The sequence below is a fragment of the Pogona vitticeps genome, chromosome 4 (assembly GCF_051106095.1).
Source record: "Pogona vitticeps strain Pit_001003342236 chromosome 4, PviZW2.1, whole genome shotgun sequence".
NCBI classification, from domain to species: Eukaryota; Metazoa; Chordata; class Lepidosauria; order Squamata; family Agamidae; genus Pogona; species Pogona vitticeps.
This window is the reverse complement of record NC_135786.1, coordinates 54,886,929-54,957,481: the sequence shown is the minus strand read 5'-3', so window position 1 is coordinate 54,957,481 and position 70,553 is coordinate 54,886,929. Positions and strand designations below refer to the sequence as shown.

Genomic DNA, 70,553 nt, shown 5'->3' with positions numbered 1-70,553 from the left:
ACCTCTCAAGGGGACATAACAGTAAGCAAATTCAATTTGCAAAGTCAATCCTGCCAGTGCATCACTGAAATGCATGTCCTCTACATTTATCACTCATATGAGAGGAGAAGTCCATGCACCAAGTAGTTAACCATCTGAAATTCAACATGGGGGAAACCTGTATTATACACAATACACGCCTCTATTGATTATAGAGGTTGGTTGTCCTAGGTCCAAAATCAGACTGTGGCAAGATTATTGGCCACCATTTCGTACTCTTCCCATGTTTCCTCTTTCTAGCTGCTGTCTTGCTGTATCCTGCAGGCAATAATGCAGGAAGGTGGAGTCTGGATGTAGTTAGAGAGATCCAGTACATTATATGCCTCTATATTCTTTAAGAGGAGAATTACGATTTGCTCTTGGTGACTCTAGCTAACCGGAGTCAAATACTACCTGTATAAATTGTGTTAGGGAGCTCAGTGTCTCCTCTGTTTTTGAACTGAAAATCCTATGATCCTTTTGTCATTGGCTAAGGTTCTAGGACTGATGGGGATTGCACCTCTACAACATCTTATGCATCAGGCTCCAGTATCTGCAATCCCCCTTTCTGGATTGTGTCACCTAATAAAAAATACAGCATTGCCTTTTACATTTTTATATCTGTGTTGTACAAACAGGCTACTTAATTCTGCAGCTCCCTTTCTTTCTGTTCATTCTCGACTACTCCATACCATAAAGAAATATGTCGTACTAATCATAACAATATAAAATGCTTAGAACAATGGAGGACATTAATGCTGTCTTTGTAAGCTCCTCGTACAATCGAATCAGCCAGTCAATGATGCATGGTACTTGAGTCTCGAAACTACCAACATGAATTTGACCAAACTCTGGGAGGCAGTGGAAGACAGGAGGGCCTGGTGTGCTCTGGTCCATGGGGTCGCAAAGAGTTGGACATGACTTTACGACTGAACAACAACTTGAGTCTCACTGATACATGATGAAAAATTAGCTTTCAAAAAAAAAGAGGTAACAATAAAAATGACCAGCTTCTACTCTGGCTGACATTTCACTGCTCACACAAATATCTGAAAAAAGCCAGTAGATACTTGGTCTGGGTAAGAACTCAGGGGGCCTTAGATCTAAGTTTTATTCATTTTTTGTCAGTCTTGTCAGAGGAGATTAGCTGTCAATGTGAGAAGTGTACCATGAAAAGAAATAGCTGTTCTTGATGCTGTAAAATCCCTGGAGATTTTTTTGATAGCGTGAGTTGGATTAAAGGAGACTTGGATGCACTGTATTTATCAACACTTTCTATGGACAGTTGCCTGTTTTGTTCCCGAAATTCTGCACACAGTTAATGTTATCATTTATCAACAACAGAGGATTAGCATTTGTTTTTTTGTGAAGGTGACGGAATCAGGGCAGCCATCCATTCAGACTTCGTGTACAGGGAAGGTTCATTCCAGCTGACAGGGCTGCTTTTCAGTAATGCTACCATGATATTGGTAATCAGGCAGAACGAGAGTGCTCTGTTTAGATCCAGGATGGGGAACAGGTGGCCATCCACATGTTTAACTCCAGCTCCTATCATCCTTATCCATTGGCTATACTAGCTGTGGATAGTGGGAGCTGAAGTTCAACAACTGAAGTGTGCTCTTCCATTTCCCAGAGAGATGCTTCGCACTCTGAACCCTTTAGGTTAATCCTGAATTCTCCTCAAAGATGAGGGCTGTGCATAGGTCCCCTGCACCTGTTTGAAAGTTCACTCTACAGGTGAGCATGGCAGTAGCCATAATCCTAGAATTGCAGAGCTGGAAGGGACCCTATGGATCATCTAGTCCAGCCCCCATCAGGGAGGCACAATGGGGAATTGAACCCCAACCTCTGGCTCTGCAGCAAGAGACCCAAACCACTGAGCTATCCAGCAGTTGTTGGATTTTAGATTCTGGGAGCTTAAATCCAACACAATTTCCCCCATCTTTTCCCATTCTGCATCTATCTCATTTCTTAAACCCCATGCAGCTGTTTTCTACCTAGGGTGGCCAGCTCTGTAGGCATGGCATATAACATGGTGAGACAAAGGATTTGTGCAAATCGGGACTCTGTGCCACTGGATTTCCATGTGAAGCACCTTATACAATACAAGGATCCTTATTAGGTTGAAATAATTCAGGCCTCATCTGATGTGATTTGTGCCTCCTCCTGGTGTCCCCCCCTTTTGTGAGTGTCATAGTAGGCAGTGCCATGTGGCAACAGTGCTTCTCTTCTGACTTCAGACAGTGGGAGAGCATGTGGGTGGGGGGCTGCCTGCAGGCACTGTGATTCGAGAGAAGTAGTGAAATTTTTGTCTCAGCAAAACCCAGTTCTCCTTTTCAATATTATCATTTCTCATAGACGTACTTCCTTCCATTGTATGGCTTTTCTCTACCGATTGTAGACATGGCAGTCTCCAAATCAGTCTAAAGCACTTTGGGCGCATTTACTTCACTGACCATTTGCTTTGATCTAGACCTCACACACATCATCCCACATTGGGACAATTTGGCATAGGATTTTGCAAAAGTAAATGCACAATGCTACGAAAGACAGCATGATCGCAGTGTGGATCCATTCAGTGGGACAGAAGGATGGGGTCCGTTATGTGCACTCAGCCAGTCAACCTCTTTGTTGATGGAGCAAGCATTCCTATCTCTTCACTGTGCACTAATTGTGTTGTATAAGGTGCTTCACATAGAAATCCAGTGGCAAAGAATCCTGATTTGCACAAATCTTTCCCCTCACTGTTTTATGCCAGGCCTACATACTTCTCCATCCCAAGTAGAAAAAAGTTGCCTGGCTTGTAAGATTGAAGAAGTGAGATGAGTGTAGAATGCTTTATACAAACACTGGAAAAATTATGTGTTAGATTACAGTTCCCAGAATCTAATAACCAATGTGGCTACTGGCCAAATTTACCCGAAGAATTCTGGGAACTGAGATTATACTTGGCTTTAAGTTTCCATTCAGAGACTTTAAAAATGTAAATTCAGTAACCTGAGTGTGAGATATGTGTGTCAACATCTATGACTTACGCTTTCAAGAACTACATGTTCTAAAGTTCATCAGGGTTATGCATGGGTAGAAGGAACCAACTGTGTATAATGACATGTAATACAGTGGACCCTCTACTTAAGGAATTAATCCGTATTGGAATGGTGGCTGCAAGTCGAAAAGTCTGTAAGTCGAATCTCCATTGACCTACAATGCACTGAAAACCGATTAATCCCATAACCAGTGGTTTTTATTCTATTTTTATTCCATTTTGGTTTTTTTCTGGTCTGTAAGTCGATTCTCTGGCTGCAAGTCAAATCTAAATTTTGCAGCCAGAGAAGTCTGTAACTCGAAAAGTCTGTAAGTCGAGCCGTCTGTAAGTCGAGGGTCCACTGTAACTGATTAACAAGAGAGGCAAGTATCATAATAAACAAGGATGCTTGAGATCTAATTAGATGAAGCAGGTGAAGCAGAGCTCCCTTAAGAAACAAATGGTGTCTCTGCTTATCCTAGAAATGAACTGGCTATACTCCACATAATATGATTCAGCTTGTTTTTATTTCATGATTGGTTGTCATGCATAAACAGATGTTTCATTTGCAAGTCTGATTGCTTAAGTGTGGCATTTGGAAGGTACTGCATGCCTTGAGGGAAGATGTAATAGTAGGAAGCACACATTTCTCTTCCAGTGTTATTTGACCCTTAAAAGGTCAGTGAGAACAAGTACTACTGCTGGAAAGATTTATAGGGCTCAGAATGTACAAGTGTAAATGAGATAGGCCTCTGGTCTCCAGAGTGCTTAAGAGAATTGATGCCAAATCCTAGAGAACAAGGAGATCAAAAAGTAGATTTATGAGGTTCATAATTAATATACATGCATGCATATCACCCCATCATCTCTGCCTAAAGAGGGATAGATATATTAACATGAATTAGACTATTTTTTCCTAATCTTATAATTGTTTTGAACTATTCTTGCATTAATTTATATATATTTTTAAGATCGACATGAAAAATTAGACACATTTTATATGCATTTCTCCCAGTACATTCATTTTTATGCAGTTTTGTTCATATTTACATTATCTTCAAGTGATTTTCCCCCCAGATAATGCATTTTGTGTGATTTTCACCCTTTCTACTTGTCTCTGTGCATTTTTCTCAATGTAACACATCTTGTCTGTGTTCTTGATTAGGCAACTGTATGGCAAAATCTAGTCAACTGTGATCACTGAAGGGTAATTGTAGTTCATCTATGTATTGGTTTGGTAAAAAGGCCGACAAGAATAGTCAAGCTTCCAGTTTTTCAGAATGGACAAACCCTTCAAGGATTTACCTGTCCTGCCTTTATACTGGGTTCAATGAAGTTATACTTGTGAACTGGGCTCTCAAATGGATTCCCTATGTTGCGATGGTGTGTGTGTGCACATGAGCACCTGGAGAAGGAATGCCTGGATACATTCAAGCAAAACTGCATATTTCCATCCATAAGAGGAAGCTTGTTTTTTTAATTTCGCCTACATCTGTTCCCATGTCCAGGAGCTAAAAGACAGCTTTTACCTGAAGTTTTGGCATTGTGGATGAAAGGATTAACTATTGCAGGACAACTGTAGTTTACCATTATTTTTCTGAAAACTAAAGCATGCTGATCATTCCATGAACATTTGTGGATTTCCCCTTGAATCCAATTTACTCCGTAAACTCAACTATTCCTTAATGATTTTGTAACATTTGATGTGCTTCCTACAGCCAGTAGAGGGTTAGGAACTTGTAGTTGGAAAGCTAGCTACCTGAAGTAGAGTTAATCTTGACTGGGGGAGGGGGGGAGGAGAGAAAGAAAAAGAAAGACACAATCCAGTGAACCTAACTGTAAATATATCAGTGCCCTACTTTCCCCCCTGTCACACATTTAAATCTATTTGATCCACCCTAATGGATTGATTTATAAGTTTGTGCACACACATCCTGCTTGGGGGGCAGGGGGGCTGGCAGCAATTCACGGATCATGACCTGTCACATCCACTCAGCCTCACCTTAGCCAGGAGCTGCTGGGAATGAATCCAATTACAGGATAAAGAGTTTTCTTCCCCTTCCATATGGTCTTCACCACTCTGCAGCTTTATCTCCATTTAACCCCTTTCCCAATGGGTGAGCTCACAAGCCACAGATAAGCAGCTCAGCTCCTCAGTTATGTGCAATTTGGCGTCTACCAAGGATGGAGATGAGCAGGTGTATGGGAGGGGAAGTGGAAAGGGAAGTCAGGTCTAATATGGGATTTCCTCCCCCCTCCACAGTAGGGAAGCAGCAAGACTTTTTGAGAGCCAGGAAGCAGGTCAGGACATCATTTAGGGAACCAGGTAAATGTTTAGCTTGGCAGTTAAGGATGCGAGCCTCACTACTGGTTTCCATTATGTCCTTGCGTGAACCTCATAGAATTGCTGTTTTGCCAATTATTCAATTCCTGGCATTCCCTTTCAACCACATGCTCTCTATTAGGAGAGTACTGCTTTTATGCAGCACACAGTTTTTGTACACACATATTTCCTTGAAACCATAATAACCAATAGCCACATGCTTTGAAGGCTGCATATTGGGGATTTTTGTTTTGTTTTTTGGTCATATTCAGCCTGTATGATTAAGTTGGTTCTGTTGATACACTTTTTTTCTTTTTTAGATGGGGAAACATGTGTGATGTGAGGGGTTCGGGGGAAATGATGACAGAATTGGGATCCCACCCAGACAAGCCTTGATGAGGGGGCAAAATGTTTTGGGAACACACACACACACACACACACACACACACAGAGAGAGAGAGAGAGAGAGAGAGAGAGAGATATGAGTAGGCAAGAAGCCATCTTTGAGGAAGTTACTCTACTGCAACTCCCAGAAAATATGGCCAACTCATCTAGTGGTTTTATTCCAAGAACATCTGGAGACCCAAGGTTGGGAACCACTGCCCTAAACTATGCAGCTACTGACCATGCTGACCAGAAAAGTCTGGCAGTGGTAGTCCAAAAAACTACCCTTTTCAAGTTCTGGCAAAAAAGGATTTGTAGCAATAATGGCCAGGCCTCTAGAACCATGGTAAGCATAATTACTATTGTTCCAGCTGGAGCTAGAAAATGCACCTAGAATTATTTCTAGGAACCAGCTAGGTTAACAGAAGCTTGTGTGTGTGTGTTTGTGTTGGCAATGGAATTCAAAAAGTTAGTTATATAGGACAAGAAATCCGTTAAGTCTACTGAGTCGAGACTGCAGTACTCTTGCAAAAGTAATTATCACTAATTTCTGCTAGGAGGAAACCTTTAAATTGGACTTCTCTACACATGTTCTAGAATGACTAACTTGCATTAAGGTTTAAAAGCAAGTGGCCAGCAGCTGCTGTGCTGTATATTATACACAACGGCCTTTCCTAACATGGTGTTTGATCTCCATAATCTTTCTCCAGAAGCCCCAGACTGATAGCATTTGTGCTCTGTTCCTAGAATACACAAGCATCTTTCAATCTGGATACTGCTGAGGGTGAGGTAGGACTTGTCTGGAAGTTACTTGTCCTGCTGCCATGTTTCTACTGCTACTCGTTGAAGCCCCCACTCCCACCATTAGATTGATGATCTAAAACTGGCAAAAGGAATTGATGTTTTTTTCTTTTATAGGTCTTTTAACTCCTCCTGCAAAGTCAGAAAGACCATTTTTTATTTAGTGCAACCGAGGGATGGATATAATTTGTGTAGAAAGGGGGCTCTAGGGAATAATTGGGACATGCTAACAGATCACACTTTTTCTTATTGTGCATCTTCCTCAAGCAACTCATCAGAACCACAGGGCCAAGCTAAAAATAACACTGTTTTTGTCGCTTTCAGCACCTGTGCTTGCCAAGGAGCTTTCTGCTTTTCAAACTCTATTGTTCCATCAAAGTTGTCCACCCCCACACCCCCATTCCCATTTTCTCTTTCCTCTAAGTCATTGGCTTTGTTGATATTGAGCTCACAGTCTGAGGTGATGTGGTAGCAGGAGCTCTGCCCCTGTCACTGAACTTTACAGGCAAATGCATTCACCTCCTGAATGGGTAACAGAATGTGTGACAATGGCGGGTGGATGGCTCAGAGCAAATCCATTACAGAAAAATGGGAGAATCACCCCGATTTTAGGTGGGGAGAAGATTTGTTGTAACAGGCAAGAAACATCTGAACCCCTCCTTGCACAATGGTCTTGACCTTTGAAGAAATACACTGACCCCAATCTTAACTCAGTTGTTGTGTGTGAAGCTCAGATTTAACAAACTTTTAAAGCTGTGTGGTATAACGCATTATGTGTTCAAAACTAGGTGCTGGGCAAGTCGTCCTGGGCTTCATTCAGTACTGGATTTGATAAAACAAGCAATTCTTCCCACAGATGGGAAAGAAAAGCACATTTATCAGAGCTGAGTTCCAGCTCTGGAAATCCTGTTGTCCTCCATTAAGTATCTTCCCCGGTAAAACTCCACCCTCCCTTCATTTAAAACTAAATTATGTCTCCTAGAATGCTTTGCCTCTGGAATGGCAATATTCACGGCACTAGGGAAGTGTGAGGAACCGCCTGCCCTATCTCCCTCTGCTCCTGACTCTCCTTTTGTCACTGCCATACCAAGTTAAGTAGGAATGTGAAAGCAGAAGTGGGTCTTAATCAGCTCAGATTGCTATTCAAACTGGAAAAACACTCAAGGATGGATGCTATTTATTCAAGATACATCTGAGTGTACAAGCTGGACAAATTCACACTATAAACTGGACTCTCTCCCTCATAACTGTATTTGAAGGAATAGGGAAGGGAAAGCCTCAATCAGGTTTCCTAATCTGTAATGAGGGTGAAAGAGGAGAGTGCAAAAAACGATCTGAAGCTGAACATCAAAAAAACTAAGATCATGGGCACTGGTCCCATCACCTCCTGGGAAATAGAAGGGGAAGATATGGAGGCAGTGACAGGTTTCACTTTCTTGGGCTCCATGATCACCGCAGATGGTGACAGCAGCCCAGAAATTAAAAGTCTCCTGCTTCTTGGGAGGAAAGTGATGACACACCTCGATAGCATGTTAAAAAGCAGAGACATCACCTTGCCAACAAAAGTCCAAATAGTCAAAGCTATGGTTTTCCCTGTAGTGATGTACGGAAGTGAGAGCTGGACCATAAAGAAAGCTGACCGCCGAAGAATTGATGCTTTTGAATTGTGGTGCTGGAGGAGGCTATTGAGAGTCCCCTGGACTGCAAGGAGAACAAACCTATCCATTCTAAAGGAAATCAACCCTGAGTGCTCACTGGAAGGAGAGATCCTGAAGCTAAGGCTCCAATACTTTGGCCATCTCATGAGAAGAGAAGACTTCCTGGAAAAGACGCTGATGTTGGGAAAGTGTGAAGGCAGGAGGAAAAGGGGATGACAGAGGACGAGATGGTTGGACAGTGTCATTGAAACGACCAACATGAATTTAACCCAACTCTGGGAGGCAGTGGAAGACAGGAGGGCCTGGCGTGCTCTGCTCCCTGGGATCACGAAGAGTCAGACATGACTAAACGACTAAACAGCAGCAACAATCTGGAAGCAAGGCAGGAGTTAAAAGAGAAAACAAAAATGAGCTGCAGAGACTCAGGCTGGAATCATCAGGTTTTTCCAGGCTAGAAGGAACCCTACTTTTTCACCTGGGCTCTTCTGAAGTGCTAGCTATCCCTTCAGGTCACATTATCTGTACTTTTGCTGCTGACATGCAGCACGTGGAAATATTGTGGTATCACTCATGAGGTTACTTGATGTTGTTACTCTTTTAATTTGATTTAATATTAACATGATCATATGCATTTTTGATGTCATGAATAGCATTTACAAAAATAAAATGTGAGCAACATGTTAAAAAGCAATATGTAGTAAGTTATAGAAACACATCAGGGTCCTAGTTGTGACCAATGTGAGGGATTTTATTTTAAGTGCCAAGCTCTATAAATGCATTAGAGATTGAGCTCAACAACATATGTCTTGTTATTTGGACTCATTCAAGTTTTCAAAATAGCACAGAGAGGAAAAAATCTGGTGGGTCTTGTTATCTTTTAGATGTGAAATCTTTGACACCTGCCAACCTTTCACTCACCTTGAATTTTCTACTCTTCCCTACCATTGGCAGAGTAAGGTAACTGTAGGAAACAAGAGATTCTGACAGGAAGTAGGGGAAACGTCCTAACTGTTCCTTGTGAACACTCTACTTGTTCCTCTATGTTGCAGGGTAGACTTATGCATGCCACACAACCTTCCTGGGACTGCTAAACTAGTTTTCTCCATCAGATATTGTGAAGAATGCTATTTGATTGCTGGGGCCAAAGTAAGATTCAACTGCCAGCCCAGTCAATTTCTCTACTTTTATTTATTTGTTTGTTTGATTTATATACTGTTCCATTAGTGCAAGCACTACTTGGGTAGTTTACAAGTTAAAACTTAAACCCACAAAACCCTACCTTCACCAGTTAGTAATATAATTCTTCTTCATTCATGCAGGACAAAATTCCTAGTAGTTACATTCCTGAGGAAAAAAATATAATTCAGATTCTAAATGGGAGATAAGATCTTTGAAACCTTTGTGAAAAATTAAAGGTTGTAAATTATTGACATCTAAATTGAATGTTTCTCAGTTGCTTTGATAAAATTATTTAAGGCTATATATTTTCCACAGCAAGCAATTGGTTATTTCATGGCCTAAGGAATATTTTTCATGGTATGTTATCCCTCTCCTAAAGATGTTTCTGAAAATTTTAATATAGGGGAATAGACTGTGTGACACTGGGTAGGTTTTACAGTATATTTTGATGGTTTTTATTATTTAAGAAGATGACTAGAAGTTCAAATAAATTTTTGTGTGTGTGTTCTCAAAGGCTTTCATGGCTGGGATCCAATAGTTGTTGTGGTTGTTGTGGGTCAGACAGAATTCTAGCTTCTGTCCTCTGAAGATGCCAGCCACAGGGACTGGCAAAACGTTAGGAAAAAAAAACTCTCCAGAACATAGCCAGACAGCTCCAAAAACCCACAACAAAATGTTTTTTTGCTCATTTTAACAATATCAAATGTTGATGGTGATCCGTACCTGAGAGCCCAGCAAAATTTTTAAATTTAATTTAATTTTAAAATAAGTAAAATAAAAAGCCTAAATGTGAAACAGCTATGAAGACAATATGAAAGTGAGGGGGGGGGGGGGGTTGGTTTGCATTATAGAGAGATTCTTCAGCTACATGGTCAATGTAGCCTTTTAACCAGCAACCAGTGCTTGTGCTTTCTGCACAGATGTAACTCCCCTTCCTCTTTGAAGGTGCTCTTGTGTAGCTTTGCGAAAGAAAAATAATACAGCATTTTTGCTCATACATACTGATTTACCAGTGATTCTAAAAGTAATATATATAGCAAAGCAGTGATGTGCATGTATGATAAAAGAGAGTAAAAAAAAATCAAAGCATTTTATTTCAAAGTCTTGAGAAATACTTTCCAGATTTCAGAAGGACACATAGAAATATCATTAAATCTTGACAATTAAATCTTAACAATTTAATGTGTTTCTAATTTCAACGGCTTCAACAGCTCGTGAGACTCAACAGGAGAGGTTGCTGTGTGAGAATGTAGATTAATGAATAAAGAAGCATAGTTTAAGCCTGGCCAAGAAATTTAGCTTGAGAATTCTCATTAACTATTTTGGTAGAAGACAAAGGACATTTGATGGTGGAACTGAATAATCAGTTGCCTTCATAATAGGTGGTTTTTTGTTGTTGTTGTTTTGCAGAAAGTTATTTCATCTTTGGAAAGTGCCTTTGTATTTCTGACTATTTCTTTTGTAATAGGTCACAATTAAAGATGGGGACGAATCGCCATTTTGGTGAGTCGTCATGCTTCGTGATCCATCAAAGTTGACAAAGGATGGAGCACGAATATCCTCCCCATGAACCGATGAAGCATGAATATATTCGCTGGTTCAAAGGGCAGTCTAAAAAAAGCTGACCCCTCCACCCCCACATCCTGTCCCCCTGCCCCCTTCCCACTACCCCTGTCGCCTCTCTAACTTGGCTGCCACAGTCTGCACTGCCACTATCCACAGAGGCATGTGCCATGGCGGGCTCCGCAGTTACCACCCAGCACCGCTTGCTGCGATGGCTTCTGCCACTATGGCCTGCCTTAAGGGAATCTAGGCTGCCCTTTGCAAAGATGGTGGCTGCAGCTTCCCTGCCTAAGAGAAGCTGTAGCTGCCATCTGTGCAAAGGGCAGCCTGGATTCCCTTAAGTCAGGCTAAGGGAATCCAGATTGCCCTTTGCAAAGATGTTGGCTGCAACTTTCTTTCCCTAAAAGAAGCTGCAGCTGCCATCTTTGCAAAGTGCAGCCAGTGTCCCTTATGACAGGCTGTGGCTGCAGAGGCCACCGCAGTGGGCAGCGATGGATGGCAGCAGCAGGGGGTGGATGTAGATGACGGCGGCAGTGTGCAGTGATGGATGGCGGCAGCGGCTAAGGTAGGGAGGGGAAGGGGTGGGGATAGGCTGTTGAGGTGGCTGGCTGTGGGGATGGCTAGCTGCTTATTGGCCCGCCAATCAGCTGATTGGCAGAATTGGAAAGCCATAGGAAGAGACGGAAGGCTAGCCTTCCCTCTCTTCGTATGGGGGACGAATAAAAATGGGGGAAATATTAATCCCTTCGTATTCGTCGGGCTCTCTGGAACTGATGAATATGAAGGGATGAATATTTAACAAATCAGTGATTTGTCACGAATATCATGATCCATGTTTTAATTCATCCCCATGTCTAGTCACAATACAATAACTTTAGTAGAATTAGATAGTACTGAGTTCTCTGGTTGTGCTGGCAAAGGGCCTGACTAGATAAGTCTTTAACATGGTAGAAAACACATTTTTCTCATCTCATGTTTTCCACTGGAGCTTGCTGTTTTGTCATTGGCCCTTGGAAGGTAAACATGAACTTCCTTTGCAAGTCTTATTGCTGAGGCATGTATCTCTGGAAAAATCCCATTACTGGAGGGAAGAAAAGGTATTAATCATAGGAAATATAAATTTTTCTTAACTCTTAGTTTGACTCCCAGCATATATTTTGTGGAGGCCATCCTAACCATGATTGCTTGCAACAATGATTGAACAATACAGGTCACATCTTTGTTGCATAAGGGCAACAAAGCTCTGGGTGCCAAAATTACTGGTTATTGTTCTGAAATTCATGAATAAAAATATAGGAGCACAAAACCATAGGGGAGGGTAGCAGTTGAGGGGTGACTTCATTCTTTCAAAGCTCACTGCCTTTCCCATTCCTCTTTCCTTTTTTAAAAAACTTTGTTTTTAAAAGAACTCTTGACCTACAGTTTTACAAAGTGGTTGTGCACATTTTTAGAGAGAGAACATACAGAGGGTGTTTTTGTTTTTTTCTGTGGGAGGAGCAGGGTTACACAGCTTCAGGGTTATTTAAAACAGCTTGGTATCCCTCAAGATGCTTCAGATTAAACCTATCACTTGCTAACTCTGTTACCAGTGGAGAGAAAGTTGGGGAAAACTCAGTTCATGCCCAGACATGCACTAAAAAGCTGTTCTTCAGCCTTGTATCATTTTCCTTTCATGAGTTTAGCTGAGGTCTTCATCTGTTGACTGTTCAGCAGTGACCGGATAAGAACTCTAAATCCATGTCAGATGAGGACCGTGCTATCTGCCATATTATTATTATTGATGAACCAGTGAAGACTGAACAAGGGGAAAGAAGCTGCTCACCAAAAATGACCAAATGTGAGCACAAAAAAGCATGAAAATAAGAAACCATTGTCATAGTGTACAGTTTTACTCAAGAGACGCACTTATATTACCAGAGATGTCAGTTGGTACTATGTCTGTGTATTTGTGTATTCACGGATATCACGGATATCATTCCAAACACTCCTAGGGTGTGATCTATGTGAGTGTCTGATTGTACTAGAAAGGGTGGTTTGTCACGGTTTGGCTGATCAGGCCCACAGGTGTCGCGCAGGTGCCCTCGATTCCACTCCCAGCCTGTGGGCACCCACTCAGAAGAGGAAGAGGGGCAGAGAAGCCTGTAGTGCTGCTTCTGACAGGGATGTCTGTGGGAGGAGTTGGGGCATGGAATCCAGAGTGCTCACGCAACACCTGTGGCCTCAATGGGCCGACTCACGCCGATCTGCTGAACTGTGGTTTGTGCCCACCTTTAAACAGGAGTGATCTCCTATAAAGTGTCTCTTCTGTCTGTCAGGGAATCACTCTAGCCTGGCCCCAAAAGTAGTAGCCCTACTGCTGGAACAAAAAAGGTTAATCTTGGGCACAGACTGGGCTTATGTTAGAGTGCTCTTCCCTATACATTCTGTAGAAATAGCTCACACAGGACTGCATTGCAAGTGGTCCAAAATGCTAGCTGTATAGCCATGCGATCACACACTTACAAGGGAGTAAGCCCCAGCGAACATTATGGGACTTGTCTCCAGTTAATATATAGTAATATACATGGGAGGAAGTTATTTTTAAAAGATCATTTTAAATGAGGCATTACATTGTTTTTCAAAGGATTTTATTTAATGCATTTTCACACTGACTAGGTTTAACTGGTTTGAATGATGTTTTTTTTTGTATTTTTAATTGTTATGATATTTCTCTTTTAAATGTTTGTAAGCCAGCTTGGACTCCTTTACTGGGAGAAAGGCAGGGTAGAAATTAAATAAATTAATATCTTTTTGTGGCTGTCCTTATGGATGTTTATTTACACAATAGAAGGAAGTGTGGTTTTTTTTGGGGGGGGGGCTTGATTCCACAGAATTATTTGGGCAGCCTATCCTTAAACATTCAGAGGAGCATAACTTAAGGGTAGCGTTTTAATGTTCTGGTTTCAATTTCCTCACTGAAATTTCCTCACTGATAATATATGAGAGGTGAAATTTTGGAATTTGTGAAACGGTTATGAACAAACAAAGCTTGCGGGTCCATCTTATGAAATAAAATGGATTGACAGCTGGGTAAAGATAACTGAATGGAAGGAACATACCTTGTAACAGGCAGCCTTGACCTCACCTGTCCGTCTCAACCTTCATGTAATGTACAATTAATTCCCAAGAGATAAGGCTAACTAGTTTAGGCGACTTAAATGTGTTTGAGAAATAAATGGGATTTGACTCTGTTAAAGGCTCTTAACAATAAATGGTAAACAGTAAGTAGTTTAGTGATAGTTGTGGGTCTTCTGCATTCAGAGGCACATAGTCTGGTTATTCACACACTTTTATGAGAGGAAGCTATGGCAGAGCCTTCCTACATGATGTGCTGATGATTGAACGGGGTGGCCTGATTTTTTGCTGCTTCATTAGAGGTGTCCTAGTTCTCTGTCCTTTCACACTGTAGCCAAAGGATCAGTGCATATAGGTGACAAAGATGTTCTTCCTATCCCTTGGCCTTCTGTTCCATAAAACCTCCCTCCACCCTAGCTCTGTGTTCACGCAACTTTGGGAGCAACCTACTTTCTAAGTCGGCATGACGTTGATTTTTTTCCATCTCTCTTATCCCGGGAGAGGGAGGAGGAGGAGAAAGGGGTTAGAGCTTACAGGGTGATCAGATCAGGGCAATGATGCTTGGCATATGCCAGAGATTAGAGGGAGAGCTCTACTTAAAAAATTTGGACCTTTCTCCCATTGAAGGAATGCCTACAATGAAAAACGAGCAGGCTGAAGCAAGGCATGATTTTGGAGCTGGCAAAAAAGGCCTGGCTCATACTTGAAAGGACTCATAGAGGGCTGCTTAAAGTAGAGGCTCTTTAAAAATAAAAATATACTATGAAAGGGAACAAAAACGATTGCCTCCAAAGAAGGAAAAAAGAAGCTTGAGAACAGCACAGGGAAGAACAGGAGAGGCTGGCTTTAGCCTTTTGTAAAGGACTGTGCTAATTTGCTACTACAAGTACAAGCCTGCAGTTTAGTGCACACATTTCTGGGAATATCGCAATCAATGCGGTGAGGTTATTTCCAAGTAGATATGCACAGGATTATAATGCAAGTTACTTTGGCACACTTAATTAAGTGTATTCCCCTTGGTTCCTGAGCCCTGGTTCAAAGAGTCACCAACATGATTCAAACTATAACACATGCTCTTCACATCTCCCTTATACTGTATCAGCAACAGAATTTTGTTCTGAGTCCTGTTGGTGGTCAGTGAGAAAGCAAAGAGTACTAGCTGGGTACTTCTTGCAAAATTAGACTCTCAACTTCATGAGACACCTTGAAGAACTGTCAAGTCCTGAATAATAAGATGCCGGCCACAGAGACTGGTGAAATGTTAGGAAGAACAACCTTCAGAACACGGCCAAAGAGCCTGAAAAACCCACAACAACCTAAATAATTAACTTGTAAACCGCCCAGACAGTGCTTTAAGCACTATGAGGCGGTATATAAACAACACACTTTGCTTTTTGCTTTGCATGATTCCTTGTCCTCAGATGAAGAGAAGACAAAGAGTGCTATTCTTCCTGTTCAGGGTTTCATAACTGTTGCAAACTGTCTGCACGGTCCTGATGCCCCTTTCCATTGAAAGGCAAAGCACAGACACAGCAAGCACGGAATGATTTATTGTTAAAAGATACAGAAATACTCTCTTGGATGCTTCTCACTCTTTAAAGTCCGTGCAAGAAAATGTCACCCATAATCATTTCATATAAATTGTACAATTTACATCATAGCATTAGTTGCATTGAAATATTATTGTGAGCAGTTTTGCTTACTTTGTGCAAACATCTGTTTGATTTTCTTTCCTTGCTCTTGTATAGTGCTGTAAAATAACTTGCCCTCTTGAGAGGTGGAGAACAATTGCTCAGTTCCTCATCCTTATTTATTTATTTATTTATTTATTTATTTATTTATTTATTTATTTATTTATTTATTTATTTATTTATTTATTTATTTAACTTATATGCCACCCACTCTACCCAAAGGTCTCTGGGCGGCCTACAACATTTAAAATACAATTAAAATATTAAAAAAACAATTAAAATAGATACTCTAAAAATTGCCATCAGGACCCACAGTTGATATTATTTCAATTAAAAGCCTTCTGGAACAGGAAGGTTTTGACCTGGCGCCGAAATGTCATCAGTGTCGGCGCCAGACAAATCTCAGTCGAGAGAGCATTCCATAGTCTGGGGGCAGCTGCCGAAAAGGCCCTTTGTCTACAAGCCATCCCTCTTACTTCCTTGAGGGACTGCTCTTTCAAAAGGGCCCCCTGGCTAGATCTTAACTGCCGGTAGGCTCATATGGAAAGAGGCGGTCCTTCAGGTATCCAGGGCCCAAGCCGTTTAGGGCTTTATATGTCAATATATGCCAATATGAATTGGGCCCGGGCAATGTAATTTAATCAGAATTGGCTTGATGTATCCCCTAGCGGCTCAACCACTCACCAGCCATGCAGCTCGATTCTGGACCAGCTGCAGTCACCGGACCGTCTTCAAAGGCAGCCCCACGTAGAGCGCATTGCAATAATCTATACGAGATGTTACCAGTGTGTGTGTAACTGTCATGAGACTGTGCTCGTCCAGGTAGGGCCATAGCTGCTCCAATTTCTGCAGCTGAAGGAAGGTGCCCCTGGCCACCAAGTCCACCTGGGCTTCCAGAGTTAGACTGGGGTCCAGGAGTACCCCCAGGCTGTGGACCCTGTCCCTTAGGGGGAGTGTAATCCCATTCAGGGCAGGGAAATGGCCCTCCAGCCTGTTTGGCGAAGCACCCACAAACAGCACTTCCATCTTGTCTGGATTGAGTTTCAATTTATTAGCCCTCATCCAGTCCATTATCAGGTCCAGACACGAGTTCAGCACAGAAACCACCTCACCTGGATTCGTAGAAATCGAGAGGTAGAGCTGAGTATCATCAGCATATAGCTGACTTCTCAGCCCAAACCTCTTGATGACCTCTCCGAGCGGTTTCATGTAGATTTTAAACAGCATGGGGGACAGTATTGAGCCCTGAGGAACCCCATGACATAAATGCCATGGGGCAGAGCAACTGTCCCCCAGCACCGCCTTCTGGACACGGTCAACCAGGAAGGAGCAGATCCACTGTAAAGCAGTGCCCCCAACTCCCAACCCAGCCAGTCTATCCAGAAGGACACCATGGTAGATGGTGTCGAAAGCCGCTGAGAGGTCCAGGAGTATCAACAGGGTCACACTCCCCCTGTTTCTGTCCCAGCAACTATACCAGTTTTATCTCTTTATTTTTTGGGGGAGTCTGTTGGATGGTGTTTTGTTGTTGTTTTGTTAGAGTTATTATTCTAGAAGTGAACAGCTGAATCCTGAGGCTGATCCTACACTCTGCAGAAAAACCAGATCGGCTTCACAGTGACTGGAGCCATAGCATGTGATGCCAAGATATAGAGCAGTTCAAAATGGAGCCCTGACTGATTGTTTTCTGTTCTGAGTTTTACAGATATATCACAGCTTCAGGTGCTATATGACTGCCCTCTTTTTTCGACAGTTGTCTGCTGTCTGCTAGCTCCTTCTCCACTTCCCCCATTCACCATCCTCTGCTTTTCCTCGACTGCTGTTGTATCTTTGAATCTTTTTCTCTTTGTTGGTTTGAGTGCCCATGTGGAAGACTGATTCCTTTTCTTAATCCCATATTTAAAATTGCCCATCTGGAGAGGTGCATAAACACCTTTACTAAAAAAAATCAAAACAGGATGGGAGGGAGGGAACAGGGCATGACGTTTCCATCATGGGACAACATGCCCAATCCCTGATATGTCCATGACAACAGTCGGCAAACACACTCACACTGCAGTATATAGGATTACAATTTATGAAAAATACTGCAATTTAGGTGGGGTCACACCTGTTTGCAGTTAACCTGCAGCAGATACACCTGGTTTATTGCAATAGAGGAGTTTCAGCTCAGGTCTACTCAGGTATAAACTGACCATGTCCTGGCTGACTTTGTATAGAGTTGGAGCCTGAATCCTTGTGAGTGGGTGAACCCATCTTGTCTCTAGTACAACTTAGTAAATGCCTGCGCATGAATGCCTGCTACTACGCAGTGCCACAGCTTGATGATTCACACACTGTGGGTACTGGGATACACTTTAAACTGTTGTTAATGTACCTTAAGAAAATAATGAGTTTTTTTTAAGGATATTGTTAACCCAAGTAGCAAGCATCTTTTTGTCTTGGATTTACTGAACCAAATTAAAACCATGCAGCTGAAGATTAAAAGGCCCATGTTAAAAAATAATCACTTTAAACAAAGGCTGTTCTAAGACAGAAGCACTTTATTGTAAATCACAAGATCTAAGTGTGATTAGAGACGCAGAACAACAAGAGTCTGGAAGTCTCTTGTGGCATAAGGCGAACATTTCATATGTTGATGCAACTTTTATAAGCTAAGTACATTCTAGTTCATGTCCATCATCCGTCTCTAGTGCATCCCACCGTTCTCGCTTTGCGTAGGGGCTTTCCACCTGCAGTTAGCCTATGGTTAGCTATTTGGTAACATTGAGGACCCTGGTGCTGTCAGTCATATACCATTGCCTCATGCACCACTTGTCAGTTACCACCTTTCTCTTGCTGACCTTACAGAAGCCAGCAAGGCTTGCTTTCATGAACCAAAGTTTGTATTTCATAGGAAACATAGGCAGACCCTTCTTTTGATATTCTTACACCTAGGTTTGGTTAGTGCTTGGATGGAACATAACCAGCATATCCCAAGCCTTGAATTCCAAGGTAGAAGAAAGGCAGGATATAAATATAAACAACAACAGCAACAAAACTGAATGAAAGGAATATACAACAGGCTGTTCACAGTGGTTCAAATCCTATTGTGTTTTTACACTGATGCTACACAATCAGTGTAAAAACAGAGGATTGCCACAAACTGAGAAGTTAACATAAATATTTGCTGTTACATGCCTCAACATATGGCTGTATGAACTTCTTAACTGACAGCAATTTGTACCCAAGATTGATACCAGTTGTCATGCTGGAAGGCATACCTAATAAGATGTTGACCAACATTTAATTATGTTTTCAAGAGCATGGGTGGAGCTTTGACAGACATCCTTGACAAATGAATTGGGGCATTATCTGAGATCCCTACATTCCCAGGGGTGAATCCTATAGGGATGCTATCAAGTTGATGGCATAAAATAGTGGGATGGTTATAGGAATGACTTGCTCCATTGCAATTTATTCCTATGATGGGTTTGCTGCATGGTGCCATAGTTGTTTTGCCTGTTACACATTGCTGACAGTTCTATGCATGAGGAGAGAGTTTGAACAGATGTGCTCAAAATTGCTGATGTGGTGTTCTTTCTGAAAAAGTTACTACATGGAGTGGCAGCTGCTCTATCATATGTACATGTCCTCCTATTTTTGTGGGTGAACCGTATGACACATCAGATTGATGGGATAAAATACTCAGTGGTGGAAATGCTCCTGACATAAAATATAAAGACCCACATTCGCAATACAATTCCTGTACCAACAGAGCAGAGCAAAGACCTTCACTGTTAACTACCTTGCTTATATTGAGAAGAGGTGCATAGGCTTGTTTTGCAAAGTGGTTTTCTTTACACTTGTTCCGGATTAATCATCATCTCATTGACTTATAACTAGTTTTTCTCTCTTTATCTGTGGAATTAGACTGCTCTAAGTGTTAGGAAGTTCACCCCTTGAGAGTTACTGTGCTGCTCCAAGTTCTTCTCCATTCTGCAATGGAAACATATTTCAGGATCAAACATGTTACACTCAAGCCAGTAGCACCCAAGCATGAGAGGCTTTAGAAAACCATAATGGCCAATTGCTGTTCCCCACTTGACACTTTGTGTAGTGAACCCTTGCTGTAGGAAATCGCATCTGTTTTGGCAGCCAGTATGTCTGCATTCAGGATGTTTATTTTAATAAGAGATGAATGATGATGATGATTTCTAACTGTTATTAACTGAATGCTATAATTATCTCACCCTTTCCTTTAAGTCCTGCAGAAAACAGGCAATAGAACATATGCCTAATACTTCCTTGTCTATTCTTCAGAATATGTTTGCCATTTATTAGATGCAAAAATTTGTGCCAAATCTGTGGCTACAGTAAATGTTGAATGGAAGGGAAAGGGTGTAAACCCCCCCTCCCACTCCATCAGGTTCCCATCTGTGTGACCTGTTGTGTCATTGATCTTTGATCTTGCAACCAGTGAGAGAATCAGTGAGCACAAGAGAGCATGCTGGTGTGGAGGGCAGTGTGTGTGTGTGCGTCTGACATTTCCCTTCTGTTTTGCATGTAGGCAACAGGAGGATACTGGTTTGTGTTGTTTAAATGTTGATATTGCATCCCTCTTCCGTGTCTTTGTACATGCTCACAAAAGTTATCTCTGACTCCTGTTCTTGAGCACATGTGCGATTATGCAGGCTAGTCATTTGTTTTTATGTGATTCTAGGAGTGTGGCTATCTTTCATTTTGCCACAGCCTGTACATGAAGCTGTTGCCAGAGTCGCACCCACCATGTAAGAGCTGCAGTGTTCCTCCCCCTGCCCCCCGTGGCAAGAAATATTACAAAGACAGGTTTAGCACACCCTGCCTTTTTTCATTTTGTATGGCCACAATAAAAATGGCATCAAGCAACAGGGTGGAGTGAATATCTACATAAGTCTCTCTGTCTCTGTCTCTGTCTCTGTCTCTGTCTCTGTCTCTCTCTCTCTCTCTGTGTGTGTGTGTGTGTGTGTGTGTGCATGTACGTGCACACTATCTTATCAGATGGTAGCAGGGGATTTTTAAAAAAATGTCTGCTGTGTATATTTAGGTATTGTCCACAGGGAGTGTTGGATGTCTGAGGCAATCCATCAGTGACAGCCCCTCAGCCACCAATTATGAGACTAAATTGGATTTCTATGAATGCTGGTGGCACAAATTCCCATGTCAAATACACACCTGATGAGTAAAAGAAAGGAAACAAGCTGACATAAAAAGTGAGTCTCCACTTGAAAAAAAAAGCTATCATTTTACTGTTTTAAACTGTGCTCAGTTTGTAGCTGAAATTCTGCAGCTGAGCTATGAGAGCCCTGGAAAGGTTTGCTAGGGTTAATTACACATATTTATTTCCTTTCAGTTGCACAGATGTGAATTTAGTAGCCTTTTATGGGGCAAATGAAATAGTAAGTAGAAATGAAACCCTTGAGATATAGGGAATCCTAACTTTGCAACACATACTTGGGAATTTTATAGAGCATCTCAAGTTTTTTCTTTTCCCTCACATCTTGCAATACTCTGAGGAAAAGAAACTGTTCAAAGAACAGTTTGGTTTGGATTCTAAGTTATGAAATAGCCACAGACATCATGGTCCAGATCATCAAATTTTTGCTACAATAGTATGTAAGAACACTAAAAAAATCTTGCTAAAGAGCCTAAAGATAAGTTTTATTTGACATAAGCTTTTGAGAACTGTTGTTGTTGTTTAGTCGTTAAGTCATGTCTGACTCTTTGTGACCTCATGGACCAGAGCACGCCAGGCCCTCCTGTCTTCCACTGCCTCCCGGAGTTGGGTCAAATTCATGTTGGTTGCTTCGATGACGCTGTCCATCCATCTCGTCCTCTGGCATCCCCTTCTCTTGCCTTCACACTTTCCCAACATCCAAGGAGTCTTCTCTTCCCATGAGATGGCCAAAGTAATGGAGCCTCAGCTTCAGGATCTGTCCTTCCAGTGAGCACTCAGGGTTGATTTCCTTTAGAATGGATAGGTTTGTTCTCCTTGCAGTCCAGGGGACTCTCAAGAGCCTCCTCTAGCACCACAATTTAAAGGCATCAATTCTTCGGCGGTCAGCTTTCTTTATGGTCCAGCTCTCACTTTCATCACTAGTGGAAAAACCATAGCTTTGACTATGCAGACCTTTGTCGGCAAGGTGATGTCTCTGCTTTTTAAGATGCTGTCCAGGTTTGTCATTGCTTTCCTTCCAAGAAGCAGGTGTCTTTTAATTTCGTGGCTGCTGTCACCATATGCAGTGATCATGGAGCCCACTCCATGTGTCTGATAAAATGTGCTGTAGTTCACAAAGCTAATGCCAAATAAAGGTTATTAGTCTTCAATGTGCACAAGATTTTTTGGTTGTTTCTTTCCAGCAGACTAACACAATTATGCCCTCCCCTCTGGAAAATTAGGTAAGGATATGAAGATATGGATTGTTCTCAAAGAGATAGGTGTGCCTCTACACTTGTCCTGTATTGTGGACAAGAAGCTACTGTGCTTATGGAGAATATGAAGAAACAGAATCATTTCCTATAGGCAAAGGAGTCAAACAAGGGTGTTATTTTATCTCTGTCTGTTGGATCTGTATGCAGAATATATCATACAGAAAGTTAGATTCAGTTGAAGGAAGAGTGAAAATTGATACAGAAACAATAATAATAATTTAAGATATGTGGATGACATCACATTACTGGCAGAAAGCAGCAATGACTTGAAAAGACTTCTGATGAAAGTGGAAAAAAGAGTCAAAATGCAAGGGGAGGACTGCAGTTGAACATTTAGAAATAAAAATTATGACTACGGAAGGACTACATAACTTTAAGGTTGATGGTGTAGAAACTGATATTGTTAAATACGTTGTATGTCTTGATTTACACACCAATCCAAATGGAGACTGCAGCCAAGAAATCAGAAGACTGTGAGGGCAGCTGTATTACAGGATGTTTTTTTTCTTGTGCATTTGGTCACCCTGTTGGAATGGTCTACCTCAATCTAATTACAGATAACTTATTACATGACATACATCTTATCACAAAAGAAGAAACATTCATTTTCCATGGCCATCTGTACCTATTTGGATCACTGACACTGACTACATTTTTTAAAAGTGCAGGTGGGATCACTCCATTTTAGTTCAATTTCTTGCATGTGTGACCAATAGTATGAAACCAAAGTGGTACTGGTGGATGTTTCTTTGAGGTGACATTGATGTATTCAGCTGGAAGGTGCATTGCTGTACATAGTGTAGATCCTCATCTTCCAATCTTTCCCCCCTTCTTCTGTAGAATCCATCACTATCTAACTTGGGTTATAGATTAAGGCAAGCCAACATCAAGTACTGAAACAATTCAAGTACTATACCACTTACCAATAATTTGCAGTTTTCCTCCTTGATGACTCTAGCATCCTGTTTTCCTCTCCTTCTCACACTCTTCTCTCCTTCTTCTGTCCTCCCCATGGAACTCTTGTCAACTAAAAAGCAGTGACACATGTTCCCCTGCAAAATCCAGAACTAAGATATACTCTTGGGGCTCTTTGGAAAAAAGTAGGGCATGATCAAACAACAGGAAAGGATTGAGTATCATTGCACTGCAAAGGGTCAGTCTGCTTTGAGCAATCTCCCTTAAAGTGACTCTTCTGTCCATGGAGGGATCACTCCACCCCAGTCCCTGAAAAGTGTAACTCTTCCACTAGACTACATAAATTGGTCCATACATGGATTGTGGTTGGGCTGGTTTGCACTCCCCCATATATCATGTGGTTGTTGGGAAATAGCTTGCCTTGGACTGTGCCACAAGCAGTCCCAAGGGCAAGCTCTTTCCCTGTCTGATCATACCTAATGGAATGCCTGCCTACTGCCTCTCTCCTTCTCCCTACCCCCCACCCAGGAAGAAAACTGAGGGGGGAAAGGAGCAGAAGGAGGAGAGATTGCCATGTGGCAATATAGCACAAATAACTTCTTTCTTGTTAGGAGATGGAGGGGTAAGTGGGGAGTGTGAAGCCAGAGACATTGAAGTGGTGGGGAGAGACAGCATAGGATGTGAGGACATGGAGGTGGACAAGGGATGAACAAGCTAAATGGGGTTGCTTTGAGGTGCAGTGTGGTTTCTTGTCCCCAAACCACCCTGTGCTTGCATGTGAACACAAAGATTGATCTAAATGGCATACCACACTTCAACACAATGCTACTTAGCCTGATCCAGCCAAAGACAGCATGATTGTCTAGTTGCATCCTGAGACTCAGAAGAGCAACTATGAAGCTGATCCTCAAAAGATCCTCAGGTATAGGAATGTGTCCCTGGAGACCAAGGCCAACATCATTGACACTATTGTATTACCAATTACAAGGTATGGGTGAGAAAGCTGAGTGATAAGAAAATTGGGAGGAAAATAAAATCAATTCATTTGAAATATAGTGCTGGAAGAGAAACTTGTGGATACCATTATTTGTCAAAAAGACAAATAAATGGGTGCTAGATCAAACTAAGCCTGAACTCTCTAGAAGCAAAAATGTTAGAAATGAGGCTATTGTGTTTTGGGCACATCATAAGAGAAGGCTCTCTGAAAATGATAATAATGTTAGGAAAAGTTGAAGGCTGCAGAAAAAACAGGAGGTCCAGATTAAAAAAGGGATTGATTCCATAAAGAAAGCTATAGCAATGAGTTTGCAAGCCCTGAGCAGGGCTGTTAATGAGCAGGGCTTCTAATTATTTCTTGGGTTACCATACATTGGAGGATACGTCACAGCAAATAATCACAACAAAGTACCTGATTCTTTCTCCCCACTCAATTAGATTTCACGGAGGACCCAGATCTCTAGAAAGGATGGACTGATTATATCCATCTGGGCCTTCGACTAGTACCTCCACATTTTTATTGAATTCCTGATCCATTCTGAGTGACGATGTGACTCTACCAGTATTCATACGATGTGACGATGTGACTCTTCCAATATTCATACATGATGTGACTCTTCCAATGTTCATACATGATAAACAGACTTCCCAGTCATCATTGGCCCCCACTACCCATTCTCCAAGGCCTCTGGCTTTGGATATCATTAGCATTTCAAAGGACTAGAAACTGTAGGTAAGACAATTTCAAAGCTTGGCTTGGAAGAGTGTATAGAGATGAGAAGCATTGCTTGGGCACTACAAAGTGTTTTTTTTTTTTGGACTAGCCATCCTGGTTGCTTATTATGTCAAAAAATGTTTTCCCCCCATCCTTACCAATGGAATGCCAATGTCATAGGTCCTATATTTACCTCTAAAACTGTGGGTCTGCCAATATTTTCCAGAGAAGTGGAAGGCAGCAGTCCCACCCATTTCTATTCTCTAAGGGAAGGTGGGATTGTCATCGAGAATGCATTGATATGGATGCAGAAACATTTTTAGAAAGGCAAATATAAAATTATTTTTTTAAAAAAATGTAATATGTTATGGCAAAACAAAACAAAAACCCTACTAATTGTAAAATAATGATAATGATTTTTTTTAAAAAAAACTTAAAAGCAATGGCAAAATTCCAAGCTCTGCTTGTGTTCAATTTCCAGTGTTGTTGTCGTTTGGCATGACACAGTTGAAATGTGCAGCCACCACTTTTGGGATGGCTGTGATGGTAAAAGAACAACCAACATGCCTTCATATTTTTGAAGAAAACGGATTGAAGATTGATGTACAGCCAGGTAGCAATAGAGGCAGGTATGGTACATGCAGTGCCATGGAAAAGCTTTTCCCCTTGCACATCTAATGGCAAATTGTCAAGATGGTTTTAGAAACAGTAGCTGAAGAGCCTCCTTAACACCCCCACAATCCCTGCAAAGCTGTGAGACGGATTGACATCTCACTTCCTGAGGGGGAGCTTTCTCAGTGCAGGGAAGGTGAACAGCAGGAGAGGGTCTGCTGGAGAACCCAGTGACTTTATTTTTTTCAGTGGGACAGAAAAGAAATGCTGTTTCTCTTCGGACAAAACATGTCTTGTGATGTTGATTACATTCTGAATATAATACAAAATCATTGGCACTGGGAGTATTTGTTAAGGATATTTTACAAAAACTGCCTCATCATAGGTCGGGGAATAGGTTAACGAACCCAAAGAAGGGAGAGCAGGAATCTTGAAAGTGCCCATCAAGAGTAGGTACCTGGACAGCAGATGGGCTGTCAGTTCATGCCCACTGTGCTAAGTATTTCTGTTTCAAGTGGAGCAGTTAAGTCTACATTTGTATTTCTGTACATAAATTAGCGTGTTCAAAGTTTGTAGAAATCCACGTCACCGCCAGAAACTGAGGTGAACCAGAACTAGCCTGGCAATGGTCCTAGGAGGTCTGCCTCTTGCTTTGGACTCCAGATCCATCTGTAACATGGCCCATCTCTGACACACTTCTGATCTTCTGTCCAAGATTCAATGTCTGCTAAATTAGGCTAACATATTATAGTAATCAGCAAAGCGTAAGATTACAAAGTGTAAAGCAGATTCCCCAATAGGAAAACAGTTGACCCCTTGCCAGTAACACTTCGTGAAATGCCTGAAGTGGGTCATTAGGAAAGCTTAGATGGAAAGGTGATCAACCTAGCTGTTTTTATTACCCTACTGGATAATACAAAGAAATCCATTACCTTTGGCACAAACCAAAAAATGGTGATATATATGAAATAGAAATGATAGTACCAGCTTATTTTGGTTTTTGATTTTATAACTGAAATACTGTTTTCTGGAGGTGCAGAATATTTTCTTAGATTTTTTTTTTGTTTGTCCAGCAAATAGTGCTGCTTTGAAAAGCAACTGTATTTATTCAATAACATTTCCTCTACCTTTTCAATATGCTCTGTTTATAGGTAGCACATAGTAGTCTCCTGGGAACAAGATGCTTAAGAAATAATCTCTTTTTCTAGAAGCTGCTGAAACAGCGAGGTCAACATTTGATGCCCTGGTCTTCTCGACGGTAAGGAGTGGGCCTTTTCGAAAAAAAAGTTTTGAGTGGAACTTCTTCAGCATGTTTGTACAAAAAAATTAAAGTGGCAAAAAGAAATGCACAGACAATGGGCTGGATAAATTTTAAATACCTTCAGAACACTTTGAGGAAGTCCATAGTAGCAGATGCTTCCATTCATTTTTCAAAGGAAATCCCCATGCTTTTAAAAAAATGTGTTTTTTTCCTAGGTGATGTTGTTATCAGAAAGTAGTGGCACTGATATTCTTATCTGGGGCCATCTTGCCCTAGAATGTTGTGAAGAAGGATGCTATATCACATTACAAGATCATATTCTTAGTATTGTGGAGGATGCTTGAAGGATATGTTGTTAGGGTGCAATCAGATGGCAAGAAAGAATTGCCTCTGATCACACTGAAAGGGGTTGCTTTGCTGGGAGCGACCTCTCTCTTAAAGGGATCCTTCTGTCTATTGGGGAATCACTCCAACTTGCCCCCCCCCCCAAGAATTGCTGTGCCACAGGACCAAAAGGATCCAGGCTGGATATGGGTCAAAGTCAGGATGAAATGCTATTGCCTGTATGTCGTAGGATCAAGGGGAAATTGCTTGCCGGACAGCATCACAAGTGGCCCAAAATATGAGCTATTTGCCCATGAGATGACACCATTAGAGCCCTTCCCCAGATGCACTGTGGGGCAAAATGCTTTGGAACGAAAGGGAATTGCTGCTTCAGTTTTTCTAAAGAAATTAATATGTTTGCAACATAATAAATAAATGAATAAATCTGTTTATAGAGAAATAAATCTCTTTACAAGAGGAAAAGGCTGTAAGCCGCCTAGAGTGGTCTATCGACTAGATAGGCGGGATATAAAATAAATAAATAAATAAATAAATAAATAAATAAATAAATAAATAAATAAATAAATAAATAAATAAATAAATAAATAAATAAATAAAATTTACAATATAATTAAATAAGAATATTTCTAAAAAAAGAAGAAAATGGGCAAAAAAGTATTACTGCTACGATGGAATGCTGAAAATTCAGTTCTGTGAACCCTGGAGTCTCTGAATTTCTCCAGTTCGCCACTGGAGATTGTGCAGAAAGTGCCACCCCACTTTCTGAGCCTAAGCATGGATCACACTTGGGAGAGGAAACAAGTGCTTTTTGTCAAGGAGTCCTAAGGCTGTGGAGCCCACCCCCCTACAGAGACACAGGTGTTTTTCTCTCTCTCCTTGCTTGTCTTTTAGTGCAGATGTTTTTATTGGAAAGGATGTGTGCTGTGTTCCTGACAGTCAAGAGGATGTAGCGATGTCGAGCAGGATGGCATCTCTGACCGTGACCCAGTTCCAAAGAATAAATGGGAAGAAACTTTGTGCAAAGAAATGAGAAATGACATTGCAAAGATGGGAAGGAGTTTAGCCCAGCTTTAGTTTCATTCTGGATAGGAAGCCATGTATTTTCTGCCAAGCCCAGTGGTGTGCCACAAAATGACTTATAGTGAGTGTTTTTAACATAGCCTTTAAACCTGAAATAGAAAGTGGAAAATTTAATTAAGCTGAATTCAGAGCAGTAGGTTATTTCATGACGAGCTGCCTGTTTTTAAATCCAGGACAATAAAGGATATTTCAGATGTACACAGTGCCTATACAGTGCAATTCTGTACAGATATTCTCATAAGGACACTTTATTGGGTTGAGTGCAACTTATCCCTGGGTAAGTGGGCATAAGAGTTGCAACCTCTAGTGTTGCTTTATTTAATAGTTGCATTTGTATCTTGGCTTTCTTCCAGTGAACTCAAGGCATCCTCCGTGACCCTCTGCTGCCTACTTTATTCTTACAGCAATCCTGTTTGGTAAGTCTAAGGAAGTGTGACTGGCTCAAAGTCACCCACAGAGTTTCATGGCTCAGTGGGGATGGAAATTAGGACCTCCCAAGTCCTAGTTCGACTACATTAGCCATTACATTTCACTGCTTCCAGGATCTTTACAATGCAGCCTGTAAGATCAGTATTGCTCTTGTCTCCATACTGCAGTGGAGATGATGGTAGGTGAAAAACTAGGGTGCCTTGCATGCATCTTTGGCTGCACTGAAGTTTAAAGTGAATTTTAATTTCACACTATAACATGTGGGTCTTGGCTTAGCCATCACTGTGGCACTGTTTCCTTAATGCTCCTTGATATTGCGACTACAGGGTTATAGACACACTTTCATTGAAATGAGCACTCACACAGTTGCTTTAAAGCTAAGCAATAGGATGTAGCAAAACATTTTTCCTCTTGCTGCTCCTTGTGTATATATTCATGTTTGCCCATATGATTTGCAACACAGAATCTGACAATATAATGCTGGGAAGGGGTGGGTGGAAAAGTCATTAAATAAAAGTTGCTATTTTAAAAGCACATTTCTTTCACATGGATGGAAGTCTTTCTGTTTCTACTTTTCCTAACATTGCTCCAGTACCACCTCTATCTCAACCAGGTTCCCTCATTTCTAAATAAATCAAACTTCTTAAGTGATATAAAACACTTAATAGAAACTAAGACGCCTTAGGGCAGGTTTTGGGGCCAACTAGCTACTTAGAAGGTGCTTAAAACATCAGCCCCTCTCAATCCCATTGCCCTTGTCATATAAAGTTAGCTGATGCCCTAATCCTTCCCTCCTCCCTCTTCCCTCTCCTCCAGAAGAGGAAGGCAGAGGATATAAAAAACCCCTTCAGATCGTGCCACTGCCAGCCCCAGATCATAGATGAGGGCAGATGCACCAGCTCTGCATTCCCTTAGGGGATTTGCTCTCTTTTTTACAATTTTTAGAAAAATAACTAAGGTTGGGCAAGGGGGTGGAGAAACCCAAAGTTAAATTGGCTTAGAAAGAACACGAAGGAAAACTGTAGTATAGTAATTGATTAAATAAGCAAACCATGAATGGAACAGAAGGCATCAATTTCTATGTACCATTATCCAATAGAACAGGGGTGGTGCGGAGCCCCTTTGAATATCCCCAGTATTACCTAGCTGAGCCCTGGAAGTATAAACTCATATGCTGCTACATCTTTTTCCTCATCTTCACCGGGCTGCCCATCAACATCCTCACCCTACTTGTGACCTTCAAACATAAGAAATTACGGCAGCCACTCAACTATATTTTGGTTAATCTTGCAGTAGCGGATCTCTTTATGGCCTGCTTTGGCTTCACCGTCACCTTCTACACAGCCTGGAATGGCTACTTCATATTTGGTCCTGTTGGCTGTGCCATTGAGGGCTTCTTTGCAACATTGGGAGGTAAGATCCATGAAGGAAGTAGTGAGCTCCTAGGAAGGTAGCTGTTGTCCATGTGTGGTCTAGCGGTAGAGAGCCGGCATTCTCTGTTTTGGTTTATCTGATCCTTGTGCCTTAGATTCTCTTGATGTTACTCATCTATTGCCATTAGAGCTGAAGCTGTTTCATATTTGTGGCTATACAGTAACATTTTGAAGTCTTTCTTGAAGCTGAATTTTGTATATTAAATATGCCAAGTGAAATTTCTAAAGGTACACCACCCCAATTCTGAATCATAAGTAAATTCATTTATATAATGATTACAGGAATGGGCAAACTGTGCCTCTCCAAAGGTTATTGGCCTGCAATGTGTATCATCCTTTACTACTAACTATAGAGTTAATGTAATTGGTAGGCCAGCAACATTTGGAGGATTGCAAGTTGACTACCTTGATTGATGGTATTTAAATTCCACTTTTGCCTGTCTTGCAACAAATCTGTAATACCTGGACATGGAAGGTTGTCCCGTGAACTCCTATGGCTGCCTTAACAGTTCTTGTTGATATTCTAACCACGGTTAAAATAGTAACCTCTTATCGTCCATTCAGACTTAATTTGAATATAGGATAAAGCAAAAGGCATAAAGGTTTACTCATGTATAGGCTTACTGTATTTCAAATACTAGAGCTAAATGCATGACTCGGTGAGATAGAATACCTGGCTGCAGAGCCAGTGATTGGGAGCTTGATTCCCCACTATACCTTACAGGAAAAGGGCCAGCCTGTGTTGCCTAAACTGCCGTCCCGAAGCTTCCCAAATGGAAGGGAATGGAGAACTACTTCTGAATAGTCTATATTTAGAAAATCAAAGAAATGATTGCCATAAATTGAAATTTATTCAACAGCGTGTAATTATTGTTATTATTTACTATAGCTAAATTTAAAAAAATGCTTCTGTTTCAATTGAATCTATAGAGGAAAAAGTAGCATTCTTACTCAGCTCTACCATTCTAAGATGATGATGATACTTTGAAGTTCATAGGTTTGGGTTTGTTTCTCAAGCATGATAGGATTCCTGCATAGAAAGCATTTTACATAGCAAAATTCCCACACAGAAAGCACTAGACACTCACAAACACACACAAGTTCCCATGTCTTCATGATAATTTCTAGTTCCAAGAGCATAAAACTAAACTGTGCCTCCCAGACCTTGTCCTCTGGGAAGTCTATTAAGTGAATGTTTAAGAAATGTTTTTCCCAGACATTGTCACAAATCCAATTTCTGTATTCAGCCTCTTGCACACCATTGTCATCTCACTGCTGGGAGAGAAGTAAAACTAACCTGTGATGAATCTTTGCTTCCCATTTTGCATGCTTCATACCTTTCTTTTTCCAGTACAAACAAAATCCTGCTTGGTTGCACTAAATGAAGTCCACCATTGGTACAGTACGATTGATATCACACCAGGGTTCATCCAAGCCCAGGTCTGAATATTATTAGCAGGCTTAATTATTGGAAGAATAGAGAAATATGCATGTTCATAGTATGAATCTTCTCACTGTGTGTATATGCCTCTGTGTGTGTTTATATGAGTGTTTACATGTATCGAAAAATATAATAAAAGCTTGCATTTTGTTTTACTTTGTGGATACCACAAAAGAGCTGCAATTCTTGATGTTTGAAGATGCAGGCAGATCATGGGGAACTATTCAGCTAAAGGCAAATTCACTACTGATAAATTAAAAACCTGTGCCTAATTTGATTATGAACTGAGCCTGCATTGTTATTGCTTTTGTTCTGACAAGGATCTCATGTAGTACTGTATATGTTTCTTCACATTTTGCCTAATGCTGAAATAGATGAAAATGTCACTTCTTATTCCACTGGACACATCTTCAAAAGGGGGTTCTAAAAGGACACAGCTGGTGCAGTGTTGTCCTTCCTCCACCATGCTGAAAAAAGCTCCAGAAACATCTGCATGGTGCTTCTTACTGGGATAGGGGACACGCATGTAGAAATTGTTCTTAAAATGCACATTTTCTTTAGGGTCTATCCTCTATTACAGTAGATTATACCTTTTCACTGTGATCCTTAGAGGGCAATATATGCCTTTCCCCTTGCTTTCAGTTGCACATTGATGCCTGGAACTGGGAACACAGAAAACTGCTGTGCAATGTATCTCCTGAACATGGCATAACATATGTTATTGCTTTGGAATATTAAGTATAATGCATTCATTCACTGTTCTCTCTACACTGTGTTATGTGCCATCAAATTGTGTCCAGCCTATGGTGACCTTAATAGGTTTTGCAAGGTATGTGAGATATTTTAAGTATGGTTATACTAGTGCCACATCCCAGTCCTAATCTGTCACTCTGTTCACCATATCATACTTCATCATTTATTAATTTTAGCTGGAAGGAGTTTGAACTATGGAAAGCATCCTCTGTGGAAAGCTGTTATTCTTTTGCCCCATAGGGAATACTTTTGAAAGTGGTAGTTGGAAAAACTGCTGCAGGAGAAGGGGGTGGGCAAAAGCCTATCCCTTGGGTCAATAATAGCCCTCTGTTCCACCTCCCCCTCAAATAAGGTCCTTACATCCCCAGATCAATTTTCTAGGATACGGTCCTTCAAGAAGAGAGATGAGGGTGGAGGTTTTTTTCCAAACTGGATTTTAGTCCAAGACAGAGAAGTACACAACACTTTCTAATGCTTACCAATCCTTTGGGATGAACTTTACCTTGTCTGTGAAGCTCATTTCTCAGTGTGAGCACAGCGGACTTTGATGGCATCATTAGCTGTGTCTTGAGAATGAGGAATTAGGTTAGCTTCAGTTCTGGAAAAATAACATAAAAGGGAAGGAAGGAAGGAAGGAAGGAAGGAAGGAAGGAAGAAGAGAGAGATATGCGAAGGAAGTTATCTTTTTAAGAAGACCAGGCCCATTTGGAGTCAGTTCTCAAATAGATCTGAAGAGGATGAAAGTCACATGTTCTTTGCCTCAGCTTGAAAAAATTCATTTCCTTGTGGAAAGGGTTCTATATTATTCCTTTTCCCACTAAGCAGACCAGGGACACTGCAACCCATGCTAATTGCATTCCCCCCCCTGCTCACTTGGCTGCCAGAGATTATTGCAAGCTTGGAGTAGGCTCTACAGATAGCATAGCTGGTTTTCTTTTCCAGTAATGCAGTATTCCAAAGCAAAAGAAATGAGCTACCTTTATGGAGATCCAATCTAGGGTCTGAAGCAGCTTCTGAGGCCATGGTCAAACCAGGGAAATGTTCACTACTTTTAGTGATACTTTCCATACCTTTGTTGTAATGCTTTGCGGTCACGTGATATATATACCTACATAAGTGTCCCAGTGTGTTTTAATATTACCGGTTTATTTCCTTCTATTTGAATCAATATGGCCAGCTATATCACGGTACCAATTTAGTTTCTCTCTTGCTTTATGGGGCATTGAAACCTCTCCATTTTAATTGCTTATTTTAAAAAACAACAACAATACATCAATAGATCAATGTTTCCTGATGGATAAAATGGCCCCTGTTGCTTCCATAGGTGTCTCTGGAAGGAATGCATTGCACCTAATGGACTCAGGACCCCCAACCAATACTGTGCTGCTTGCCAGACAATAGGTGAAGTACTTGTGCTTTAAACTCGTCAACAGAAGTTTACCAACACATCAATAGTCTGGTTGTAGAAAATTTAAAAAAGGCTATAGAAAGGTAGCCATGCAGCAGCAGCAGTGACCGCCTTCCATGGTGATTTTACAGTGAAAAACTATTGATAGAATCATACACACATGCCATACCTCAAAGGAATATATCAAAACACCATCAGAACAAAAAAACAGAAGCCTTCCGGCAAGTGGAAAATGAACCGCAGTTACACCACTGGCCAGTAAAATTATTTGCTAATGACCGGGTGTTGTATGACCAGAAATGTATGCGCTGATGTAACTGGAAGATAACTGGGGAACATTTCCCTTATGTGACCACAGCCTGAGTGTCTTAAGATGCAGAAATGTAATTAGGATGAATGGAAAGTCCTCCTCTCTTTCCTCCACCAAATGAAACTCAATTTCCCAAGTAGGATCACTGTCTGTTATCTTTATTTATTCATTGTATGTGTAGCCCAAATCTTTAGCTGGCTGTAGCTTCGGTCAGTCAAATATGAATAGTAGTAGGACAGGTTCACTATTAATCAGAAAGGTATGTTGTGTGTGCAGAACTTTGAGGTGCAAAGGGACAAAATGCCAAAGCAGCAAAGAGAAACAAGGATTAAAATTATGCATATAGAAGATCTGGAGAAGGTCTTGGTTTGGCTTTTCATGCATTTCAAGCTGAAAAGCATCAAAGTTGCCAAGGGTGTGTGGTAATGATGCTTCATTGTTTCCCAATACATATCTAGCCTCATGTAACCTACTCTTGCTTTAAGTTAAAAGTTATTTATAAATGAAGAGACATGAACATTCTCTCCATCAATAGGATTTTCCAAATAGTGACTGAAATGTCCTAACAGAATGAAATGACAAATATAAAATAGACATGCATAGACCAGAAACAAAAAACAAGGCATGTTCATAATGAAACATAAAATCATGTAGCATGACTTCAAAGTAGAAAAAGAGCTGTGATTCATTAAATTCTGATTCGAATCTGTTTAACCGCATCAGTACAATATTGTTGCTGAAATATCATGTTATATATCAGATAAGGCAATGAAAAGGCAGACTAGATTGTGACGGCTGTTTTTTTCAACATAAAACTCTCTGTACTTACTTATCAATGGATAAGCACGTGTTGAGTGCATTAATAGGCTTATGGTCCAACCTAGGCTCACATAATCCTCTGAGTTTTGATTACTTCTGTTAAAGAGATTAATAATCCCAAGATGCTCATGTACACAAGGACAATAATACTTGCAACACTGCTGGCACTGTATCAGGGTCATGCCTGGCTACCAGCAGCTATTATAATACCAGGCCCGATCCCTGTACACTCTCATCTTGATTAATGCAGATGCATACCAGATCTTAACAAAGGTAAATCACAAGTTGTCTTGTGTTAGCACCAGTGTACCATATGTATACTACTTGAAAATGTCACCAATTTGGCAAGTTCTCATAAAGCAGCTTTTTTCCAACTCTGTGTGCCAGATCCCATCATCCCTGTTGGTTAAGAATCATGGGTATTCCAATTCAACAACATCTAGAAGTTATTCCACGGCCTCATGTGTCTAATATTTTATATTGCTTTGTTTCTGTTTTCCCTAACCCACCCTTACCACTTGCAGGTCAAGTTGCCCTCTGGTCCCTGGTTGTCCTTGCCATCGAGCGGTATATAGTGGTCTGTAAACCTATGGGCAACTTCCGCTTCTCTTCCACCCATGCCATGTTAGGCATTGCTTTCACGTGGATTATGTCTATATCCTGTGCAGCTCCACCTCTCTTTGGGTGGTCCAGGTAAGAAAATGGTGTTCAGTTTATAAGTATTAGCTTAATCTGTTCTGTTCTCTTGAAATCCAGCCAATCAGGGACTGGCTACCAGCATAATAATTATGGGGGGAGCTACAGACCAGGTTGGCTTCCATGGTGTTAATTTCAGTTCTTCAACTAAACTGTTACTTGGTATATAACATTAGATTAGAATGCAGAGCTGAACTTAATTCTGGGATAGTTGTATAGACTGTACAGTATGTGCAATGGCCATATACATATTCAAAAAGTAATGAGTATGTGGAATGTCTCATGTACCTGTGGTATTTTGCACATATTAATCACATAGATGAGGTCCCCTACCATACGCACGGTTTGTCTTGGAATCTGTTGACACAATTGTTTCATGAACTGATGATTCCAGCATCTCCATGTGGTCTTGTTCTGGAAGTAGAACATAGGCATCTCAGATTTCAGTCCGATATATCATTTTCAGTATAAGCAGGAACAGTGCAGTCCTATACATGTATACAGAAAGGTCTTACTAAATTCAATGGGAATTATCCTCAGACAATTAGGGACTGAAGCCTGAACTCTATATTCAGACAAGTTTATTCATGCATTAAGAACATGGTTTGAAAGTGTCTGTGCCAACTTTGGCATGCCATAAATGTTGTCATGAGTTCTTCGTTATTTATCCACAACTTTCTGGGCTAGAATCCTGTTCTCTTAGTAGTGTAAGGGCAACCATATAGGTGTTTTTCCCCTCTCAGGAGGCTCTCTGTCACTCAAGTGGGCAAACACTGACTGTGAAATTAGTTATGCAACAAAATCACATGACCAGCCATGTGAAATGGAGTGTGCCAGGGGAGGGAAACATCGTGTGATTTCCTTTATGCATGTGTGTAAAACATGGATAAGATTTTGGCTTTGTTTCTTAGTCTGAGAAGACTAATAAACCATTAAGCAAAGTGGAAGAGGGAGATTCATTGACGTAAGCTGTGAGTTTACTGGAAATGCTGGCTGCTGCTTGTACTGCAAATGTCTGTTGCCATGTTCCACCTGCTGTGCTCCATTTAACAGTTGCTTTCTCTGGAGAGCCCAAGACACATTTGTGAGTGCACGTATATATGCATGAATACTCGCAGGGCATCTGTTTGAGCATGCACATGCACACACACACAGGAACAGCAGCTACACCGAACCAGCCTTCAGCCTTAGCAAGTCTGTGAGTGTTCTTTCGTTATCTTTAAACCAATTCAGTAAAAGCCTGTATATTGGAATACTACTTAAAGTTCAGTGGGTTTCCACATATGGAAAAAGCCTGTATATTGGAATACTACTTAAAGTTCAGTGGGTTTCCACATATGGATAAATGAAGCTGGCATGTGTAACCAATTGACAATCACCATTCACCTCTGAATAACAGGGCTGGAAAGAAGTTGGGAAATAATCAGTGTTATTGGTTTTGCTTACAGTTTAACGGCAAGGCATCCCTTGTGATTTTTTTTTTTATCGTACAGCACTGACTATTCAGTACTTCCATTCCCAGCTTTTTCAAACTAAAATAATCCCTGCTGAGCCACCGTGTCTATATAGTCTGTCCAATCCAAGATCTGATCTACCAAATAGTGCTCTCATAGCATAAAGACTGGTTCATATTCAACTTTCTTCCGTACACGTACAGTATTTAGCTGTAGTGCCAGAGGTTGGGAGTCTGATTCCTCATTGTGTGTCCTGTGAGCAGAGCCAGCCTGTGTGGCCTTGGCCAAGCAGCAGAATCCCAGGATGCCCCCAGAAGAATGGAATGCTCTCTAACTGGAAAACCCTGAAAAGGGTTGCCATAAGTATCAAATATCATGGCAGGAACATGTCTTTTCTCCCATAGTTAGGTAGCCAGCTTGCTTTGTTATGTGTTTGGTCTTCAGGACATAAACCTGTTCTTCATTTGAAAGACAGATTTCTCAAAACTGAAAGTCTACCAGATTCATGTTTCTGGAAAATTTATGTGTTTTCAGCTCCAGTGATGGCTCCCCATAACATATGGTTATTAATATTTCCACAGTTTTTCTCTGTGGCTTTGGGGATTTGCTGCTCAAGAAATGCCATCCTCAATCTTCCTTGGCTGTATAGCTCTTTGCACTCCAGATGAGTCAGTTGTTTCCCCCAATGTGAGACTGTTTGTGTTAATGCTAAGATTTAGGAATACAGTTGTGCTCCACTGGACGATTACCCCGTTTAATGACGAATCCGCTTAACGTTGAAGTTTTTGCGATCACAAAAGCGATCACAAAACGATGTTTAGATTGGGTTTTTTCGCTTCACGTTGATCGGTTCCCTGTTTAGGGAACCGATTTTTCACTTTATGAGGATCAGCAAACAGTTTCAAAATGGCTGCCGACTTTCAAAATGCCCCCCCCCGCTGGTTTCTAGGACGGATTCCTCGCTATATAGGCACAAAAAATGGCCGCCGTATGGAGGGTCTTCACTGGATCAGCAGATATTCAGCCCATTGGAACGCATTGAACTGGTTTTCAATGCGTTTCAATGGGTTTTTTATTTTGCTTGACAATATTTTTGCTCTACAGCGATTTCGCTGGAACAAATTAACATCATCAAGCGAGGCACCACTGTATAACACTGGTAGCTATTTCTAGAAAAAAAATCTCCATTTGTAGCAACCCTTACTGCAGTCCTCCTGGCCCACAAGCATCCTTAAGTGACTTAGAGTTAGTCACATTAACACCGACTGTATTCAGAATAACAAGCTTTGTGCATGTATATAGGTAGAAGGCAAGGCTATGTAATATCTACACGATTTATCAAGCATTAATGATATAGTGTGCAAAGTTATTAATATAAATGGTGCTCTCAACAGCACAAGTGATTGCTTTACACCAGGTTTTTGCAGTTCTGTGCCACCTGTTAGACTGATGGAGGGATAACAATATTCATTTAAAATGTAATAGCTGGCACTGGAACTGTTTTTAGTGTAACTAACAACATCTACTCATTATTCATAATTGTTTTTGTTTTGGTGTTTACCTATTATGCATAAAGAATTTCTCTTCTTTGGATGTGATTTTGATAGATTTGAGGCTATCTTTTCATTGTGTATAGTTTTAAAAAGGTCACAAACCCAGAGTGTTAGTAATATTATTTTAAAGCAAACTAAAGTAATTAATTACTCACCGGCTGTTTTTTTAAAAAAGTGCTCAGCAAGCATGCTTACAAAGTCCAAGTGGGAGGAGTATGTCTCTCAATCTCCCACCACCCTTCTGTTCATTCCCAAGTTTTTTTTTTTTAAAAAGGCTTGTGTTGGGGAAGGGGAAGGAAGGAAATGCAGCCAGATAGTGATTGGATACCTGGAAACCCATATATGCTCATACATGGAAACATCACGGAACACCTTCCTCACTTTCAAAGGAGAGAAAAAGCTCCTGGGGCTGCACAAGATGATTGTGTCCATGGTGGCCAGGTTCTCCCAATGTGTCTTTACATTTGATGTGCTTGAGTTCTATGGGCATCCATATTAAGCCTGCTTTTTAAATCATGTTTTGTAAGCTGTCTTGAATTATGCAAGGGAGAAAGGGGAGATATGAATAAGTAAGTGTGTGTGAGAGAGAATAATGATATATTCTAATAGAACTCCTTCACACAGGTTCTGGAGTGATGCAGGATTCTGCCCTGGCATCCTGGTTGCCCTTTTATGTGAATTCACTCATCCTTAATATATCATGAAAGGGCTACATGGGTCCTGTACATAGGCTCCTCTTTTTGCCATTTTTATGTTATGCTGCTAAAGCCCAAGACTGAGAAACGTTTTGTTGTGGCTTCTTATAGCCAAACTGAGCATTAATTTAGGGTGTGGCTAGCAACCACTCTGAAGTGTTTAAAATTAAATATCACATGATGGATGCATCTGTAGGGATACTTCACGGAGACCATGGCACACATAAAAGGAAAATTTAGCTTTCTCCCCTCCAGCTATGATCCTGGGTAAAATCACTCCCCGGACACATCAGTAATCATTAAAAAAAGTTGCTTTTGACACCTATGGGCAGCCCCTCTGGGACAATTGTCCCTGGCCAGATTTTCATCAGAATAATAGCTGGGAAGTGCAGCCTTCCTGCTGTGACCTGACTGAAAAGCACCCACCTTCCTTGTGCCTGACATTTAATTTTTAAAACACCCTGACGTTGTTGCTAATCATGCCATTAAAGTAGTTTCTACTTTAGCCTTTACATTTTTGAAAAGGGCATGCAGCTCAGATATAAGGTCCAAGGAACCTGATGTTTGGGCCAAAGATTCTATTTCTCTTTTCTGCACCAAGTTCAGGAGCAGCAGGTGCAGGACTCTTTAAGGCAGTTGAAGGCAATCCTGTATGCTCCAGATTTTGAACTATAAATCCCATCAACCCCTGTCAGCATGGCTAATGGTTAAGGGTGAGGCGAGTTGTTGTCTGAACAAGTGGAGGTCACTGGCTTGCTTTGGAGATATCCTGAGGGACGCATGCAATCGTGGTTGCCGCCTTCAACCTGTGCACAATAGAAGCAAGTGTCTGACAAGTTCAGCCACACACTTAGCTGTGTGCAGAGAGAGAGAGAGAGAGAGAGAGAGAGAGAGAGAGAGAGAGAGAGAGAGAGAGAGAGAAAGAGAATGTACAAGAAATCGTTTACTCCCCCCGGGAGATAAGAAGTGTCACAGTAAACTGACGTTACAAAACAGCAAACATGTTCAGCTCATTTGCTGCCTCCTTCCAGGTGAACCTACGCATTGACTCTGTCATGTTGGCAGTAAGACACATCAAATCTTTGGGGGAGAAAATCCAGAGGTTCCTTGCTTAGATAGAACAGTATTCACTGACGATAAATAGCCTCTGCTGGGCTGTGGTCTCCAATGGACTGCTTGCAACCCAATAAAGAAATTAATTTATTATAGGACTTTCAGTTCATTAATCCAGATTTGTACATGGCAAACATTTTTGAAACAGAAAGTAGAATTTGTTGTTGTTTCAAAGTGGATAGTGTTTTAGAAAAGGGATGCCTTTGTGCCATCTGCAGGTTTGTTAGCAAATATTCATGCATTTTGTATACATTCACTGCCTAATTAATTGTTGGAAACTTTTAGTCAAAAGTTAGTAATTCAACAGTGTAATGGAATAAACAATGCAGACCTAATTACTACAGTTATCCCATCATCTGATTATTCTATGCTTCCCAACAACTTTAGAGAATGCAAGAGGTTAAGGAATCTGTGAAAAATTCTCTAGTGGACATTTTTGTAAACTTCATCCAATCTGCAGTTCTTGGACTATTCCTGTATAGACTGGTTGGCTACAGATATGTCTAAACAGGCTGCCAGGAGATGTTCCAACGATTATTGGCATTAACTCTGCTCTCAGATACAGATAGCAGCGGACACAGGTAACATCAAAGGAATGTATGACAGTATCAAGCAGGCTTTAGGTCCAATACAGAAGAAATCTGCTCCCTTGAAGTCTGCTACAGGTGTGATCATCCCGGACCGAGCACAGCAGATGGACTGCTGGGTGCAGCACTACTCTGAGCTATATTCCAGAGAGAATGTAGTAACTGAAGAGGCATTAAATAACATCGAGTGCCTGCCTGTCTTGGAAGAGCTGGACAGCGAACCAACTTTAGGAGAAATAAAAGCGGCCTTGGATTCTCTCGCCTCTGGCAAGGCACCTGGAAAGGATAACATCCCTGCTGAAGTGCTGAAGTGCTGTAAAGAGATCATCACCACCAAACTATATGAAGTCTTTCATCTTTGCTGGGGGGAAGGTGGAGTACCACAGGACATGAAGGACGCAAACATTGTCACATTGCATAAGAACAAAGGCGACAGGGGAGACTGCAATAACTACCGTGGCATCTCTCTTCTCAGCGTTATAGGGAAGCTACTTGCCTGTGTTGTACTGAAGAGACTCCAGGTGCTTGCAGATAGAGTCTATCCAGAATCACAGTGTGGATTCCGAGCTAATAGATCCACCACTGACATGGTATTCTCCCTCAGACAGTTGCAGGAGAAATGTAGGGAACAACAACAGTCACTCTTTGTGGCCTTCATAGATCTCACAAAGGCCTTTGATCTGGTTAGCAGGAATGGCCTTTTTAAAATACTTCCCAAGATTGGATGTCCACCTTGACTCTTCAACATCATCAGGTCCTTTCAAGAGGGAATGAAGGGCACCGTAGTTTTTGATGGCTCAACATCAGATCCCTTTGACATCCAAAGCAGAGTGAAACAGAGCTTTGTCCTCGCACCGACCCTGTTTGGGATTTTTTTTGCTGTCATGCTGAAGCACGCCTTTGAAACTGCAACAGAAGGTGTCTATCTCCCGACGAGATCGGATGGAAAGCTCTTTAATCTCTCTAGACTGAGAGCAGAGACCAAAGTCCAACTGAAATGCATGCAGGATTCCTCTTCACCAATGATGCAGCTGTTGTTGCCCACTCTGCTGAAGACCTCATGAATCATTTTAGCAAGGCGTGCCAAGACTTTGGACTAACAATCAGCCTGAAGAAAACATAAGTCATGGGCCAGGGTGTGGACTCACCTCCCTCTATTACCATCGCCACACAAGAATTGGAGGTTGTTCATGATTTTGTGTACCTTGGCTCAATGATCTCTGACACTCTGTCCCTAGAAGTTGATTGGGCTGGATAAATGCATTGGCAAAGCAGCTACCATGTTCTCAAAACCCACAAAACCCACCGCTTAATAAGAAGCTGATGGCATATACCAAAATCCAGGTCTATAGAGCCTGTGTTCTGAGCACATGCCTGTACTGCAGTGAGTCCTGGACCCTTTGTGCATGGCAGGAGAGGAAGCTGAACACCTTCCATATTCTTTGCCTCTGACACATTTTTGGTATCACGTGGCAGGACAAAGTTCCAAATAGAGTAGTCCTAGAATGAGCTGGAATTTCTAGCATGTATACATTACTGAAACAACGACATCTACTTTGACTTGGGCATGTTGTGAGAATGGCTGATGGTCGGATTCCAAAAGATATCTTGTATGGACAATTAGTGCAGGGAAAGAGCCCCAGAGGGAGACCACAGCTGCGATACAAGGATATCTGCAAGCGGGATCTGAAGGCCTTAGGAATGGACCTCAACAGGTGGGAAACCCTAACATCGGAACGTTCAGCCTGGAGGCAGGCGGTGCATCATGGCCTCTCCCAATTTGAAGAGACCCTTGTCCAGCAGGCCGAGGCAAAGAAGCACTCCTGGAAGCAGCAAAATCAGGGACCTGGACAGGGGACAGATTGTATTTGTCTTCAGTATGGAAGGGATTGTCACTCTCGAATTGGCCTTCTCAGCCACATTAGATGCTGTTCCAAGTAATCCATACAGAGCACATTACCATAGTCTCTCGAGACTGAAGGATGCCTAACCTAACCTAAATGTACATGTTTGAGAATTGAGAATTAAATACCCACACATTTCAAACACATGCAAACTGTCGCTTCAATGTACTCTAGTTAATGACAGGAAATGTGCTTAGGCAATGTGGACAATTTAATACGCATGGCTGTATGTAAAATAAAAATCTAATCATTTTCCTTTTTTGTTTGTCAGGTATATACCAGAAGGGATGCAATGCTCCTGTGGTCCAGACTATTATACTCTCAACCCTGACTACCACAATGAGTCCTATGTTCTCTACATGTTTCTCATCCACTTTATTATCCCTGTAGTGGTCATCTTCTTCTCCTATGGGCGGCTCATTTGCAAAGTTCGAGAGGTAGTATATCCTCTTTTATCATCAAAGTCTGGGGAGGTCGCAGAAGTCAGGTTCAATGAAATGTTGGTTGAATGAGCTCCATTCTGTGGGATATGAAATCAGTGCTCTGCTATGGAGAGAGGGACTGTGAAGGTGAAGATCGTGTCATTTGTGATAGATGTCATAGGAAACAGCATATCTGCAAGGATCTCTGGAATAGTTTCCACTTTACACATGCCTTTGTTGCTGCTTGGTCCCAACTGTTTTTGATAAGTCAGATATTATTCTGCTTATTGTTTTGCCATCACTTGCTTGGGCCAGTGGGGGGAAAAAGGCAGGAGGCAGTCAAGACTTTTGAGAGCATGCAGGGCAAGTAGGTGGTAGAAACAATTCCCAAGCAGTGCTGACCAACATGTCTTAAGCATGATGAGAAACCAATATACAGTGGTGCCTCGCATAGCGAGGTTAATCCGTTCCGGATTAACCATCGCTATGGGAAACATCGCTCAACGGAACAAAAAAAACCCATTAAAACGCATTAAACTTGGTTTAATGCGTTCCAATGGGCCCTAAACTTACCGTTGAGCAAAGCTTCTCCATAGGGGCGGCCATTTTCGTGCCCTTGCACAGCGGGAAAAGTTGCAGCGGCCATTTTGGAACCACCGATCAGCTGTTCTCCCCCGCTTCGTTGTGCAAAAATCGCTAAGCGAATCGCTTAGCGATCGTCGCACAGCGAAAAAACGCCATAGGGGCCATCGCTGAGCGAACGCTCCAGCGATGGCCCGGACCCCCTCGCTATGCGAATTAATCGCTCAATGGAGCGATCGCTAAGCGAAGCACCACTGTATTGTTATTTTCCTAGTGGCTTGAACAAACAGAAAATGCAATGCATACATGGGTGTATGGGGGGGGGGTGAAATCAGCCCGAACGTCAGCTCCCATGCAGGAAGGGTCACCTACAGTGACAAATCTGAAACTGTCAGTTCCTTTGACTTTGAGAGAGTGCAACTCCTTCCTCCTTGTAATCAAGGTGATCAGTAGTAGAAGCAGCTCAACTTCCTGTTCCTCACTGAGAGGGTTTTGATCATTCCAAAGCTCTTGAGCTTGAGAGTGCCTTCTTGAGCCCACTGTTTTCTCCTGTGTCCCCAGGCAGCTGCACAGCAGCAGGAGTCAGCCAGTACTCAGAAGGCAGAAAAAGAAGTTACTCGCATGGTAATCTTGATGGTCCTGGGATTTCTCCTTGCCTGGACTCCTTACGCTGTTGTGGCATTCTGGATCTTCACCAACAAAGGGGCTGATTTTTCTGCTACACTCATGTCAGTGCCTGCTTTCTTCTCAAAGAGTTCGTCCCTCTATAATCCCATTATTTACGTCCTCATGAACAAGCAGGTGAGCTTCCTTCTCATGTAAGCAAAGAAAAAGCCCTGTGGGCTACTGGTGGTCTGAATGAGCCCAACTGCCAATATCTCTCAAATTAAACTTGGCACATTCCTTTCTTCACCTCAGCAGTACGGTTCTAGAAGATACCTCAATACTGATTTGCAGCTTTCAGCTAATACTGTTTTGAATGTCAATGGAGCTCTACTGATAAATCTCATTGTCTGGCCAAGGCCATCTTTGCTAACCAAATCCAATGCCTGGATTTGAGAGCCTACCCTTATCTGCTATTTAGAGTCACTGGGAGCATACTAATGAGTAGGGATGTAGACTGTCTTTGGATAGAGGTGCAAATATAACCAAGTCCGCAGTATTTGTGTATTTCCATGTTGTTGTTGTTATATGCTGTGAAGTCAGAACCAATTTATAGCAACCCTAACAAGTTTTTCAAGGTAAGTGAGATATTTAAGGAGTGGCGTAACCTGTTCCACTCCCCCAGTCAGTTTCCATGGCTGAGTGGGGATGCGAACCCTGTTCTCCAGAGTTCTAGTCAGTCACTCTGTCCACTACACCACACTGGGAACCTCAGGGTGATTATAGGGTGGAGCAAAGAGCCCAGAGGCACTAATGGGGTAGAGTGCCATTCTCTATAGATCTCTTGTGTTAAACTGGGAATTCAAGCATTGCAATCAGGAGAGAGAGAGAGAGAGAGACAGAGAGACAGAGAGAGAGAGAGAGAGGAAAGAAAGAAAGAAAGAAAGAAAGAAAGAAAGAAAGAAAGAAAGAAAGAAAGAAAGAAAGAAAGAAAGAAAGAAAGAAAGAAAGAAAGAAAGAAAGAAAGAAAGAGAGAGAGAGAGAGAGAGAGGAAAGAAAGAAGGAAGGAAGGAAGGAAGGAAGGAAGGAAAGAAAGAAAGAAAGAAAGAAAGAAAGAAAGAAAGAAAGAAAGAAAGAAAGAAAGAAAGAAAGAAAGAAAGAAAGAAAGAAAGAAAGAAAGATGCAGAAATGCCATCAATGGAGGAGGACAGCATGCTCTTTATCTTAGAAATTAACTTTTCTGGCCTTTCCCCCTGCTGAATCATGGATTAAATCAACAAAATGTTTTGGCTGCAGTACCATAACATCCTGATTCAGGGAAAAGGAAGGATGAGGGGAGAGAAAAAGGATGGAAGCAGGGTATACAAGAAGAGGCTTCTTGCATTGCCCTTTTGAATAAATAATTAAAGAAGACCATCCCCACTGCCCTTTTAAAGCCCCTCACTCACTCTTCTTCCCCCTGGCCAGCTCAGGAAGCTAATAGGGTTTTTTCTCCTGCTGGCCGAAAAAAAAAAGAGAAGAGTGAAAATAAGAATAATACAGAATATCCAACTCTGAAGACCGCTGCTGGAAAAAAGGTCCTCTGTCCTGCCTCCATCATTGAATCAGTGGCCTGACCTAGCCAGCCGCATTTCCCCATCTGCAAGATTAAGAGTTTTTGCAGAGAACTGGAAACACAAGTTATGGATGCAGGCAAGGATTAAGTCAGAGAGTCTCCGAAAAGGTACAAGGTGTGTCAGGCAACAATCTGTATCCCCTTACTGGGGCACATACCGGTAGTAGGGCAAAGTACATCCTTACTAGCCATCAGTTGCTCTTAAATTTTTGAGATGAAGTTTAATGCACTTATTGTTGATAACCCAGTGAGGCAAGTAGATTCTAGAGACCCACAGTTTTGTACTGGAGTGAAAAGCTGAGCTTCTGTGGTAGAATTCACAACAGTTGTGCCAGGTAATCTTTGTTTTTTCCCTTCGTCTTTCTTCCCAGTTCCGTAATTGCATGATCACCACTATCTGCTGTGGCAAGAACCCCTTTGGTGATGATGATGTCTCGTCAACGGTGTCCCAAAGCAAGACAGAGGTATCCTCTGTCTCTTCCAGCCAAGTGTCACCTGCATAGGCTATGGACAGTTTGACCGTCAGTGACCTACCACATGTTGGGATCAGGAAATGGAAAAATGTGCTCATCCACCTGGCTTCTGGGTCCACAAGCTTCTCTCATGAAATTGTTCCCTTCTGCACAAATGCTGCACACCAAAGACAGAGAGGAGTGCACAGTTAGCATTTTCCTTTACAGATTTCTAGTTCTACAAAAGCTGTATGTAAGCTCCTTCTGCTATAGTTGTGCACATTCTGTAAGCATTTGTGCAACCATTCCTTAGGGTAAATATCTACCCAACACATGTGTTCAACTCACATTTGTGGATATGTACATGCTTCCTACCATGAATATATGAAATGTCTGCTCATCATAAATACTCTAGTACAAGGGCCCTGCAAATTCATTCAAATCTTGGATACTTGTGTCAGGAAACCCTCACCTGCCCATCTCTACACATATAGAAATAAAGTGTTCTTTAGGTCACTGGACGCTAGTGATTGTTGGCAGAAGGAAAACTTGTTAGGTTGAGGCTGAGATCAAACTCTGTGCAACGGCATGCATGACAGCACAAAGATTTTTCTTAAGGGGTGTTTAGCACAGATGGAAGCTTGGCATGCAACTCAGGTCTGCCTTCACAGCACTGCTGCAGTATGTTTGCTGGTTTTACATGTACCTGTCTCCATTTGAATCAATGATATAGGCATGAGGTCAAAATGAGAGAGGATGTCTGCACCCAAATTAGGAACTCCTGGTCCCCAGTCTTACACAGTGCAACACACAATTCACCTCCATTGAATGGGCAATATGAGATCAGTTTTCAGTGCTGAAGATCAGGGCCATCTGTACTGAGAAAGTTGTCTGGGGGAGAAGTGCAAGCAGTGATCTAAAACATGGCTATGGATAAGAATGAGATTAAAACCCAATTTACATCACATAAGTTTGTTTCTGCACAAGAAGGGGTATATGTGCAGAAATATGAACATAGTAATGTCTAGTGAATAAAAGTATTATTTCCTTCAAGGCTGACTTCTAGCCAAAGCACAATGTGTCTTTCTCAAGAATATATCACTAACATGTACCACCTGATTTGCTTTCCAGCCCTCGTTCTGCACATCCTGAGATGTCTATCTCAAAATAGTCTGGAAAGAGGCATTCTAGTTCACAGTGAAATGACACAAGAGGAATTTTGAATGACATCTTTTCTCTTTCTCTGTCTTACTGTGGAACCAGAATAGCACAAGGGAAAGCAAAAAGATTAGAGCAGGAAGCTCTCCCTGCCTTTCACCAGGTATTAAAGCTGAGGAACAGTTTGATTTGCTTTCTCTGTGCTTTGAGCATAATCATCAGAGCAACCATCCTTGCTGTCCTTCTAAGGCCTCACACATTTTCAAACAAACTAACAATCCTTCTCTCTCTCTCTCTCTCTCTCTCTGTCCATAAATAAAGTATAGGTCGAATTATGTCCTTGTCCTTGTTACAGGGATGATGGTGGTGGTGGTTTATCTAAGCAGAATCTCCTCCGTTCTCAAACTATAAACAATGTTTTAATGGAACTCCAAAGGGCAGGACTTACATTACCATGAGTAGTACTTATTCCTGAACTTTGCCCTTTCTTACTAGCCTTGCCTAAGTCATCTTTACTTGGTGCTTAGAGACACTGTGTTATTCAAGCCACTGTGACTCATTAATCCTATCAGAAGGCAACTCTTCTCCACAGCCAGAAGTCCTGTTGCTTGGAGGAGTGATTTCGCTAGAGTTGGTCCATTGAATCAGTGAGGATTCAGAGATTCATTGAATTGATTTAAATGGGTCCAAGCTAGTTGGAACTTACTTTAATGTAGTATGTTGCCACCAGATTAGGTTTATTTGAATCAATGGAACTCTATGACTTGACTCACCATAATAATCCTGGAACTACAGAGTTGAAGGGGACTTTATTACCACTGATTCAGTGGGCCTTCTAAAGTGTAACTCATTATGCTGTGGAACAGGATTTCAGCCACTCTGTTGTTTCTAGAAGTGAGAGGACAAAAATGGCACTTCATATTTGTGTTCTCACTAGCAGTGGCAGCAGGGAGGGTAGTGCAGAGTTCATTCCAGTCCATTTTGTTTGTTTGTTTGCTTGTTTTGTATTCCAAACCCTCTTGGAGAAAAAAAAAGTTGCATACAAATTATGAAAACCTTGAAGAATCCAGTCTATTTTGTTTGTTTGTTTGCTTGTTTTGTATTCCAAACCCTCTTGGAGAAAAAAAGGTTGCATACAAATTATGAAAACCTTGAAGAATGATTGGATTGGATGTTTTTATCTATCTTTCTGGAGTGTAGTCTCTGTGTTTCTGTATTTACACAAGATTTAGGGGCTATTTTGAAGGCATCCTTTTGTGTCGCTAAAACATAGAACAATGAATCTATGCCCCAAACTATTCTTGTCTCTCTTGCTTAAGCACCAGTGAATGCAGAGTCATCTGAGTTGTACATTCTTGCTAAGTGGATGGATCACAGAAATCAATGTACATATCCCTTATAAATCATTATAATAAATGGAACTGTAAGGAGTTCTGAGTCTTGCACAGGCCTCCATATTTTTAAAAAATGGCACTAGAGATAACTTTTTGTCTCAGAACTTGTAAATATTTTCAGACTTTGAAATCTTTATGTTTTTCAACAGCAAGCTCCTTATCCTGCCTACCCTACCCAAAGGCAGAGGAAGCATCTCCTTGCTGTGGCTTTTGGTTTATGAGCCCAACAGACTGTAAAGGGGGGGGAGAGATGGCTGCTGTGGCAAAAATATGTACATATTTTATAAATAACTTATCAGTATGATGACTTTGTAAAACTGAAGAGTAGAGTTTGGAAAAAGAATAAACCTCAGCACAAAGGAGGAAAGCCGTTTTGCCTCTTTCATACAGGCACAAAAAGGAAAAAGAATATTTTTAGTAGAGGAGGTGGCTCTCCAGAATCTATGAGGACATTTTTTTTTAAACAGTCTATCTTTTTGTATCATTTATAGAGTAAATGATTTGAGCAGGTATATGCTGTCTACATTTGACTCCCAGTTGTGGTCAGCCTGTGTTAAAGATACAGGTTTGATCAGCTATTACTAGAATAATCTAACAAAGACCTCTCTTCTTTCTCTCTCTCTCTTCCTCATGCTTGCACAAAGACACACTCAATCTCTCACACAGTTCCTTTTCAATGCGCCAGAGATGGAAAAGTTATGAGAAAATGATTCACAGTTTTGTTATGTGTTCATGACCTCAAAAATTGAATTCAAGTTAAGGTTGGTGGGGGCAATTTTTGAACAGGTAAAGTGATGTTAAATTGTCAGTTAAGCTGGATTTCTCGCACCTTGTTAGAAGAAAAAGAAAAACATCCTATCTCAGAAAATGGGGTTTTGGCTTGTGTGGAGAGGCTACAGGGATACAACAGCCTTCCTCTTTTCATACGGCCTGCTTTCACGTGCTGTGTGCACCTCTCAGGTTTCATGGCCTCCATACACCTCTACTCAATGACTGAATTGGGCAACATTTTAGATGCAGTGGGTCTTGATTATGCGTAGATACAAGTGGAGTAGAACCACCCAGAGTAGACTTCAGTCTAGATGGGCCGGGTATAAATCTAATAAGTAAATAAATAAGATATATGTAAGATTATGGACATTGTAGAAGTGAAAATATAGTCCACGTTTCTTAAAGCCTTAATTTCTGCAGCATAGGGGAAAAAAAGCAGATTTGGTTTACAAGTAGAACAATTCCTTTCTAGGACTGTTTGATGCCTCTCAAGGTGAAAAACCAACAACTCTTCGTCACAAGTGCATACACACAATTTGTCTGACCTGCATGTCTCTCTCTCACACACGCATACATTACTACTCGATTAGGAAAGAAAGAAAAAAACCTTTGGGAAGATCAAGCCACTTTGAAGTCCACACCTTCTGACAGATAATTACAAATCCCAGATACCTGAGTGTCATCAGTCTGTACATACTCAGGGGCTGTTTCACTCATTCCAGAACTGATTCAAAGAACTGCATAATGAGCTAAAATTCATCCTCACTACAAAACCTCATTTTGAGGTGAAATTCTCAAGCAAAACCTCTTAGTTTAAAATTGGTGACGATTAAATGCTTAATGGAAATCCTAAAATATTATATTGAAAAATGCAATGCAAATGAAGTCTACTTCATTTAAAAATTAAATTAACTGCATTTTGGCCTAGTTTGTGGATTTTGTAATAGTTACCACTAATACCATTAAATTTAACACATTACTGCTGTGCTCTGATAAAGACTTAAGCAATAATGAACAGACTAGCAAAAGCCATGATTCGACTGCTTTCATTACAATCTTGGATTGTAGCAGGCACTGCAGAATAGCTAGATAGAGTGAGACCTTAATAGATCCAGTCTGTATAGGTATCAAAGCACATCACAGGAAGGAGTTGTAGATTTCTAGCTCTAAGGTAAAATGTGAATAAGACTTTACTTTAGATGTGATCCCTTCATGGACAGATTTGGAAGTCCTATTTTACAGAGGACCTTTGTCAGATTGAAGGGCTGTCCGGAGTATATGCAGACTTGATGTCATTTTGGGTCACTTTTGAGCACTCTTTTCTATTGTGTTTTTTTACATTATTTTCAACAATTTTTTTCAAAAATAGACTTGTTCTTGAATTGTAGGTATTGACACTTCCTGAAGGAAGGAAACAAGCAGCTGCCTTTCTCACTAGCCAATATAGACAATGAATGAGAATATTAAAAGGGATAGCTAATATAACTGTCAGGTCCAAGAGCTGGATAGAGTAAGCTGCTATAGAGATGGGGTGGAGAGGCAGACAACCATGTCAGGTCTGCACATTTCCCCCCCCTCAAAATAATTCAGATATTTGACATTGATCATAAGCACTGATACCATGTGCACCTTAGAAGAGCCTCGTGGCGCATTGATTAAACTGCTGTACTGCAGCCAAAACTGTGCTCATGACCTGGGGTTCAATCCTGCATAGCAGCTCAAGGTTGACTCAGCCTTCAGTCCTTCCGAGGTCAGTAAAATGAGTACCCAGCTTGCGGGGCAGGGGGGAAGCAATGTGTAGCCTGCATAATTGTAAACCGCCCAGAGAATGCATGAAGCACTATGGGGCAGTATATAAGCAGCATGCTTTGCTTTTTTTAAAACCATAACCCTGTGGTTAAACATGGACTATCTCGTCTTCATCTGTGGTCAGCACAAATGCTTCAAGAACATGTGACATAAGATCTCTGGTTTGAACTTCATGGTTGCTATAGGTATGGCATTTGCATTTTGAAACGGGTCCCTTTTTATTTTTGTAAATTTGTTATGTAGCATTTTTACATTTTGAGGAAATATATACACTATATTCAGTCATTACTAATTCAGGTCTCATTGCTGCAGCACCATTTTAACAGTAACAACGCAAACTTACAATTTCTGCTTTATTTCCATTTCCTTTCTCTTGTAATCTCTGTGCCCCAAGCTGAATTGGCTGTTATGCTGTGCATGCTACAGGGTAAGGTCCTAGCTGAACACCGAATTATGTTGTGGTGCAATTATTGGAGCAGCTGCTTCTTAATTATTTGTCTGCAGCATTTATATTGCCCAAAGTGAAAAGGCTTTTAATTTAAAATTTAAAAAATGGCTTAAAGTTTGTCCCTAAAATCAAGGAAAGGCAGTTCATACATACACCCCTCCTCCTTACTCAAAATATGGGCACAGTGATGTGCACTTTTCATGCCTTAAGTTCTGTCTTAAATAAACAGAAGAGGTGAATCACTCTTTGGCTCCGTAGACAGAAAAATCAGTGTTCACTCTCTAAAGACAGAGAAGGAGAAAGAGAAAGAGAGAAAAAGAGAAGGAGAGAAGGAGAAAGAGAGAGCTAAGCGCATTACGTACAACAAGGCTTCCTTCCACAAAAATATTGATTGATTGGGTTGGACTAATAAAATTATGTAACAGTGGATAGGACTGTGCTGCAAAGCTGCTTTTTGTTGATACCAGCATTATCAAAGCCTGTGTTTTATTTAAGTTCTTCCATACTACTAGTGATGTTTTAATATAGGAAGTGGGGTGACTTCCTATATTATGCTATAGTATTTAGTTGGAGTGCACATGAAGGTACAAGAAGAGTCTATCACTGTGTCCATGTTTTTCGTGGAGGGAATGAATTTTTTTGGGGGGGTAGTTATGGTTTCAACTGTAACATTTTGCTTCAAACTGAAGTTTTTTCCCCCCTCTCCCTTTGGGAATTTCACTGTTTCCTAAAAATACGGTAGTTAATTATGTGCTATCAAGTCAGAATGGATTTACAGGGCTTTTAAGGTAAGTGAGATATTTAAGGAGTGGCTTTACCAATGCCACTCCTCCAAAGATTCTCACAACAGGCAAAATCCTGTTGCTTAACATAGTGACTTGAACTGGTGAGTCAGCTCTTCCATTGATTCAAATGGGCCTATTGTAACTGCCACTTTACCATAGTAAGTCACAGTTAGAAGAAGAACATTGAATCAATAGAATCTATGGAAGGAGGTGACTCACTAAATCCCTATTGATTCACTGAGTCTGCTGCAATGTAATTTACTACTCTAAGCAACAGGATTTTGGCCATAGAAAGCTACCAAACAAACAAATAAAACAAATAGTCAACTGAAACATAACACTGTGGATTCATAGTACAAAGCAGACCAGTACCGGTATCTCCCAACCAACTATGGATGGCTAAAGAAACCACATCATTCACAAACGGGGGAGGGAAGAGATGTAATTTAAGCCCATCTCTTAAAAAGACAGATCTACATACTAGAAGTGGTTACTGATAAATCTTTCCCCATAGTCTGCTCAAAGCTTTCCTCTCTGCAGAAAAGGTATTCTAGTATCAGAGATGTCCCACCAGAAGCTAGTCTTACCTAAGTAATTTTCACCACATAATTGCCACACTACATGTTCTATTGATTAAAAGGCAAAGAGAAAGACTTCAAGCCTTTAGTAAGTGGGAGGACTGAGAGGTAAAAGGGAAGTCTAAGTGAACGATACCTATAATTAAACAGTTATAAAATAAAACACTGTCTCCATCATTCCCTTGTCTATTGAATATATCCTGGAAACCTCAGCAGTTCTAGCAATAAGATAACTAGAATAATCATTATATGATCTTGCCTAATTTTGAAAAAAAAAACTTTTACAATTTTTGTAAATAACACACAAAAATAGGGATTATAATGCAGGACCTATAACCCAGTTACCCATATAGTTGCATGCACAGCAATAAATTTACCTCTGTAAATAATACAACCCATTCCTATAGTCCATTAACATGTATTATCTTAAGTTTAAGTAGAGCAAACCAGTACTCCAGCTGACTTCTCAAAATGTCATTCATCTTCTCTGTTTAATTTTAGACAATCAACAAAAGGTGCCAAATTTTAATGAAATTATCTTCTTTTATTTCTTCTGTAAACAGTCTAACACGACCAGTCGTTTTTTCTATCAGTGCTATTGCCCATATCCTATCCAAATATCCTCAGAAGGAAAGTCCTCAAGCATTTTTCCAAGTCTGGGCAATTTCAGTTCTCACAGCCCCTACAAGGATCACCACTTTTATCAGATAATTTTTCATCCTCTTCAGTGATTAATGAGAACAATAGTAAAGTTTCATTAGGACTAACTTTTGCTGTGTTAATTTGCTCATACAATATATTACATCATGCCAGAATGATTTGACCTTCTGACAGAAGATCCACATATGTTCCAATGATCCTTTTGAATCACAGTTTTTCCAGCACATGTCTGGTATCTCCTTATTAATTTTATAAAGTTTTATAGGACTAAAATGCCATCTATGAACTGTTTTTAATACCATTTCCCTGGACTTGGCTGATATTGATTTATAATTTTATTTATTTATTTATTTATTGTATTTATACCCCGCCTATCTAGTCATTTCGACCACTCTAGGCGGCTTACAACATAAGGATAACAAGTTCTAACAGAATTTATAACAATTAATTAATTAAATTATTCTATAAGATGGGAAAAATAAAAATAAATCAAATAAAGAGAGAGAGAAAGGAAAGAGGACAGGAATTAACTGGAAGGGAAGGCCTGCCTATACATCCATGTTTTTAGTTGGTTCTTAAAAGTACCCAGCGAGGGTGCAGCGCGAATCTCCGGAGGTAGGTTATTCCAGAGACGAGGAGCCACCGCCAAGAAAGCCCGGTTTCTAGTTCTTTCTTTCCGGGCCTCTCTCAGCGTCAGGCTCCTCAGCCTCACCTCCTGGCTCGCGCGGTCCATTTTTGTCCAAGATTCTTCTGATATATTCATATTTATATTTGTTTCCCAAACTAACTCATATAATTACCATCGTCCTCATTAACAATGTTTTTTTACAAATTATGGAGATTAATCCTATTTTTAATTAGTATCATCTTCAATAGTTTTCTAATTTATTTATTTCTTATATTTATATCCTGCCCATCTAGTCATTTGACTACTCTGGGTGGCATACATCAAACAAAATAAACAATTAAAATAACATCAATATCCAAAAATAATTAATCATTCAAGATGGGGGAAAAAATACAAAGAAGATAGATCAAATAGTGCCTGGAAGGAAGGCCTGCCTGAATAGCCAGGTTTTTAATTGGCTTTTAAAAATACCTAGTGAAGAGGCCATATGGATCTCTGGAGGTAGATTATTCCATAACTGAGGAGTCACTGCCGAGAAGGCCCAGTTTCTTGTTTTTTCCTTCCGGACCTCTCTCGGTGTTAGGCTCCTCAGTCTCACCTCCTGACTAGATCGAGTGATACAGGTAGATTTTGGTGGGAGAAGGCGTTCCGTCAGATAGTGCTCTAACAGGACCTGAAGCACTACACAATTGAACTGCAAAACTTTTGTTTAAATTAATTGGAACCAATTTGTTGTTTCTTTTAACTGATTGGTTTTCCTTTTATGAATAAATCTCTAATTCCATAAATTTCAGTTTCCAGTTCTGACTCCTGTCCTCTGAAGATGCCAGCCACAGAGGATGGTGAAATGTTAGGAAGAACAACCTTCAGAACACAGCCAAAGAACCCAAAAAACCCACAACAACCTTCAGATCCCGGCCATGAAAGCCTTTGAGAATACATTCAATTTCAGTGTTTAATTTTTTATCTTGAAATTTAAAATTAGGATGTTCTAAAAAACAAGGGGGTAATGGTGATATGGGAGGAGCAATTTGTTCATATACTTATGCCATATACAAATAAATTCACTAGGAAAAAGGTTCTGTATTTCAGTCCCATTTCTTGGCAATTTTGATAAGTATGAGAAGGAGTTGACAACAAAAGTATCTCAGCTCCTCCCTTGTGAGTCCAGTTAGGGTTCTTATTGACTTGTACAAATTTAGCAGCCTGTTTTATTATTTGAAAGCCTCATAATATTTTATTAAAAGTGATATAGCCAATCCCCTCTTGTGACTGGCCCACATTTTATAAATTTTAAAGTTGTTCCATCCCCCACTATAAATTTTTCCATGTTTGTTTGTTTGTTTGTTTGTTTGTTTGTTTGTTTGTTTGTTTGTTTGTTTGTTTGTTTGTTTGTTTGTTTGTTTGTTTGTTCGTTCGTTCGTTCGTTCGTTCGTTCGTTCGTTCGTTCGTTCGTTCGTTCGTTTGTTTGTTTATTTATTTATTTATTTATTTATTTATTTGCCACCTTTCTCCTGAAGGATCTAAGGCAGCTTACATTATTTAAATGAAACAAAGTTAAAAGTCAAATAATAAATTGTTATGATATTCAAAAAAGCATAAAACAAAGCTATTAAAACTCAAAATATGAACAATATTAAAAACACAGAATAAAATGCTCCTTTTAAAAATCCCGTTGGTTGACCAGTCATATAAAGGAAAGCCTGCCTGAAGGGAAAGGACTTCATCTGTTTCTGAAAGGACAGCAAAGAGGGCGCCAGCCTGGTTGAAGCAGACGTTCAAGTTATACACTGCCAAAATTGGTCCAGGAAAGTGCCCTTTAGTAGCTGTCTGGGGAAACTGAATCTTCACCAAACTTGGAAGAATTGTGCAGGAGAGTTATGGGAAGCTTCTCTGTGATTTTGGTGTTTCTAGGTGACTGGGAGAACTTTCCTGCGAGCCCCTTTTTGTGGGTATATAATTTGGACATCTGAATCCCAATTTTCACCAAACCTGGAGGGCTTGTAAGGAAGTGTCAGAGGAGGTGTCTCTGCAATCTTGGTGCCTTGGGAGCCATTTTATAGCCTAACAGATCAACAAATAAAAAATCACTAAAAATTAAATGATTCATGATACGTTAGTGCCATTGATTTGTATGAATACAAATTCATGAATTAGCAATTTTGGTGATTTATTTTTTAATGCGTGCCCATCTTCACCAGAGACATATCTTATTCTTTGGTTTTGGATTGCCTCCATAAACAGCTTTCACTATCTGTTCTTCTAATGATTTCAACAGCCAAGTCCTGGAAGATTTCAATCTTATCCCCTTCATTCTACAATTCCTTAAAATGTTTAATGCGTGGTGTAATGTTAATTTCACTGTATAACAGGTGAACCTTACAACAATATTTCTTTGATGCTCTTCTTTTTTAGGACCCACTCTGTGAACTCTTCCAAAGTCTTCCAATGTAATCCTTAAATCAGGGTAAAGGTCTCGAATCCTTTCTTTCAAGTCCTCTCTCCTTTGTCTTCTCTTTAAAACTCCTCAAAGGTATGTTCTGATGGAAATTACAATTTTCATGTTGTTCAACTATATCTCTTAATAATCTTAATCCTTTCCCCATAACTTCAGTTCTAGTTTGTTGGTGCTGAGCCAGTTCAACAGCATCATTAGCAGTCTTCTCTATTTTTTTTATGTTAGCCTTCATTTCTGCCAGTGCTTCCTTCACTGGTGCTAATGTTGCTTTCGTATTTGTTTGCAAATCTTTCCTTAATTGTTTTAAAAGCTGATTCATATCTTCACTGAGCTTGCTAGCTAATTTGGCTCTCTTTTGTCCCCTCCCTTTCATCCTACCCATCACTATTTTACTGTCGGTGTTCTCTTAGGCCTCTACTAAATCACTTTGATCCTCTGCTTCCGAAGAGGCATCTGGTCTACTTTGTCATGCCATCTTCTTTGTTCTCCCCAATTTTGTGCTTATTTGCAAATATTGCTTATCTACTTGCCAGCTTTCACGTTTAGTAGTTTATTATAAGAAGGCTTGTAGCAGAGCAGATATCTTACGCTGCCATCTTCTACAGCTGCGAACCATGCCTGGCTCAATTGGCCAGATAAATAAATAGGCAGGGTTCCTGTACTTTTAACAATTGCTCAGAAAAAGGCATTGCACCAGCTGCAACTTTTAATACATTTTACTCAGAAGTGTCAACTTTCTAGAAAGCAGAGGGAACAGATTTACCAAACCTCAATTATTTTCCCTTTCCACAATGGCCCCGGCCCATTCCTCTCTTTTCTTCCACAATACGTCAGTTTGAAGGCTTGTCTTCACTGCCTTCATCTATGTTAGCCATTCAGAGTTGAGCAGCAGCAAGGGTAGCCCAAGCTATTTTACTGCTCCAGGTGAAGCAGCAAACGGCATCCTCCACCCCAAGAAAAAGGTGTACATACTGCATAGACCAGACCAGTTATTTTGACTCTTGATACAGAACACCTCACAAGTGCATCTTGCCCTTCTGGGGCATAAGCATATAATCATAAAGGGCAGGATCTTGTTGCAGAAATGTGCACACACAATTGTATGGTGGTTTGGCCCTTCTGGCAGGCTATCCTTTACATAGTGGATTAAAAGTCTGGTCATGTGAAGAACAGTTTGCTGGAGCAGAAGACACTTCTGCACAGGTGCCCTTCCACTCTCTGTTTCCCAAAGACAGTTTATACAACTAACAAGTAGCTGTCCTTTCAGGACACAGCTAAAATCTCCTGCCTGAGGCAGTTGCTGCACTCTACCTAATGGTAGGATTGGACAAAAGTGTGGGTCTGGGGAGATGGTTTCTTGTGTCTCTGTATGAGCTTTCAAGACATACATACCTTTGTTATCTCTGGCTGTCTTAGACTTTGAGGAATATTCCATTTGGCCTTCAGTGCCAAATGGAAGAAAAGGATCACTGCATGGCCTGGTTCACTTTCACTTCCATTACTGCCAGTTGTGTTGAAAACCTCACAAAGCCTGGGGTTGTTCCTGTTTGCTGAGAAAGCTTGGGTTTGGAAAAACAATTCTGCTCACCACAATGTCTGCAGTGGAATGAAATATGAGGAAGGTATGGCGTTTCCAATGACAAGCTGGACCTCCTCCATCTACAGAACTGAGCTCTGTGCACACAACTGCAGGTTTTCTCATGTCGGGTGGGATGGAAATAATTTACACCTGTGGGTTGCATTTACACCTCTGGGCTACAGGAGTACTTTGACCAAATAAAACAATACCTTTCCAAATAGAACTGAAAAACTAAAGAACAATGGGGTATCGGTGAAAATGAGAAAGCTATCGTGCTGGTTGTGAATTTGGGAGTTACAGTCCAAAAAAGTAACTTTTCACATTGGTAGGCAGAGATGTGATAATGTCTCGGTCTTTACTTTTCTATTTTCTCCAAGTCCCACCTGCCCTTGTTTCATTCCAGATTGTGAGATTTCTCCTGCTTGTATTCAAATTCATTAAAATACTTCATGATATTGGCAGATTCAAACTGTTAAGGCTTGCTTTGGATCAGTTCCAGTGATCACTAGAGTTGGAACTAGAGATAGGCACAAACTGAGGTTGGGCAGTTTGGCCTGGTTTGCCATACAGGTGTTCTGTGGGCACCACACACTTCCCTCTCCTGCCTCCTCCATGTGATAGCCCAGCACTGGGAGCAGCATGCTCCCCTCCTCTGCCTCCTCCATATGGCCATCCACTCACCAGCAGCACTATAGGCTTCCCTGTCCCATCTCCTTGTCTAAGTGGGTGACAACCTCACTTGTTGATAACTGGCTTATTTCTGAATAGTGGATACACGCACACACACAGACACAAACACACATATGCATGCACATGGACACACCAACCCAAAGTGGATGTGCATCATTAAAAAGAGGACAAAAGAGGATCAAAATTTGCACAAGACTTAATGTGTTAATTTATATGTAGAGATGCTAATTTTGAAAAAGCTTTGAAACACTTCTATAATTACAATGCATCTTACTTAAATGAGATGACTTGCATGAAACTTGTATGCCTCCTAAATCTGCTGTCCAAGTGCAAATTATAAATAGGTTACCTCAAGACCCCTCCTCCCCATCTTTATGGTTCTTTATTTTTTGCATGAGATTTTGATTGGACAGCCCCTCAAATACAGGGTAGCTTAAAAAAGAGGGCTGCTCTACAGGCGCTCTTCCATTGTCTTTTATAAATGGTTAACGTGTATCTGAATGAGAGAAATGACTGAATGACTACATAAAAATGTTCTACACTACTTGCTCTAAACTTCAGTCAATGACAAAGGTAAAACATCTGGGCCAGCTCAGCAATCTGAATAGGCAATGGGAAAGGAATTGGTCACATAGGTTGGGAATGTTTTTCTACAGATGCACCAGCCATGCCAAAACAGAATTGGACTCACCAGTTTTTTTCGAAGTCATGAGAATGTGCAATTGTCTGCTACAATTGACTACACTGGATAGGATATTCTCTGGTTTCTAGCAGGGGCATGTTAAGAATTGAGAGTATGCTAAGGTGGTTCTAACATGATAGTAGGATTTTAGCACAAAACGAACATGTAGACTATGAAGCTAGTGTTCATATATCACCTGGTGTAGTGATTCAGTGGCATAAGAAACAAGGCGGGGATCTGGGGGAGAAGCTAGGCTCTTCCTCCTCACCCCATGTCAAGGAACAAATGGAGAACATGTAATTCATTGTGGCTGAAAAAGAATGAGATGCTTGCACAATAGAACAGCATGACTCACAGCAATATATTTGGTTATAGAAGAGAGGTTTGAGAGCTCAGCTCTGAACAAGAGTGCTTGTGATGCACGGCGCTGAATGTCTCACAATCAAAAATCATGCTTCATTGTGAATGCTGGCAAAAGGTGCCTCTCACTGATGTCCTCCACTGCCAGAGCCGAGAACACAGCAGCATCGATGGAGTCAGTTGTTGTGTGAAAGTACGGTTTACTTGCAGGTAATTATAAGGTTGGGAAGAAAGGTAATTTATCAGAAACCCTTACTCCAAACAGTCTTCAGGTGAATATGGCTGCCAACTAGGGTCCTATGCAGGAGGTGTTTAATTTATCAGTTAAATTTATCAATTTATTTCACACATGTTATTGCTTATGAAGTCTTAAGGCCTATACCTCTGAACCCTGAACCCCAACATGTGCATACATCTATCCATCTATCCAGAGTGGGTTAATCACATACCATTTTAGGTATGTTTGAACAATTATAATGAAGATGCTACACAACCAAGTCCAGGTGAAATACATAAGTAGGATGCCTATTTCAGCATGTGTGTGTCCCCAGTTTATGAAAGGAGAATTCATAAATTCAATGCAGCTGTTCCATCAGCAACAATTCAGCTCAAACAGAAGACATATACAAGAGCTTTCTCCCTCTTCTTGCTCTCATCCAGGCGTTTGTTTACATACGCTACCTCTACCAAAGATTCAACTGTGGCCAACCAGACATTTTGCCAGCAGCCCATTGCCAGTGGCCAGTAGGGTCTTGGAGTTTATCTTCCACCAAGCCAAGAACTCAGACAGCTAGCTTGGCGACCTCTTGTTCTACAGCTGTAATGTGTGAGTCATGGTTGCATTAGTGCGAGTGCTCGTAGTGAGGTCGTTCCCCACATATCTTTCTCCAGGGAGGCCAGATCAGCGGTGCTATAATATTCATGATTCTTGATATACAAATTCTGCCAAGCAATTGTTTCCTGGCAAATTATGTTTCTTTTATTACCATTTAAATCTATTGGTTTCACTGAGATTACTACCTGTATAACAGGCTACCCACTAATAATTTCAGAACTAAAGAGTTGTTTAGTACATTTTTTTTTTTGCTATACCAAGGGAAAATAATGCTCTTCTGATAGAAGTGACATCTCTGGAAAAATAAGTATCCAGAATATTTCCCAAAGTAAATGGAAAGCAGAGTAAATCCCTTGGTCCCCTAACCTCTCTGTAAGTTCTGAAAAGCCTCTTAAACACTCTTTAGATATAAAACACACACACATACAGATGAGCACATTCCTCCTTTACTATCAGCCTTTGGTGAATGTGGGTTCTGGGAGTAGCTTCTCATCTTCTGTCTAAACTAACATCATCCATTATTTCTCAGCCTTTAATATTTAAACATGCCCAACATAGCCTTAAATAAAGCAATTCTGTTGCAGCAAAAGCTGCTTTTTTGTGTGTGATTGCATGGAGTCAAAATTCTTACCCCCCTGGGGCCCATAGAGTCAGCATCGTTATGGAATTGGCAGCGTCAGGGAAAAAGACAGTTCCCTGTGTCAGTGAATTTGTTATCTAACCAGCTAGGCTGCAGCTACTGGTCAAATATCGCGGGATTTGCTCCGTTCACAAAATGGGTGAATTTGAAGTATTTTTAAAACTGATCACATGACACAAAGGCTGATTTGAATTGTTCCAGCCCCTTTTTTTTCCAAAGTATTTTTCCCTCTTTGCCATTGTGTAGTTAGTCATGATAGTGTGTTTGTAGATGGTGTTTTGGTGATGTAGTTAGTTTGGGCTTGATGTTCAGGACAGGAGGACCCCCCCCAGACACATTCTTTCCTCTTCCCACAATCACCCTCCATTTTAAAAATATATATTCTTACATATATGAGATCAGCACTAGATCACTTTATCACTTTATTGCTGGGTCCTTATTATTATTCCCCTTATTTACACATCATAAAAGGATTGGCAGAGGTGGGATCAGAGAAGGAAGGAAGGTTTGGCAGAGGCAGGACCAGAGGGAGGAAGCTGGGGGGCTGTGAGTTGGAATGTGAATAGTATTGCATCCAGAATGAACAATGAACTCCTAAATCAGTTCCCTCTGTGAGCACTGACTGTGATTTCAAACATAATATTGGCTGTGAATCAAATCACAGCAAAGACAAATTGCTGCCATTTGACTTTCCAGTGTAGTTGCAGCCTTGGTTACCAGCTACATACACATCCTTCCCCAGCTTTGTGCTTTGCATTTTTTTTTGCTTCCATTTCTGCCCCTCTTTCATCTTCCAACCTGACAAGCTGATGGGATAAGATATCACATACAGCAAGGAGGTATCATATCATATGAGAAGGAGCAAATGATGATTCTGTTTTCCTTCCAAAACTCCACTTCTCAGGAATCACAGCCACAATCTAGGGGAGGTTTCTGAATCATACAGCAGCGACTTAAAGAAGCATAACAAATGTCTTCCATGAATGCTTGTCATGCGGGGGTGTTCTTGCCCCATCTGTGCATTTATGACAGTTCAGTGTTCCATTATATCAGTGTTCCTCTTGCATTTATCTTCAGATTTTAAACATATACGACGCCTTTCCCAGAACTTAGTAAAGATTTCTAGGAGTTGTGATCCCAAAAGAACTCTAGTGGAACTATTGTTTTTCACGATTAACGCCTGCTGTCTTGTCTCTGTCCATACTAAGCTCCCAGAAAATGAAACCAACAGGTTCAAAAGTAGATGTGATTGTGGAAAGGAAGTGGTTACGAAGTGTTATAAACCTAAATACTTGAAAGAAAGCCTCCTGGACGCCAGTAAAACTTCTTTCAAAGTATGGGATAAGAGCACGAGCTACAAAAGCTAGGAATTACTATGCAGTTCCCTGTTGCTTTTGCATGAGACATTTTGTTCCAGATTTGTCCTCATTTGGTTTCCTTCTGAAAAAAATGCACACTGTACAATGGTAACTGTTTGATGTCACTTTAAGGGCCATAGCTCCATCCCATGGAGTCCTGGCATTTGTAGTTTGATAAGGTACTTTGGCTTTACTGCTAAACACTACAGACCCCAGGATTTCATAGGAAGAAGTTGTGGAAATCGGACTGGTATCAAACTGCTATAGCTGTGCAGTGCAGAGAATCCAGACAATATTGTCACCTTCTTGTGTCTTCAGCCTGTTCTAGCTTGATGCATTGTAGGCTTTTCAGTGTTGTTCTCCCTTTTTCTTTCAGACATGTACCGTATTTGCCGGCATACAAGATGACTTTTTGGGGCCAAAAAACATGCCTCCAAGTGGGGGGGGGTCGTCTTGTATGCCGGGTGCGCTTCATTTGGGCTCGCTCACCCGCCACCCCCGCCCGTTTCCCCTCTTCCTCCTCCTCCTCCTCCTCCTCCTGCCTCCGCCCGCCCAGGCTCTTCCTGTTGGGGGGGTTGTCTTATACGGCCGGTCGCCTTGTAGGCCGGCAAATATGGTAGTGACACCACACTCCCCCTCACCACTGTCATAACTGTAATACCAGTCAGTTCAAGGCTAGGGTGCTTTTACCTTGAATTATGCTTCTTATGGCTTCTATTTGTTATAACTTCCTGTTCAATGTATCTGGGTCATTAGTGATACATTGCTCCTTAATTATTTTCTTTTTCCTGTGGGAGACCTTTAATAACTGGTTTCCTCCCTTAATTTTTTTTCTTTTAAAAATATATTGCAACAAGAAAAAATACTAAGAAGAAGAAAACAATAATTAAACCTTCCAACTAATGAAATTACGGGCACTATATTTCTATTGCCCTTACTGTGCCCAACAATGGGCAATCTGAGGTAGAAGCCATAGTTCAGGATTAGTTATGCCAGCATGGAGTAGAAGCTTGAGGGAAACTTAAGGTAAACTATAGCAACCCTTGTTTCTTCCCTTCAAATCTCGCTTTTCTTCACAGCTTGTAAGATGATCTCCACAGAAAATCTTACAATCTGTGAAGAAAGGCAAGATTTGAAGGGAAGAAACAAGGGTGAGGACAGTTTCTCTTAAGCGTTCCCCTGGTTTCTGCTCCATATTGGCACAACTAACTCTGAACTTTTATTTTTACTCTTCCAAGCCCTAAGCCAGACGTGTTGTGTGAATCAGTATGCCAGATATTGGAAGGACAAAAATGAGATAAAACAGCCCTTTCTCTCCTTTCTTCCAACCTTACAAGTAAAGTGGCTGTTATAATCTCCAAGATGTTTATGTATCAGCAGAGCTACACATCTGTTATCAAGGTGAAATGAGTTGTTGGGTCTGTGCTTCCTTGTAGCAAAGCAGCTTTAATTAATTGGTTTTATTCTCCATGCAATTAAACAAAGGTGGAGGAAGAACCACAGGACTTTGAAAGACACAATGGCTATACTCATTAGTATGTAATTAACCTTTGAGTGCATTTGTGAACATGCTTGTGGCTTAACCTGTTAGTTAGCCCAAACTGGTTCTTGTTGTAGGGATGTTATTCCTTGCTTTTTTTATCCTTGCAGGCTATGACCAGAAATGGCCACATTCTTCTCCCTAGCTGTGAGGACTGTATAGATTTTCTGCTGTTCTGGATGTCACTTATTTCCAAGACCTCAGTTGCTCAACATACACATGACATTTGTGCAAAACTGTGAAGAGTCGTCTTTACCTTCATCGACATTTGATGGGTGGTTTGGCTCTTTCTTAACAATTAGTCAGTCCTTCTTGTACAATGTCTGTTTTGCTTATCAAAGAGAAACAGCCCTCATTTTATACATGTTTTTCACGAATTAAACAAACCTTGGTGAAGAAATGCACACTCTTTTTCCTCACTAGAGGTTGGAGGCAAAGAATCTCACAGAGCTTTTAAATTTTTTGCTGAGGTGTCTCATCTGGTTGATGGAGTGTAAATCAGCAAGGCTGAGGAATTTAGCAAGTGTATTCGTGAAGGCTTTCACAGCCGGGATCTAATGGTTGTTGTGGACTGATGATGCCAGCCACAGAGACTGGCAAAACGTCAGGAAGAACAACCTTCAGAACATGGCCAAAAAGCCCGAAAAACCCACAACAACCAATTTAGCAAGTACTTCTCACATCCTGGAGGAAGGACAAGTGGAGCTAACTGCTATAGATATCCTAACCATTTATGTTTTGTTTAAGAGAGCCAGGAATCTGGGAACTGGTCTCAGTAACAGGGAATGGCTATCCCTCTTTGGTCCTCTAGGCAGGGAGACAGAACTTAGGCCTGTAGCACTGGAGGAGATAAAACTTGGATCTTTTGTGTGAGATGGGTTTGAAAACTAGGTACCATCTCCATCTGTACTCAAGTGACCTCTGGGTGTTCTTGTTATGTGCTATCAGGTTACATCCAGTATGAGCTATGGTGACCCTAATAGGATTTTCAAAGTATGTGAAATATTTAAGGAATGGTTTTACCATTAGCACTTTCTAGTGAGTTTCCATGGCTGAACAAGGTTTTGAAGTAGACACGGGGGAAAATATAAAAATGAATAGTGATATTTGTTGAATATTGCTGATTGGATATTCGTCCCTTCTTGTTAATGAGATCCAGAGACCCTGGCGAATATGAAGGGATAAATATACACCTTTTATATCCATCCATTTGTCCCCATCTCTAGTCTCTGCCTATGCCCTTGCAGATCATCTGGTCCACAAGGCATAGACAGACAGGCCAACCCTGACCAAAGGGAACTACTTTTGATGGCTTTGCAAACTGTGTGTGTGTGTGTGGGGGGGCATTCTTTTCAGGCAAGCTTTCCCTGTCTTTCTATGCCCCTGTGAATCAGCTGATCCATAGTAGCATAGAAAGACAGAGAAAGACTGCCTGAAGGGAATCCCCCCACTGCTCCCACTATCTTTGCAAACAATGGAGGGGAGATTCCCTTTGGCAGGCTTTCTCTGTCTTTGAATGTCACCACGGATCAGCTGATTCACAGGGGCACAGAAAGATAGGCAAGCAACCTGGCTGCCCAGAAGGAATCTCCACCCCCACTCTTTGCAAGGACAGCAGGGACCCTTCAGACAGGCTTGCCCAAAGAGAAGCCCCCCACCCACTGCTGTTTGCAATGAAATGGAAGCTAGTCTGCCAGAATGGAAACTGCCATTCCAGCAGCCTAGCTTCTGTTCTGGCGGAGGCAGAGGTGGAGAAGGCAGTGGTGGCAGCAGAAGACGACGCAGCAGGACAAGGTAGGGAAGTAATGGGGCCGTGGGAAGGGGATGGGGGGCAGACTGTGTGGATGGGGGCTCAGTTTTTCTTTTAGACAGCCCCGTGGACTGTCTAACCCCCACCCCAAGCTGATGAACCAACAATAAAATGTTGATTCACGGGGGGGGGGGATTTGTGGTTTATGGTTTGTCAACCTTGATGAACTGTGAACCAAGACGAACCACTATATTGGCGGTTTGTCCTCATCTCTAATTTGAACGCATGTCCCCTGAATCCTAGTCAATCATCCTATATCTCACTAGCTCAGCACAAAGGGGTTCATATGGAGTGAGATGTGGTGAGTGAGAGAGAGCAGGTGAGTGCGTGTAACTGTCCCCATTGTGCCATTTGGAGCAAGGTAGAAAAACGACTCTCATGTGCTTTGTCCCAGATTAATGACTGGCCCAGGAACATTTCTGGCACCCTTTCCACCCCTTTGCCTGCTCTGCTTCTGTGACATCACAAGGACTCACCTTGTGACATCACAAAAGCTCACCCCCTGGTCTCAGATTTGAGTTCTAAAATTTCAGATGCAGCTGACCTGGCAATACTCTCTCTCTCTCTCTCTCTCTCTCTGAGAATGAATGGAGGCCTACATTTTAGATCTCAGGCCTACATCATGATAGTATGGCTTCCTGCAAAGGGCAACACAGCAAGACAGCAAATGCCCCCTCCCCAACAAAACATGTTGTATAGCACTCCAAATTATCCAAAGTATGTTAGTGCACGAGACAGAAAATCTCCCAAATCTGGCAGTAAAAATACAAAAGCAACAAAGAAATTGCACTCCAAATTTACTCCCTGATCCAGTTGCCTTGCTCTACATAATGGTAGGGCTGGCCTTACTTTGGAGGACAGATGGGTCAGTAGCAAGAACGACTGGGTCATGTAGTTCTTGCAGCCCTGCGCTGTGCGTGTTCAGTCTAAAACAAGTTCCACTGACCGTACAGGGTTGCAGCCTTCATTGCTTCATTGGGTTGTGAACATTGTTTATTCTCTTCCTGTTTTTGTAACTATGAATGCACAGATAAAGCTCTGCTGCAGTATGTCTTGCAAATGACTGCATAAAGTCATAAAGGTGTGTGCAGAATTGGCAACTAAGAGGCGCTGTGTGTGCGACACAGAGCTTTAACTAGCCATCTTGGCACCTGGAGCAAGGAGCATTATCTCCTACCCACCTTGCCCAGAAGCATGGACATGAAAGGAAAAGGAAAATCATATTTATTTATTTATTTATTTATTTATTTATTTATTTATTTATTTATTTATTTATTTATTTATTTATTTATTTATTTATTTATTTATTTATTTATTTATTTAAATTTATATCCCGCCTATCTGGTCAAGCGAGGACCACTCTAGGCGGCTGTTTTCCTTCTGTTTTTGAAGTCACGAATACATTATTTGAATTCAGTTCCCTCAGTCTGCAAGATGCTCCAGTGCTGAATGGGTGTATGACTTCTTGCTGTTTTCTCTCTTAAAAACCCTGGTGCTGCTGCAGGTGAGAGCTGCTGATCAGCTCTCACCTGCTGAACAACAGATTTTTTGGAAATTCATAATGGAGAAAGCAAACACCACAGGAAAATAATAATTGAGACTTAGAAGTGGCAAGGTAAATAAGAGCCCACATCCCATATATGTACACAGGCATAGGCTGCAATTCACCACAGAGGCTGCAAAAGGCATTCTTTCGATTTATGGTTCCCAAAATTTCCTAGTCAGCTCCAAATAAATGTGGCTGAGGGCAGTACACGAGTTCATACAGAGCAGACTGGATAGTCTACCCAGCTCTTTCCTCAAACCAAAGAGAAAACAGCTCAGGGTGACTAGCTTTGGATTGCTGGTGCCTAGCCCCAGCCACATGAGCAGCAGCTTCACTCTGCCTAATGGTGCAGCTATCTTCTATAGCAAGTTGTCCTTAGCTATTTGTTGGTATATGTGTCATCAGGTTGCCTCTGACTCATTGCAGTCCTGTCAATAAGCAGTCTCCAAAATCTCATGCCTTCAACTGCCCTGCTCAGCACATGTAAACTCAACCCTGTGGCTTCTTTTAGGGAATCAATCTATCTCATATGTGGTCTTCCTCTTTTCCTGCTGCTTTCCACCTTTCCCAGCATTATTGTCTTTTTCAGAGATTCTTGCCTTCTCATGATATGCCCAAAGTAGCCCTTGGCTATTCAGCCCAAGCTTCAGCTTTGCCTCAGTGACAAAGCAATGTCTCAGATAGCATATGCACTGCCCCTCCTCTCTAATTTGCCATTCTGAAGCAACCAGCCAGCCCACTTCAAGAGTTTTTCCCATCTTCAGGTTATACCTCTTCCACTTGCCAAGTGCCCATCAGCATTGTCCTGCCACTGACAAATGGGTGGCCGTTTGCATGATTTATCTCAATAAAGCAGAACACACGCACAGAGTGGATGCTAGTGGAAAGCCTGGAATAAATCAATTATACATGTGCCAGAAGAGCTGAGGTCACAATTATCCTGTCTGTTACCACCAGGGCTCTGCCTGCATTCATGTCGAGTGATTCACGTTGGACTTGAGAGACCAGTCCTGAGGGAATCCCCTGAAGAAGCCCTATTTATACTCTGTGTGGTCTGACAGGCCAACAGGCATCTCTCCCGCCTCCTTCTGCATTCAACACTGATGAACAGCTCGCTAGGGGGTCATATCCTTTCCCCCACCAATAAACACTCTGAATAGGAATGACTCTACTGGGAATTAGAAAAATGCTGCCCTTCTGTTCAGGTATCTTTATACATACAAAAAGATTCAGACTTAACAATCCTAACTAGAAATGTTTCAGCTCATTTCTGATAAAAATGTTACCAATATGCAAATGTTTTCATACCCAGGATAGGGTAAAAATGAGTTTTGGAACATTTAAACATAGGAGAAACTTAGAATAGCAGATTCATCCATCCAGGCTTTGAGAACGTAACTCTCAAAAGTCTGAATTTTCATTCCAGTGTGTTCAACCTTCTTAATGTTGACAAGTTAGGGTTTGCAACAACATTTTTCTGAGAGTGCTGATCTGTAACAGCTGTATGGCAAGGAGGCACAACACCGTCCCTTCCATGCTCTCTGCCTGTTAAATTTGGCAGGTGCAAATGAGGAAGAATTTTGTTTTGGTTTGTTTTTGGAGGACTTCTAACATGGACAAGCTTTGTGTTTAAGATGGAATGAACCTGAGCTCTGGACAATAATGGATGAAGGAGAAAGCAAGATTGAGAGATTTCCCTATCTCTTCTCAAGGCTGGCCCTGCCATTGGGCAAATGGGGCAACTCACAAGAATTGAAGAGCAATGTCCAAAGGGTTACAAACTCCCAGTGTTAAAAGGTATTGCTGTTGATTTTGCCACCTTGAGCAGTAGGAGGAGGATGTTTCCACAATGATGCTTTCCTTCAGCCATTTCCAACCAGCTGCTCTTCAGGTGTGCCAAACTACACCTCCATCCTATCCAGCCATCATGGTTGTGCTAGCTGGGGTAGCTGTAGGAGATGTAGTTTAAGATATCTGGAGGGCCATGGATAGGGAAGATGGGCAGGTAAAATCTGCTTGGGTCAGTTTTCTATTTCCTGGCATGTTCATTCAAACGAAAAAGGTATATGGGCTAGGATGTATTTTCAGTGTGAGAACAGAACTGTTTTGTATTGTGTGCTACAATACCATCTGAGCTCCAGTCACTCCAGTGAGGCTTTGAGGTGTTATTAGCACCACACATGAAAATATTACCAGGGTGAACTGTTTATACTTCACTATCTTCATGGAAATACAACACCTGTTGAATTCCTGCCTGCTGCAGTCCTGTTAAATGTCCAGAGCCAAATTTGTACATCTCAGATCTCTGTTGTCATTCTGAGCTAAGTATACAAAAATAATTTGCACTGACGTGACTCTTTTAGTGCCCAAGAATCTTTCATATAAGATTTGTTTTGTTTTTAAACATTGTGCCAAGGTGTTGAAG

The 70,553-nt window shown here is 41.1% G+C and overlaps 1 protein-coding gene across 1 annotated transcript; it reads left to right on the top strand.

Moving 5' to 3' along the window:
* The first annotated feature begins 17,086 nt into the window (after positions 1–17,086).
* On the top strand, positions 17,087–54,500 carry LOC110080195 (green-sensitive opsin). The gene is made up of 6 exons (XM_078392601.1): positions 17,087–26,702; positions 28,484–29,972; positions 35,248–35,416; positions 42,997–43,162; positions 44,291–44,530; positions 46,319–54,500. Exons 2-6 carry the CDS (start codon positions 29,612–29,614, stop codon positions 46,448–46,450), a joined length of 1,068 nt encoding a protein of 355 aa, XP_078248727.1. The 5' UTR covers positions 17,087–26,702; positions 28,484–29,611; the 3' UTR covers positions 46,451–54,500.
* The last annotated feature ends 16,053 nt before the right edge of the window (positions 54,501–70,553 follow it).

Excerpts from the sequence above, each read along its gene's own strand:
- LOC110080195 (XM_078392601.1), top strand. The coding sequence starts at position 29,612 with ATGAATGGAACAGAAGGCATCAATTTCTATGTACCATTATCCAATAGA. Across the intron at positions 29,973-35,247 it reads CTTCTTTGCAACATTGGGAG|GTCAAGTTGCCCTCTGGTCC; the intron begins GTAAGATCCATG and ends TACCACTTGCAG. Across the intron at positions 44,531-46,318 it reads ACGTCCTCATGAACAAGCAG|TTCCGTAATTGCATGATCAC; the intron begins GTGAGCTTCCTT and ends CTTTCTTCCCAG.